The following is a 68477-nucleotide window of genomic DNA, read 5'->3' as shown; positions in this document are numbered from 1 at the left end:
TAAATTAATAATTAACTAAATTAGAGAGCTTTACCACATTTTGTTGTTATGCTATGTTGATGTTATGTTATGCTATGTTGGTTATGTTATGTATTATTTTTTATTTGGGTGGTTCTTGACTGTATTGAGCATAATACACAAGCACCATTTGAACAGTGTTGTAAGGCCCCCTAACACAACCCCAAAAAGCACCCCTCCCCCCAACTTTTTTAGGCCCCTCCCCCCATTTTTGTAAATACCTTTTTGCGAGCTTGAGACACAGAAGGGCCCCTTTCCCCTCCACCCAACTTTTTGGCCCCCTCTAGGGTCCCCCCCAACTTTATTACCACCCACCCCCCAATTTTTTTAAATACTGCTTTTTTGCAAGCTTGAGACACAGAAGGGCCTTTCCACCCCTCCCTCCCTAATTTTACCCCTCCCTCCCTCCTTTTACCCCCCCCCTCCCCCCCCCCCCAAACTGTTTTTTTACAGTTTTTTTTCAAAGTTTTTTTACATCTCTTAGAATGAAATGAAACATACTTATGTTTTAAGTTCTAATGTCGCTCCTTATTTTCGGTTAAAAAACATGTTTTGTTGTTGTTGTTTTTTTTTCAATTCGAAAAAGGGCAGACCAGGATACGGACTGCAACTTTTTACACCGCTCATTGCAATAAAAAGTGCGAGCTTGAGACACAGAAGGGCCTTTCCACCCCTCCCTCCCTAATTTTACCCCTCTTTCCCTCCTTTTACCCCCCCCCCCTTCCCCCCCAAACTGTTTTTTTACAGTTTTTTTTTCAAAGTGTTTTTACATCTCTTAGAATGAAATGAAACATACTTATGTTTTAAGTTCTAATGTCGCTCCTTACTTTCGGTTAAAAAACATGTTTTTTTGTTGTTGTTTTTTTCAATTCGAAAAAGGGCAGACCAGGATACGGACTGCAACTTTTTACACCGCTCATTGCAATAAAAAAGAAACACTTAGAAAAAAATCTACACCAATTCTTCTCATCAAAAAATCATTTAATAACTGCTTCTAAAATGAATTAAATAAAAAAAATATTTTTTTCTTTATTTCAATTGAAAGTAAGGAGCATCATTATCTTAAAAGACCCATGTATTTCAGGAGTCGTTCTTAAAGAACTGGGACAGAATTCAACCTTTAGCGTAAAGAGATAGGTGTCGAGGGGGGGGGCAGTCCCCATAGCGTAAAGAGCTAGGTGTTGGGAGGGGGCAGCCCCCATCATATATGTAATAATTTCTGTTCGTTTTAAGTTTCGAATGAACCCTTTTATGATATTACAGAATTCGAACTTTAGCGTAAAGAGCTAGATGTTAGGACACCAATTCTTTTCATCAAAAGATCATTTAATAGCTGCTTCTAAAATGAATTAAATAAAAGAGAAACAATTTTTTCTTTATTTCAACCGAAAGTAAGGAGCATCATTAACTTAAAATTATATATGATGTTGGTGTTATAGAGTCGTTGATATATTATTGGGTACATATCCCTTGGGGAATTGATTACAGGGGATTGGTATCTTGATAACTTGGGTAGGCATCTCTTCTGATCACTCTTATCCTCGGGAAAATTTAATACGCGTACAGTTTATGTTTCCTATTAATTATTCACGTTCGGCCCTTCTTTTATTTGAATAAAGGTCTGCGTTACGACATATAAAGGTAATTACGGTTGGATCAAAACTTGATCTTGGGGTCTAGGTTCGACGCATTGTCTTTGATTTCTGGTTCAATGATACACAATCATCGAGGGCTTAATCATGGGGATTATAACTATGATAATTTGGTTGGATCTTTTCTCAGAACACTTTATTTTGGTAAAATTCAGAACCTACAGTTTATGTTTCTCTCAAAATTGTTCATGTTTGGCTCTTCTTCTTATGTAGGATGGTTTGTTTTTGCGACATCTAAGAATCGTTGGATAAGGTCAAGACTTAAAAACTTCGAATCATGCTTCAACATTTTGTCTTTGACTTTGGATTTAAGATACATAGTCATTGAGGGATTAACTCAAGGGTTATTCTTGGTCCTTGGTATTTAATGTTTGGGACCTTGCCGTCTAAGGATAGTTATTTGACGGATTTTTATGCAGTTTTACGACATGCTTGGGTCGCGGTGGTTCTCTAGATAATAATTGATTCAGATATATATATATATATATATATATATATATATATATATATATATATATATATATATATATATATATATATATATATAAATATATATATATATATATATATATATATATATATAAAAAATATATATATATATATATATATATATATATATATATATATATATATATATATATATATATATATATATATATATATATATATATATATATATATATATATATATATATATATATATATATATATATATATATATATATATATATATATATATATATATATATATATATATATACATATATATGGGATTTTTCTACTTGACGATATTGTTACCTGGTACTAGGTTTTGGCGACTGGGACTGTCATCAGGGTTTCGTTTTCAGGGATTTGCTTGGTGAGTACTTATCGGTGGTTGACGAATGATGAGAGTAGATGCTACTAAGTTGTATCTGTGTTGCCTGCTGGTATACCATGATTGAATTTTCAGTGAGTACTCCACTTTCATCAGTGATACAAAGCTGGTTCGGGAATATCGAAATTATATGCACTTCAATTCACTGTCATAGGCACTTAGATAAAGTTACACACGGGAGCGTTTGCAATGCAACATAGGTCTGTAATGATCCCAAGAAAATGGTCAAAAGTTACTAATAGTTAGATCATAGTTCACTTACATTAGACTGCTCTCAAACTCTACTTCAAGACTCATTCTAGACTGACCCAAATTGCCAAGTTCTAACTAACTATACTCTCCAGTGTCGCCAGAGGTTACATTCAGGCGTTGCTAAAAAGTATGTTACATTGGTCCAATTGGTTCAATAGTATGTCCTATATTTCTATTGGACAGGGAATACACCAATTGGCTACTTCAACTTTCATACGATTTATAGCTCTACGATTTCACTTTGGAATTTTTCCTGACAAAACAAAGTGTTACTTTTGTAATTTTATTGCTAACGACATGTCACTTAGTTTCCAGATGGCTTATAATTTATCATGGTGAAACTTGTTAAGGGACAATAGAACTTAGTTACATTGGAATACATAATCCTAAACTTAGTTTCAGAACAATGCAACTAGATTACATGAAAATACTTTGTATCTCTAGTGACTATTTTTTGTATGATAAATTCTCCCTTCTCTTAACAGTTTGGAGATTCAAGCTCTTAAAATTTAAACTACATTGTTAGTCACCTGTCGCGTAACATTTGGTCACACTGATATTTATTGCATATTTTGGTGACACAGAGATGGATTTATTTATTGCTGCTACATTTTCTGTGGGAAAGATTATACAAAGTTTGTTCGATCAAAATACATTTGTTTTGCTACTTTTTAAATTGGACGATCAAGCCTTACTCGATCCGTGGGTTACTTGAATTTTTAGGTTCATATTTTGGGTGACCTTATTTTCATGGGTAACTTTAATTTGGAAGATTTAAGGTTTTGAATTTTGATTCCGTTACATTAGTTCGTAATCAGTAGACAAATCATTAATCACTTTTGAGTAATACACAGTTTTTAGGGGGGTCATCCACATTTTTCAATATGCATTTCATCTTTGCTGTTATTTGGTTCATTCACTGTTTGATCAATTATGGTAGTAACGTTTGCTGGCACTTCGTTTTTCTTTGATTCATTTTTATATTCCTTAGTGATATTTTCTAACAATGCCCTTTTTATTTTTCCGGCAATTTCACTGTCTATTACCATATTATTTTTACACAGGTAACAATTCCGGTACGTAGACAAGACATGGTTTAAGATATTAGTAGAAGAGTAAGCCTGTCTTCTTTTGACCTTTCGTTGAATGGTAATACCCGAAAGCTGACGATAGGATGTATCAGTAGGTAATATGTTACCTGCAACAGTAGCAAGGAGTTGTCCTCTATCATCAACGAGTATTTTTATGTTGGCATTATCTTCGAGTGCAGTCATCTCTGGAGATCTCAATCTCGCATATCCACCAACATAAAGAGTTGATTATTTTTGGTACTCCAAAGGAATTTAATTCCTTACTGTCATGACAATGCAATCATACGTTTCCGATATTGTTACCACTTGTACTTGTTTCATAGTTCAAATTGTTCTCCTCCTTGTCAGCATTCAATGCTACAATAACACTATCATGTGAACACACTTTCTTAAAATGCTTCATCTTCACTTTTTTAAAGATATGAGTTATTTGATTGTCCTTCCACTGCGTAAAAAATACCGATTTAATACATGCAGTAAACTAGGTATTGCTGATGAGCCGCCATAAAGTACCAGTGGGAAAACCGCGTCGTGTTTCTGAACAAGCGTACGGTATGATGTGTAGAGCTGCAAGCATATTTCATGTCATTTTAAGGTACGTAAAAAAAAGTTGAATAATTTCGTAGTCCAAAAAAATTCAGTCCAAAAAAAGTGCTAATACAAACATTATATTTCTAATAGCAAAAGTCATGACTAACGTATCTATACCATTCTGATTTTGAGTTTGGAAAATATTGAATGTAAATTTATTTTTTTAAATTATGTTTTATCTTATTCTAAGACATGTAAAAAAAGTTAAAAAAATACCATATTAAAAAAAAAAAAACAACAAAAAGTAAAAAATGGGGGGAGGGGCCCCAAACAGTTGGAGGGGGGGGGCCCCTTGGAGGTTGGGGGTAGGGGACCTTTGAAGGTTGAGGTCTTTGGTGGTTAGGGTTATTGATGATTGTGATCCTTGATGCTTCAAACCCATAATCATGTCACTGCTTGATTTCTAAGGATTTCTAAGGATTTTTCTGAATTTCTTTATTAAAATTCTTTTCTTGGCATCTACATCTCTATTAGTATCAACTTTTTAGTATAATAGAATGTTATAGCATATTTTATATTGACAACACTGTTCAAAAGGTACTTGTCTATTATACAGAGCACATCCGAGAAGTAAAGCTAGATTAAGTCACAAGGTAATTTTGTCATCGTTAACCATTCCCACAGATTTATGCTATTCTAAATTTATAATAAATTGCCTATGAGTTAACAACCCCTTCGGGCTTACCTTTACTGGTAATCAGTTTAGCCCTTTTTTACCACCTTCATACAATCCAATTAAAAAAGTTATCTAGCTCTGTTTTACCCCCATTATTCAATCACCAATTAAGAACATTCATTGCAGAGTTATCCAAATGCTATACCTTTTTTCTCAAATTGAGTTAGCTTACGCAATGATACAACTTTTTATCATTATTAGATACCACTAATAATGTCAACGACACTGGACGAAAAAGCAGTTTAACCCTTTTTTAGTACCTTCATACAATCAAATTAAAAATGTTATCGAGTTCTGTCTCATCCCTATTATTCAGTCACCAATTAAAATCATTCTCATCATCATTATTCAATTACCAATTAAGATCATTTAGATCAGAGTAATGCCAATTGAATACCTTTTTTCGCAAATTGAGTTAGTTTACGCAATGACACAACTTTCAACTTAAAACAATTTTGACTGTAGCATTCCATTCTTTAATTACCAGCGACGCATTCCTAAGCAAACTAGTCTTGACTAAAGGCAATGGTCTAGAAAATGGGTTTTGGTGAAAGAGTTGTTCATCTTAATTTATACTGGAAAAACATGATTATATGGCCTCCAGGCCAAAACCAGTATTTTTACAAAGTGACCACCTCTGAATACGCAATTTGACGATCTATAGTTTTGGTTATCGAACCTAGAAAAACATGTCCGATAAGTCTTGTGTAATTCATTGTAGGGTTCGGACCTTATACATGAATATATGAAACACCGTTCATAGAAACATCTCTGATTGGCCCAGAAAATAGCGGTTACCTCAGAGACCCGTCTGCTAAGGCATGTACCTTTCTTAGTAATAGATGCCTGACCTTGGTAAGCCATGTACCGGTGAAACTGCACATATACTCTTGTGTAATTCCTTGTACATCTCTGATTGACCCAGAATATAGGTGTTGCCTCAGAAACCCGTCTGGTAAGGCAAGTAACGTTCGTACTAATAGATGAATGACCGTGGTAAGCCATGTACCGGTGAAACTGCACACATATTCATGCCCCAAGCTTGTAGGTTTCCTTGTAGGGTTCAAATCAGCATATAGGTTACTACTGGTCCCGCTTCTGTAGTTTTAGTAGTTTTTCTTTGTTCAGCACTAGCAGGGCACTGATAAACCGTAAAGGCGTTGAAATAGGTAAGCAAACAAAGATTTTGCAACTATGGTTTTACTTTCTTCGCCCCAGCGAGGAGAATACAAGGAGCACACATTTTTCTTTGAAAGTTTGCATGTTTTTAGGAACTAACAGGTAATTAATGTTTTACGTGTTTACAAAAGTTCAAGAAAAATCTTAGAAATTGCGGTATTCAGATATGAATAGACTTAAGACAGATCCAAGGGAAAAAAAATGTTTCTATTCTGATGTCCATGGTGCTTCAATAAAAAGTGGCCTAATCATACTATCCAGGAATACAATGGTAGACATATTGAGATAGTTAGTTTATCCTTTATAGGTGAAGGATGATAGACTTTAAAGAGTTTTTTTTTCAGCTCATAGTTAAAAATTATATAAAAGTAAACATAAGAATGTATACGGTTTTTGCAACTAGGGTTTTACTTCCTTCACCCTAGGAGGGAGTGTATTAATTGGTCATTGTCTTGCTGTTTTATTGCCCATTTGCTTGAAACTCCGAAATGAAATATATTCTTAATGTCGTCCCATTCACAATTGCTTACAAATTCTTAGTCGCTACCATTGTGATTTGTTTATAGGACGCGTTTTGTAGCAGAAAATTTTATGCAAAAAAAATTGATCTTTTCTTGTACCTATCGAGTCATTTTTACAAATATTTATTATTTTATGGGGAATAAAGCAAAAAACGTCGATTTACTGACAGAAAAATAGCGGTACGATAAGACTCCACTCAGGCATTGCTTGGCTTATTCTGTGGGTTTTAGACTTTTATTTTTTTTTTTTCAACTAAGAATAAACGTGGGATTCCTTTGTCAGTAGGGCTTAGACACTAGTTTCAAATGAGTAAAGGCGGTTCTTACCAATTTGGTGGTCGAAGAACTTGACGAGGTTCGAGACTCCCAGGAGGTAGTCCTCCCCTAGTATAACAATCTTCACACCACTTCTATCCAATTTCTTTCCATATATCCTCATCATCTCCAGGTGTCCAGTTATTTGTATTTTATCCATCTTGTTTGACATCGCTTTTTTGGCGGCCAGCAACTATAAGTAAAAACACATTGTTTATGGTTTGCAGATACCTGATATAAAGCAGGAATTATTGCATTTTTAGAATAAATCATATTTTTCGCTCACCTGAATTCATGAACATATCAGTAGTAACCCCTCAGAGGTTTCAAACGCACAGATAGAGAAATTAACATAGGGAAATTAACAAGTGGAGTTCCTAGCCCCTTACACCTGTTCCCGGCTTGTAAGATTCCCATTCTTGGTAAGAGTCCAGATATTTTTCAATTAATTGGAATGTGGTCGGTATAATACACACGTTTTAATATTACGGAGAGCCCTTCGCACGTGCTTCTAGATGGTGAGATTCCCGCTTAGGTAAGATTTGGCACGTCCAGGCAAGATTTAACACGTCAAGACAAGATTCTCAGATGTTCAATTAATTGGAGTGTGGTACGTATAATATTTGGAGTTCCTAGGCCCTGTTTCTAGACAAGATTTCTAGCGCATATTTCGTCATTTGACACACCCCTTTGTTTTTCTATGACAAGCCCCTTTTTTTGTATGACAGCCCTGGCAAGATTCCAGTTTTATTTTATATGAGTACCTGGAGTGTGGTCGGGATAACACACAAGTTCGATTAACAGGGGGAGCTCTTAACCCCTCGCACCTGCACAGCGCAGTCATCTGTTCTATTAAAGGGAACACACTTGCCAAGACTCCATGCCACAGCCCTTTGGATTCCAATGACATCATACGACTTACCCCGTTTCAAACGGACAGGTCTAATGAACTTGATGCAATTTTATGCAACCCTGCGTCAGGAACCCATGGGGGAATCCCCGCTTATAACGTAACGACAGCTCACACCTTACGTAATTATTATTCAACACTGTCATGTGTTACTTTTTTCGTCAGAAACCTCCAAAGCGTTTTTTCTTCTTTATTAACTTATTGGCGGCATACACTTTATGTAAGGTCAGCGCATCTTACGCATGGACGGTGCATCCATCACTGCCAGATAATACCATTTTGATATTTTTCACCCAAAATCCTCAAGACATTTTCTTTTTTTGGCGTTTCATTTTTCGCTCGAAACACCCTTCATATTTTTTTTCTATAGTTCTTGACCCCACCAGGACTCGAAAGGTCATTCCCTTCCAATGGCTTCGTGCCTTAACTGGAAGGACTAAAATGTTATTCACAGTTACTGCACTAAACTGCTATTGTATGAGAGATAAGATTCCCCATTTCTGGCAAACACTAGAAGAACGTATTATTCTCCCAACCTGACACGCTCTGAGGGCATTTACTCTCAAGATATTAATAAAGGGAAATGCGTGTCTTACTCGTGCTAAAGACTACATCTTAAAAACACAGACATTTTAAATAAAAGGTTTATTATTTCAAACAAATTGACAAGCAATAAAACATAGAAAAAAGACAACTAAAAAACACGACAAAAAATGTGAAAAAGACATATCATAATATACGCAAAAAGAACCGTTTATTATAGAAAATCAGGGCTCCTAGCATGCAACCCCCTCGGGAGGGGAAGGGGGGAATTAGGAGGGAGGGGGAGTGATATTGGACATGGATTTAATGTATTTTAAGGGCTTTTAAGGAAAATACCGTTTTTTCATCGAACTAAATTTATGAATATTTAATAATAACCTAACAATAGGCTCTACCTCCCACCTAGCATTCATTTTCAGAGGGCGCCTTGATAATAGATGCAATTTTTAGGCATTATTGTGGCTTATAAAAGAATAAAATAAAAACAATAGCATGCGTAATTTAAGGAAAGACGATGGGAGAGGACTCCAGGGGAGGATGGGCCCTCTGTGAGGAGAGGAGGGCCATTTTTTGCTCGCCAGCTCAACACTGCCTTTTTATTCATATTTTTTTTCGCTACACAAAGCAGTAATTTTCAAGTATTTAATTTTTAAATGTTTTCTTATTTATTGTTAGCCCACCTCCCTCCAGTAGGGTACCGGCCCACTTCTGCTACTTCTGGTAGATTTGAAGGAAAACTTGGTCCTATTAGAAGAAATTTGTTACTGCTAAGAAAAAAACTGTTACTTCTGACAGAAAACTTGTTATCATAAACGAAAAAAAATTGTTACTTATAAGAAAAATTTGGTATCTTTGACAGAAAACGTGCTACTTCAGACAGAAAACTTGTTATCATAACGAAAAAATTGTCGGACAACGTTAAAGGGGGGCTATGGTGGGAGGGTCCAAACTTCCGGCCCAGTTTACCCCACGAAGATAAAGTCGGAGGAGGATGAAATTTTGCAAGTTTCTTAGTTTGAGCTTGGGCTACAAGATGCGATCACCGCCGTCTCTCTGCGACCTCTAGGACCTGAAATCGCTTAACATTGTGGTGGGTCGCCTCTTTATAGAGGCACAAGTGTGCCTCCTTGAACAGAGGATTTGATCTTGATTCAAAAGGAACAAAGCAAGTTTTGAGAAGAACTGCATTTAAATTAAAAATTTTGAAGAAAGAGAAATGGGGAAGGACAAAAACAAAAGAGAAGTTGAATCTGATTCTGACAGTGGACCAGATGATGTAAATAAGCTATTAGTTCATGTTGGGCAGAATAATTTTTTTAGTAGGCTATATTTCCATGTTTTGCTAGGTGAATAGTTAGGCTATGTAGGCCTAAAACAAAAGAAGACATATTCATTCTTTTATGCTTATAGGCTATACCAATCTATGCAGACGACACATATATATCAAAATCTATGCAGATGACACACAAAGCTCTATAGGAAGTTCATATCCCAAGATGTAACAACACTAGCCTACAAAAAGACATTGACACCTTAACTGAAAACCTCCAAACCTAGGTATCAACTTCAATTCATCAAAACCAAGATCCTGTCGATAAGGAATAAAAGTACTGCTTCTGTACCCCAACTAGCAATAAACAACAAAGCAGGCTGCAGACTACCACTGACAGTCCTCCTATCCAGAGCTTCACTAGAGACCACAGGAAAAAAACTCAATCTGCCATGGTCTTGAACAAGTGAGTGGCAAAATGTTTTTATTGTTACAGCAGTGCCACTCTGGAAGGGATTACAGTTCAAGCAGCCACTATAGACTTATTCACAGCTAAGGTGAACAAAGATTTGGCCAATGTTGATTAGAAGCTCAATAGGGACTCAGATGTCAACTGAAGTTGTCACACAACCACTAGCAAGAATTCTACATGAGTTCATCACAAATGGGGTCATTTCAGAGGGGGGGGCAATAATTTGGAGAAAAATTTACTGTATAGCCCATGCCCTTAGACTCTCCAGATAAAGACCCCTCTTGCCCTGCCAATAAAAATGCTGGAGCTACACCCCTGGTTATCACCACCTTATCTTGCTGGCTGTTTAAGATAAGTTAAATATTCTGAAAGGAGTTTTTTTTTGCTCAAAATCAATATCCTAAGAATCTTCATTCTCACTTGATCAATTGCAGGTTCAGCTAGATATTTCTGCTCCTGCATTTTGGCATGTCCCAGGACCAGTGCAATGACACTTTTTTGGTTGTCTTCACCAGAGCTGTTCCTAGAGGGGAGGGCAACTGGGTCAACTGTTTTGGGTGCCATAGCTGGGGGATTGTCTACTTTGATCAAGTATTTTACTTTGATTTGGCTTTTTTTTTGTCTATATTTGAGTTGGGATGGATGCTGTAATTAATTTGGCCCTGGACATCATCAGCCCTGGGAATGTCTCTGGTCCCCACTATAGCACCTCCCTTTCTTAACCGCCTTTTCACTAATTGCCAAAAGAAAGAAAGCTGTAAAAATTGACCTCAGGCTTCAAGAGAGAAAGAAGAAGAGGGACAAAATTCAAATCTTTCTTATTTATCAAGCATGAAACAATCATAAGTGAAACTTTTGATAAATCAGTTTTAAAGCTTATTTGATGGTACTATTCTTAGTAAGTACATTGCATAGTAGTTAAGAGAACTATTCAGATAAAAAAAATTATTAGTGCCATAGGTCAACTGTCAGTTACTTTGACATGTACAAGCCAACACAAACTGTGTTGTAGTACCAATAGGGCCAGATTTAAAGCTTTGACACTTCTAAGCCTAAGAATTTTGCTGCTCTGTATTCATACCATAGGGAGAGGGTCAATTTTCCTTAAGAAAATAATTTTATGATAACAATTTTATTTAATTACAAAATAACATCACTTATGATAACAATTTGAGAATCAAATATTTGTATATTTGATTATTTTATGTATTATCCATGTATACATTATTTTTTAAGTAGGACTATTTATCTTTCAAAGCCAATTGATAAAGTCCTCCTCCTTGCTTTTTTTCATGTGAAGGTGTCTATGATGTCATTATACAGGATCTCTTAAGTCAGCCTTTCCCAAATAGTGAGCAGGGATAATGATGTCTATCTGTCATGGTTGATTGAAGATCTTAAGTAGTTCTTTGCCCAGCAAAGGGTGAAGAAGGATCTTTCTCCTGTGCAGGTTGTGGCAGGCACACCAAGAACCATTCTTAAGGCAATGTTTAGGTAGATGTCAACTGCATCAAAATGACACAAAAGTTTGCTAATGTCAGTTAGAGTCATGCTTCTTTTTTTTCCATCAATATTGTATACCAAGAGGGTTTTAAATTTAAGCATTTATCTATAATCATAGGCTCAAGATCATCAGGATAAAACCTCAATACCTCACTTGTATGCTTTGTGATTTTTCCAAGGCATGATTTGCATGGTAGTGTAGTGCACCTTGTATTTTGACAATGAATCACATCATCCAGTTTTTGTTAAAAAAAATCCCTCAGTGATAATTTATTGTGCCCCCCAGCATTGTGTTCTTTTGACCTGGATCTATTGGTAAATCCTGGTCTGAGTACCAGAATGCCATTTCCTCCTAGAAGGTGTGCCAATCTAATTCTTTCTAAACTTCTTATGTAAATAAAGACCTAACCTAATTTCTAGCAAAAAGTGGTTGGTCTATGAAATACCACCTTGTTCATGCTGAAATTTATAGCTGGCTAAAAAAAAAATTTACTTTAAGGGTGCAAAAATGTGTTTGCTATCATAAGTTTCCTCTTTTGTATAAAAGATGTCTATTGGCTCTTTCTACCTCAACTAAATACAACCTATAGATCAGCAGTCCTAAGAGTGTGTCATACTACCTGACTCTACCCTAATTTGAGCTGTATAGTTTCATATTAGTTGGGTTGGGGGTTAAGCATAGTGGAAGCAGCAATCTTTTGCATATTATGAAGTAAGAATTGTTTCTTAACGTATTTCCTTCTCAAGATCCTCATTTGTGCATTAATACATTAAAAAATCCTAAAACATTTACTTATATCATTTCCAAGAGCATTTTACTTTACCCCCAACCTATCCCTAATGTACAAATTTATAGCCCAAATTATATATTTCCTATGTGTTTTGCCATGAGTCACTCTTTTTTTTAACTCATCACCTTTAATTTGAAGAAGTTAAGAAATGGAAAATGCATAAGAAGTATATAATTTTGGCTATATATTTGTACATATTGGGGGTGGGGGGCAAAGTAAAGTGAAGTGCTCTTAGAAATGTTATAAATATTTTAGAATTTTGAAAGTTGTTTTCAGAATTGTATAGTATTTCTTTCTCAATAGCCCCAATTGTGCAGTGACACCTGACACTTGACTTAGGTGAATGAAAATCTATGGAATTTTCACCAGGGCCTTTATTTTGAAGTATCTGCATCTACTCCTCTGAAGGGTACTGACCTTTGATGACCTTTTATAATGTGTGTGTATTTGAAAGTGCACAGTGAGTTTATTAATGCACAGTTAGGCTTATTTCAAAGGGAACAGCATAAAGTACTGAAAACAACCTTTAAAAAATTATAAAATAATTTCTTATGTCATTCCTAAAAGCACTTTGCTTTACCCCCCTAACATGTGATTATATAGCCCAATGTATATTTATTACTTGCAATTTCCTGTTTCTTGATTTTTTTTTTTTTATGTTGTTTCCTTGTCATTACAACTATTTGAAGGAAAAAAATTATGCCTGGCAAAATGCATAGAATGCATATAATATGGGCTGTAAATTTGAATGTTATATATTTCTTTTTCACATTAATATTTTTTTATTTTTTATTTCTGAAATTATTTTTTTCAATAATTTTTAGGAATGATATAGCTTTAAGTGAGTATTTTAGGATATTTGAAAGCTGTTTTCAGAATTTTTTAGTGTTTTCTTTTGAGTAGGCATAACTATGCACTAAAACTGTTGTCAGCCTCATACCTTTGCTCAATACTGATTTTTGAGATGTGAAATATCTCTAAATATGTATTGTAAATTTAGAGGAAAAACCTTGATACAGCAAAAAGTTCTGTTTAAATAATAGGAACTATATTTCAAATTACAGCAGAAAAAATATTGAAAACTTGAAGTGGTCAATATATAAGACATTCCACAACTGACATAGGGACAAGGTGAATGTACTGCTTGATTCCTTTTTATATGTTCTTTGACATCTAATAATCAAACCTCTTGCTAATGCACACTTCTCCCCACCTGATGGTCCCTCATATAGCCTTAATAATGTGTCTCTTAATTACCAAGGTTGTTACTAGCCAAAATGTTTTTTTTTGGGGGGGGCAAGGAATTCTACTGACTGGCTGATCATTTACCAACTGTTTTTTTATCAATAATTAGCATAATGTTCATTTTTAGTTTGATATGTTAAATCACTGGACAAATCAGTAAAATTGCTGCATTTACTTCTGAGATTGAGATTTTGGTATATTATTATTATTTATTGGAAAACCCATCATACAAAAAAGGAAAAGACATAAGCAAAAAAAAAGAAGAAGAAATACACATAAACTTAGCAGTTGTCATATCACTATTTTCATGCTCTTTATTTAACCAAATGGAAAATTGTGACATCATCTGTAAAGTCACATTAGGAGTCAATAAAACTGCTGTGTTTACTAACCAAGTTTGAGATTTCTGTAGATGACATGTCAGTATTTTTGTGGTCTTTATTTAACTGAACAAAAAATTTTGCTGGAGTTAGGAAAATCATAGCAGTTTGTGGTACAATTTTAGCAACTCATTTTTTTACTGGGTACCCAAAAACATTGGGGAGAGGGAGGGTCCCCCATGCATGATGGCCCTGTTTATTACATCAGTGCAGTCATACCTTTTAACTCTGATTTTAATCCAGTTATTGTCTCAGTTTGTATTTTATCTCAATGCATGATTGAGTAAAATGTTACTCTAGCAAAATGTTACTTAAAATGATTTCAAAAAGTATATAATAAGTCTGATCAAAGGAAACACTTTTATCTGATCTTTAGAAACATCCTGGATATTATAAACTAAGAATTTCATTGGTTTAGTGTTTTCTTTTAGTTCTTAAATATTCCCTGGGCTATATATGGAACCATCAAGGGCAGGGGAGTGGTCATTTGCAAATGAATTGATTATTATATGTGGATAGATCATATGCTACATAAAAAGGACTCAAGCAGCATGTTCACCTTATCCCTATTTCAAGTCTAGGATCTTGTATATATGGACCACCAAAATGTCATGTGTGTCATCTTATCTAAGCTACAGAAAAAAAATTGACAGAGATAGCAGCTTAATAATATTGTCCCAAGGTAAACTTTAGGCCCTTAATTCATTCCTTGAAGTTTCATTCCCCTAAGTCAACTAGTTTGGGAGATAGTAAGAAACCTAAACTATACTTTTATCAAGGTATGGATGACCAACAATACTTTTACCAAGGTATACCAAGGATAAAACCAGAGGCACATTTAAAGGAGGTCTTAAGAAATTGTTAAAACTAAGCTTCTTTAAAATAATAAAAATGATTACTCCTTTCATTCATAAAAGGGCATTGGCTCATTTGATAAAATTCTGTCTATTGGGCTTTTTGCTCTTTTAGAAGGCAGTTGATACGTTGAAAAAGTAATTGAAACTTTCAGGAATTAACCTAGAACCTAAATTATTGTCCTATTCTGGTAAGGTTTTTATGAAGTATATATCTCATCCTTTTCTCCTCCAAAGTGCACTGACTGGGCACAAATCATGGCATGACCTGAAATATAATTAAGTCATTTGATTTGTGTTCTCAAACCATAGCCTGCAGTAAAAAAAAAAGCAGAATTGTGCCAATATTAACCAAAAAAAATATTTTCTCCAAAGTTAAAACAGCTTGCAGCACCCACTACAGCTTGGGTTAATGTAACCAATTAACCAATCCTCCAGCCCAGTGGTTTTCTAACTGTGGTACACATACCTCTTGGGGGTATGTGGCCATCCATCAAAAAATAAAACAACCCTTTAACTCTAGGACTGGCAATTTATTTATATTTCAGGTTTATTTTGCTTAGTACTGGTAACTGAGAAGGGGTATCTGAAATGTTTTGTGTGTAAAAAGGGGTATAGTGTCTAAGTAAGTTTGAGAACCATGTCCACTGCTCTAGCCTATGGATTTCTCCCTGTGGTATAATTTATACTCTGAATTCATTCCTGGAAATTTCTTCTCCTAATAATAATGTTTCCCAAGGTAGTGAAAGCATCTCATTTAGAATTAACTAACAGTTGTAATGTCTATAATTGATGTAAGGGTAAGTTTACAATTTTTGATTACTTTGCTATGTAGAAGGTGAACACACCACTCATTGTGTCTAAACACATTAACTGCTTCCTTTGCACATCTATTTTGAGCCTGGAAGGGTGATATATTGTTCCTTGTTATTTGCCTGTAAAAAATGGCTGCCATCAATTCTGAAAACTACATTGTAACTGTCACAACACAAACATTTTATTAAGGCATTGTTTTGGCCAAACCTTATCCAAAATTCATATTAATGATGCACCCTCAATCATAAAGGTTAAGTTTTGCCAATATGCAGACGGTTCTAAAGCAACTGGTCATGTTTTTGACCTACAAAGTGCTAATGACATCCAAGCTGATTTAGATTCATTTTCAATTTAGGCAAAAACATTGCAGCCAAAATTTGATATTCAGAAATGCGAGGTCATTCACTTCAGATCAAATAATACCTTGAACAATAACACCATGATATCCATTGATGCTTCAATATAACAACTACCAAGCACTTAAAAAAAATTGAAGCAAAGAACTATCATAGGCAGTGCAATCGCGCTGCCTAAGTAAAGAACAATGTTGGCACAATGTCATATTTATTTTTTGTTTTTTTGTTTTCTTCCATACAAGGGCACTTTGTATCGAAGGAGTTGTCATAGAAACTTCAAAAAGGGCTCATTCGATTGGAAATTGGAGTGGCTTGTGCCCTTTTTAAGTAGTCGAAAGTGATTGGAAGGCAACTAACACCCCTTCCACACCCACTATTTCCCCAAACACATCCAATCAAAATTTTGTGATAGCCATTTTGTTCAACATAGTTGATTTCCAGATAGAACTTATGTTTTTGAGGAGGACACTCCCCCACAGCCCTCAGGGCAAGGATTGTAAGTTATGCCCTGGGGGCATATGAGGTTTTTATAGAAAGCCTTGTTGTAGAAACTTCAAAAAAGGCTCATTCAATTAGAAATTCAAAGGGCTAGTGCCCTTTTTCGAAAGTGATTGGAGGGCAACTAACCCCCCTCTCACGCCCACCAATTATCCAAACACATTCAATCAAAATCTTTAGATAGCCATTTTTGCCCAAACATCCAGTAAAAATTTTGAGATAGCCATTTTGTTCAACGTAGTTGAAAGTTCTTGAAATTAGGTCCTTGAGGATGACAAACCCTCACAGCCCTCAGGGCAAGGGTTGTAAGTTATGCCCTGGGTTTTTATAGAAAGCATTGTTTCTATAAGGTTTTTATAGAAAGTGTTGTTGTAGAAACTTCGAAAAGGGCTCATATGATTGGAAATTGAAATGGCTAGTGCCCTTTTTAATTGTCAAAAGTGATTGGAAGGCAACTAACACCCCTTCCACACCTACCAATTATCCAAACACATTCAATCAAAATTTTGAGATAGCCATTTTGTTCAAAGTAGTTGAAAGGTCTGGAAATTATATCTTTGAAGACCACACTCCCCCCCCCCCACAGCCCTCAGGGTAAGGGTTGTTAGTTATGCCCTGAGGGCATTTAAGATTTTTAATGAAATCTTTGTCGTAGAAACTTGAAAAAGGGCTCATTCGATTGGCAATTCAAATCGCTAGTGCCCTTTTTCATAGTCGAAACTGATTTAAGAGCAACTTACCCCCCTCTCACGCCCAGCTTTTCCCCAAACACATCCAATCAAAATTTTTAGATAGCCATTTTGTTCAATGTAGTTAAAAGTCTTAGGAATTAGGTCTTTGAGAACGATACCCCCTCAGAGCCCTCGGGGCTACTACTACTACTACTAACAACTCATCGCAGCACCAAGCCGCCTGAGGCCAACACAGCTACGCACGCTCTTCCTCCATCCCAATCTATTCAAAGCCTCCCTATTTACACCCTCCCACGAAGTTCTCATTTCCTTTAAATTTTTCTTTATCACGTCCTACCACCCCAGACAAGGACGACCTGCTTTCCGTTTAGCCCTAGATGGTTGGCCAAAAAGAACAATCTTTGGCAATCTGTCATCCTTCATCCGCACAACATGCCCCAACCACCTCAACCTTTCTTTCATTATAGACCTAGAAAGCGGTATTGAACCACATTTTTCGTATAGCCTATTGTTTGAAATACGGTCAGTCAGCCGGGTACCCAGAACAATCCTTAAACAATTTCTCTAGAAAACATCTAGCAAATCTTCATCTGCTTTTCGGAGCGTCCATGCTTCAGAGCCATATTTGACCACTGTCATCACTGTAGCTTCTAAGATTCTAATCTTGGTTTGCAGACTTATCTTCCTATTCTTCCAAACTTTTTTTAACTGTGAAAAAAAACCCTGAGCCTTGGCTATTCTATTTTTTAACATCTTCACTGCTCCCACCATCTTTACTAATAATACTACCGAGATAAGTGAAACTGCCCACCTGATCAATGCTTTCATTACCCAACATCAACTTTTCATCGTCACTTAGTCCTAGCCTTAGTGACTTAGTCTTCCTAATATTAATTTTCAAACCAATACTAGCACCCTTAACTCGCACAACATCTAACACTTCATTCATTTTGCTCAAACTATCATCTAGGATGCTTAAATCATCAGCATAATACAAGTCCAGGAGACTTTTTCCTACCCATGTGATTCCGTGGTCTCCCATTGCCTTTCCTGTGCTCCTTAAAACAAAGTCCATCAAAATAATCCATATAAAGGGGGATAGAACACAACCCTGCTTAACTCCTGATTTAATACAAAACCAGCTGCTAACCTCATTTCCTACCTTAACCGCAGCAGTATTATTCTCGTACATAGCACTAATCACTTTAATGTATTTGTCTGGTATACCATACAAGGATAAAACCTTTACTAAAGCTCCTCTATCAACAGAATCTAACACTTGCTCATAATCTATAAAACTGAGGACCAAAGGTGTTTGAAAACTTAGGCACTTCTCAATTATTAACCTAAGAGTGAAAATTTGGTCAACACATCCTCTACCTTTTCTAAAACCGCACTGCTCTTCTCTTAGAACTTTGTCTACGGCATCTCTCAGTCTAAAAAGTATCATATTACTAAGTAATTTACTACCAACAGAGACCAGACTAATGCCTCGATAATTACCACACTCACTTCTATCATCTTTCTTATAAAGTGGCTTAATTAAGGTTTTCCTAAAATCGTTTGGTGCTTACCTTTTTTCAAAAATCATATTCATAATCTTCAATAACTTATTTCTAACCTCAGAGCCACCATATTTAAGAAACTCATTTACTAGCCTATCAGCACCTGGAGCCTTATTATTCTTTAATCCTTTTAGTACTGTTTCTAATTCCTCCTCACAAAACAAATCTTCATTCACATCCAAGGTATCACAAACTTTTTCATTTTCCTCTATATTTATTACTGCAACTCTATCTCGGTTAAGAAAATTCTCAAAATTTTATGCCAATCTCGCTTTAGCTTTTGTCTTATCGCTAATTGCCACCCCATTCCTATCTTTAACTGGGACAAGTCCGGATTGACTACTACCTCTCAATTTGTTAACGTGCCAGTACAATATTTTACTATTATGCCGTCTAGCTGCATCTTCTAAATCCTCGGCAATTTTGTCCATGGCCTCCACTTCACACCTCCTTAGTTCATATTTCAATGCTTTCTCCACTTTCTTTACATTTCTTTTGTTTTCATGTGATCTATCACTCAGATAATTATTGTACAAGTCCTTTCTCCTTTCTATTGAACATAAAGCTTTTTCACTAATATTCTTAGCTGCAGTTCTAGCTTTCTTCCCTAATACACCTTCAGCAACTTAACAAATTATTTTTCTAAAATTATTCCAACCATCTTCCACATTATCAAATTTTAAACTCTCAAGTTTCTCAAGTCTCAAGTTTCAACTGTTCCTGGAAAGTTTCTTTCAAATTCTCATCCTGGAGTCTACTAACATCATAACTTCCCGGGAGGTAATTACCCTTCCGATTTTTCAGCTTTAAATTAACCCTTGACACTACTAGATGGTGATCTTTACTTTTAACATCAAAAATAGCACTCCTGTATATCCTAGTATCTTGTATTGATCCTGCCAGTCTTCGGTTTACTATAACATAATCGATAAGGTTTGCTGTCTTACCATAACGTGAAAACCATGTTAGCTTATGAGCCATTTTATGACCAAACACCGTATTGGTTATAACTAGATTGTTATACCTACAAAATTGCAAAAGTCTGTATCTATTACTGTTTTCTTTTCCTACACCAAATTTACCTAGGCTGGGATACCATCTATCCCTATTTCTACAAACCTGGGCGTTAAAATCTCCCAGCAATAACATCATATTTCTACCTGGGACCTTGTCTATTTGCTCCTGTAACTGTAAGTAAAATTCATCTGAGTCACTAGTATCTCCATCAGTCAGTTCCTCAGGGCAAGGGTTGTAATTTATGCCCTGGGGGCAAGTAAGTTTTTTTTTTTATAGAAAGCGTTGTTATAGAAAATTCAAAAAGCAATTATTTGATTGGAAATTGAAACGGCTAGTGCCCTTTTTAATAGTCAAAAGTGATTGGTGGGCAAGTAAACACCATTTTGCCCACCATTTCCCCAAACACATCCAATCAAAGTTTTGAGATAGCAATTTTTTCAACATAGTTGGAAGTTCTGGAAATCAGGTCTTTGAGGATGACAACCCCCCCCCCCTCAGGGCAAGGGTTGCAAGTTATGCCCTTGTGGGCATATAAGGTTTTTATGGAAAGTGCTGTTGTAGAAACTTCAAAAGGGCTCATTTGATTGGAAATTGAAAGGGCTAGTGCCTTTTTTAATAGTTGAAAGTGATTGGAGAGCAACTAAAGCCACTCTCACGCCCACCATTTCCCCAAACACATCCAATAAAAATTTTGAGATAGCCTCTTTTTAAAGTAGTTGAAAGTTCTAGTAATTAAGTCTTTTAGGATGACAACCCCCTCACAGCCCTCAGGGCAAGGGTTGTAATTTATGCCTTGGGGGCATCTAATGTGTTGTCATAGAAACTCAAAAAGGGCTCATTCAATTGGAAATTGAAAGGGCTTGTGCCCTTTTTAATAGTCGAAAGTGACTGGAAGGCTTGACATTTTTATAGTAAAGATTGATGTGGATGCAATGTTTTTTTTTTTTTTTTTTTTTTTTTTTTTTTTTTTTTTTTTTTTTTTTAGACCAGTGCACTTCATATTGAAGGAGTTGTCGTAGGAACTTCGAAAAGGGCTCATCCGATTGAAAATAGAAAGGGTTGATACCCTTTTTAATAGTTGAAAGTGATTCGAGGGCAACTAGTCCCCCTCCCACGCCCACCCTCCCATGCCCATTATGTTTAAAAACTAAATGTTGCCTTAAGATTAAATCAAAATGCACTGTGTTAATGCTAATTCCCAATAAGGCATCTCAGCAGTATCCCAAGAACAACTGAGGATATTATGTTCAAACTTTTGGTGCTACTTCTGCTTTTAAAATTTAGCCAAACAAAATAGTGCAAGTGTTTCCAAGCTATCAAAGAAAGTAAACAGATTTTTTTGCGAATGGTATCAAGTCTTCTATTTCAGGTCAACTAGAGAAGGTATGAAACTAAATTAAACTCTACTATTTGTGTCCATATTTTTAAAAGGGTTTATGTTATTAAAAGTTGCTGAAAATTTTTCTCCAGCATACAAATAGCAGGCCAAACTATTAAGTCTTAAAAAAACGAAAAGATTTAAAGTATTATTTCCTTTTTCCTGAAAATACTATGGTGTATGTGTATGTTATTAAAAGTTGCTTAGGGTGTATGTTACTAAAAGTTGCTGAAAATTTTTCTCCAGCGTACAAATAGCAGGCCAAACTATTAAGTCTTAAAAAAACGAAAAGATTTAAAGTATTATTTCCTTTTTCCTGAAAAGACTATGTCAATATAAAACAAACAGAAATTAATCAAAAACAAAACTTTCCGCAAAATAAGGTTTTCAAAGAAAAGTAAAGAACTCCAATAGACCAAAAATGAGCAAAAATAAAATCAAATAATATACCAAGCGTGCTATTACCACAAATCAGTATCGATAAATAGATGAAACCCAAAACGAACATAAATTACAGTAAATAACCAAGTCAAACTCGAAACGAGCAGAAATTAACATGAATAGGGCTCAAAACCCCTATGCCATCCCAATGCCAGAACATAATTTGCACTTCACTGAAAAAATACAAATGAATGTGCTTTATCAGTTGAATATATATATACTGATATTTAGTAATCAAAATGTTTATATCATTTGATTTATTAAAGTTATAGAAGTAAAAACGTTAATTTTTTTCAGTAAAGTGCAACTTATGTTCTGGCCTTCGGAAGGCATAGGGGTTTTGAGCCTTACTCATGTTAATTTCTGTTGGATTTGAGTTTGACTCGGTTATTTATTGTAATTTCTGTTCGTTTTGGCTTTCATTTATTTATCGATGCTGATTCGCAGTAGTTTCACGCTTGGTAGAGTATTTGATTTTATTTTTGCTCATTTTTGGTTTAATAAAGTTCTTTACTTTTCTTTGAAAAACTTATTTTGTGGAAAAAGTTTTTTTAATTAATACGTTCAGTTACAAATTAAAAGATGTGTCTAAAATGGCTAGACATAGAAAATTATACATTGTTAGATGACATACAAATTGAAAGAGAAGTTTACTGAGATAGTACACAAGATAGTTATGGCACAATTCTTAAAAAGCAACCACTCAAATTTGAAAATATACAAAAAAAGAAAATCCAGAAAAAAAAGCTGAATAGGTTTCTAGGCACGCTGCTGTTGAGAAAGAAACTTTGTATGCAAAAAATCATGATTTGGCAGAAATAACAGACATGGAAGCTTGTATCTATGTATGTATGTATAAATTTATTGCCCATCATAAAATGATGGGCAATTTCATACATGGATTCATACATGGAAGCTTTTATACAAAACAAAGAAATAGATATAGTCAGCCGAAGCAAAAACCAATGGAAATAGCATGCTATCAGTGTGGCTTGTCAGAGCACTAGGCTATGGCACTGAAAGATCTAACAAAAATCCAAAAGCCACAATCAATTACAGGGACAATTTCAGGTTCTGAATTGCACAAAGTACATGGGAAGTTAAATGGAAAAACAGTAGATAAAGCTATTGACTTGTGTAGCAACCAAACCTAATACCAAAAATTTTTAATACATAAGACTAATATAAACCATGTCGATAAGGTTGCAGTGTTATGTTATATTGGAGTAAACCCTATATGTCCAACAGGTCAGGTCACAATAGAAATTGCTAATAAGGATAAGATATTACATAAAAAAGGACTAAAATTATGTCTTGTGCCTATTCTTTCAGTAGATTCTCCAGTAGCCTATGGGGAGATTTTGGAGATATCAGAAGCCTTCTCTTGCTAGAGGCAACTTCTATGGCAAAAGCAGTGAATGTGGTCACCCATGAGCAAGCAAAAAACGAAAGGGAGACTAAACCTACCATTTTGGAAAATGACACACCAATTGAACAGTTCCAATGTCTTTTTACAGACGAAATATTTATACAGAATCCCAAACTAATCCAAATGAATCTGTTGTTCTTGATTATATTCTTTTTTGTATTATGTGTCAAAACAATAAATATACACTGTAGTAGTTAATGAACTGTTACTATTTCTTAAAATACCTCACTAGGAATTTATTCAATTACAAATAAATAATAAAGTATGTAGGGAAATTAAATTGCTATGCAAGACAAAAAGGTTCAACAATGCAATTGATTATATCCTCCTTGTAGTCTTACCTGTAAGGTACTGCTCATGAAATATAATCAACCACTCTTTGAAAGGTGGCTGGCGCCACTTTTAACACAAAAAGTTCAGCACTTTTAACTTCAGTTCATATAGCCTAAATGGTGAGAAAGGCTTTATTCACTCTATCTCTCTTCATTTCTATCTGTCAGTATCCTTGTCTTAAATCTAATATTGAAATGAATTTATTGGAACATACTGATTCTAAAATTTTGTCTATTTTTGGCATTGGGTATGCATCTGCCCCTAAAATGGCATTAAGCCTTCTGTAATCTACTCAGAAGTAAATCATTTTATTGTTTTATTGGGACAAAAATTAACAGTTCCACAAATCCTGAATTAGAAGGTTGAATAATGTCTAGGCTTAAAATTCAGTCTATTTCCTCTTTCAGCAAGCCATGACCAGCAGTTACAAGCCATTGGCCAGCAAGTTCATGGTACCTTTTCAGCGTTTCTTTTGGGCTTATTAAATGAGACAATATTGTTTGACCCTTGGTTTTCCCTTTCACCTGGAGCTCTTTTACTACATCCAATACTCCTTGAGGGTTCATTCCAGAGTCCAATTCACATGGAGGAAAACATGTCCCATTACCACATGGAAATTAGCTCCATGTCTTCCTACAAACCAAATAACCATGGACACCCATAAGCTGAATTTTAGGGGGGGGGCTGTGGAAAATACTTTTTATCCTTGAATATCTGTATATACTTTATTCACACGATTTTCTCTTTGAAAACGTAAATAGCAGGGAGAAGGGTTGCTCTGTCTCCTGCATAAGAAGTCTGGCATTCCTGCTTGATTCCGGACTAAGGTTGAAGTTGACAAAGAACCTATAGATTGATTTTTTAATTGATAGACAGAATAGCTGTATAGCCCCTGTATAAGAAGTCTCATGCTTGACTGCAGACTAAGGTTGAAATTGATAGAGATCCTCTAGATTGATTTTTAATGGATAAAGAAAGATAGCAAGGATCCTTCTAAACTATGGGGCCTAGGCCTTCCTAAACTATGGGTCGTGATCCCAAATGGGGTCGCGTAGCAAAATCATGGGGTTGCAAGAGATTTCAAAGTAAAATATTTATATACAATGTATTGTAAAATCTATATATTGTAAAGTTGATGAATTTTTAAAGACTGGGGGTCTAGAATGGAAAAATTGCTGTGGAATATGCACAGATGGTGCAAGAACAATGACGGGCAAAAACACTGGTTTTAAATCATTTTTTCAAGCTACTCATTATGACCATATAACTTTTACTCACTGCCTTATTCACCAAGAGGCCCTTGCAGCAAAAAACTTAGCACCATAATTGAACGATGTGCTTCAGGATGCTGTTAAGATTATAAATTTTATTAAGAGCCATGCCCTTAACAGTCACTTATTTTCAAATTTTTGTAAGGATATGGAATCCGTTTATACAATTTTATTATTACATGCAGAAGTAAGATGGTTGTCAAGAGGTCAAAGTTTACAAAGATTATTATTATTAAAAGATGGAATTGAAATATTCTTAACTGAACAAAAATGTGAACATGCTGCTTTTCTTCAAAACGACTTATGGCTATCCAGGCTGTGTTATTTGTTGGATATCTTTGCGAAATTAAACAATCTCAACTTGTCTGTTAAAAGAAAAAAATGCGATATATTTACTTCTAATGATAAAATCGAAAGTTTTATTAAAAAGATTAAAATTTGGAAAGATAGGATAGAAAAAAATCATTCGAAATATTTCCCAGTGTCAATAATTTTATAATCGAGAGAAATCATTGTAAAACTTTTATTGCAACAATTATTGTAGATCACTTAAGTGGGCATTCAGACACTGGATTCTGTCTCAGACTCTGTCCAAGTTTCCACTCAGAATGATTGAAAGTCCAAGGTTTTTTTCAGAAATAGGAAATTCACAATCACAATTGTCACCTAATTAGGTGTTTTCAGTTCTGAAAATGCTGCTCGATAGTTCCTATTTTCAGCTTACAACTACTCTGAGCGGGCAACTTGGACAGAGTCTGAGACAGAATCCAGCGTCTGAACGCCTACTTAGTGTTGACCTAGCTAGAAACCAGTTCCACCAGCGCCAGAAACCTTGATCCATTCTTAGTTTATATTAAATATTGATTTCAAAAAGGTAATTTGGATTCAAAATGCGTTTTGTATTGATTAACTGAGATTAATCACATGCCACTTGAAGTTTTTGAGTGATTCAAGCCTAAAACTACAATCACAGGCAACGCTGTAGCGTTGCCTATAGTAAAGGCCATACGGCTCCAATGTTTTATTATTATTATTTATTATTTATATATTTTTTTCCAGAGGCACTTCATATGGAAGGGGTCGTCGCAGAAGCTTCAAAGGGGGCGCATTCAATTGGAAATCGAGAGTTCTAGTGTCCTTTTTAATAGTCGAAAATGATTGGAGGGCAACTAGCCCCCGCACTAGTCCCATCATTCCCCCAAACACATCCAATCAAAATTTTGAGATAGCCATTTTGTTCAGCGTAGTTGATTTCCAGATAGAAAATATGTTTCTTAGGAGGGTACTCCCCCTCAGTCCTCAGGGCAAGGGTTGTAAGTTATGCCTTGGGGGCATATAAGGTTTTTATAGAAGGCGTTGTCGTAGAAACTTCAGAAAAGGCTCATTCAATTGGAAATTAAAGGGCTAGTGCCCTTTTTAATAGTCGAAAGTGATTGGAGTGTAACTAGCCCCCCTCCCCCCCATGCTCAACAATTCTCCAAACACAACAAACCAAGATTTTCAGATTGTCATTTTGTTCAGCGTAGTTGATTTCCAGATAGAAAATATATTTTTGAGGAGGACACTCCCCCCACAACCCTCAGAGCAAGGGTTTTAAGTTATGCCCTGGGGTTATATAAGGTTGTTATAGAAGGCGTTGTTGTAGAAACTTCAAAAAAGGCTCATTCGATTGGAAATTAAAGGGCTAGTGCCCTTTTTAATAGTCGAAAATGATTGGAGGGCAACTAGCCCCCCCCCCTCACGTCCATTATTCCCCAAAACACATCCAATCAAATTTTTGAGATATCCATTTTGTTCAGCGTAGTTGTTTTCCAGATAGAAAATATATTTTTGTGGATGATACTCCCCCACAACCCTCCGGGCAAGGGTTTTAAGTTATGCCCTTTGGGCATATAAGGTTTTTATAGAAGGCGTTTTCGTAGAAACTTCAAAACAGGCTCATTCGATTGGAAATTAAAGGGCTAGTGCCCTTTTTAATTGGCGAAAGTGATTGGAGTGTAACTAGCCCCCCGCCCCCCCCCCCGCCACGCCGATCATTTCCCCAAACACTTCCAATCAAAATTTTGAGATAGCCATCTTGTTCAGCATAGTTGTTTTCCAGATAGAAAATATGTTTTGAGGAGGACATGCCCTCACAACCCTTAGAGCAAGGGTTCTAAGTTATGCCCTGTGGGCATATAAGATTGTTGTAGAAGGCGTTGTCGTAGAAACATCAAAAAAGGCTCCTCCGATTTGAAATTTAAAGGGCTAGTGCCCTTTTTATAGTCAAAAATGATTCGCGGGCAACTAGCCCCCCCCCCCACGCCGAACATTCCACTAAACACATCCAAACAAAATTTTCAGATAGCCATTCTGTTCAGCGTAGTTGATTTCCAGATAGAAAATGTTTTTTTGAGGAGGATACTCCCCCACAACCCTCAGGGAATGATTTGTAGTTTAGGCCCTGTAGGCATTTTATGTTTTTATAGTTGGTTTTCTCGTGTCAACTTTTCAATATGCGAAATTGTATGGGAATTAAAGAGCTAGTGTCAATTTTCATAGATAACAATGACCATGTTGAAAGTAGCCCCCCTCCCCCCCCCCCCCGCCACGCCGATAATTTCCCCAAACACTTCCAATCAAAATTTTTAGATAGCCATTTTGTTCAGCGTAGTTGATTTCCAGATAAAAAATATATTTTTGAGGAGGACACTCCCCCACAACCCTCAGGGCAAGGGTTTTAAGTTATGGCCTGGGAGCATATAAGGTTTTTATAGAAGGCGTTGTCGTAGAAACTTCAAAACAGGCTCATTCGATCGGAAATTAAAGAGCTAGTGCCCTTTTTAATAGTCGAAACTGATTGGAGGGCAACTAGCCCCCGCACTAGTCCCATCATTCCCCCAAACACATCCAATCAAAATTTTGAGATAGCCATTTTGTTCAGCGTAGTTGATTTCCAGATAGAAAATATATTTTTGAGGAGGACACTCCCCCGCAACCCTCAGGGCAAGGGTTTTAAGTTATGCCTGGGGGCATATAAGGTTTTTATAGAAGGCGTTGTCGTAGAAACTTCAAAACAGGCTCATTCGATTGGAAATTAAATGGCTAGTGCCCTTTTTAATAGTCGAAAGTGATTGTAGGGTAACTAGCCCCCGCACTAGTCCCATCATTCCCCCAAACACATCCAATCAAAATTTTGAGATAGCCTTTTGTTCAGCATAGTTGATTTCCAGATAGAAAATATATTTTTGTGGAGGATACTCCCCCACAACCCTCAGGGCAAGGGTTTTAAGTTATGCCTTTGGGCATATAAGGTTTTTATAGAAGGCGTTGTCGTAGAAACTTCAAAACAGGCTCATTCGATTGGAAATTAAAGGGCTAGTGCCCTTTTTAATAGTCGAAACTGATTGGAGTGTAACTAGCCCCCCGCCCCCCCCCCGCCACGCCCATCATTTCCCCAAACACATCCAATCAAAATTTTGAGATAGCCATCTTGTTCAGCATAGTTGTTTTCCAGATAGAAAATATGTTTTGAGGAGGACACGCCCTCACAACCCTCAGGGCAAGGGTTCTAAGTTATGCCCTGTGGACATATAAGATTTTTATAGAAGGCGTTGTCGTAGAAACTTCCAAAAAGGCTCATTTGATTGAAAATTGAAGAGCTAGTGCCCTTTCTAATAGTCAAAAATGATTGGAGGGAAACTAGCCGCCCCCCACGCCACTCCGTATCCCAAACCCAGCCCAACCAACTTTGGAAATAGCCATTTTGTTCAGAGGAGTTATTTTCCAGTTAGAAAATATTTTTTTGAGGAGGACACTCCCTAAAAACCTTCAAGAAAAGTGTTTTCAGTTAGAACCAGGCGGCATATATAGTTTTTATAGAAGATGTTGTCACAGAGACATATAAACGTCATCTATGAATTCTACATTAAAGGGATACTGTTATTTCCCCTAGTCGACAGTGTACGTGTTTCACGCAGCCCCCGCCCCCCCCCCCCCCCCACGCCGATCATTTCCCCAAACACTTCCAATCAAGATTTTGAGATAGCCATTTTGTTCAGCGTAGTTGATTTCCAGATAGAAAATATGTTTTTGAGGAGGGCATTCCCCCACAACCCTCAGGGCAAGGGTTTTAAGTTATGTCCTGGGGCCATATAAGGTTTTTACAGAAGGCGTTGTCGTAGAAACTTCAAAACAGGCTCATTCGATTGGAAATTAAAGGGCTAGTGCCCTTTTTAATAGTCGAAAGGGATTGGAGTGCAACTAGCCCCCCCCCCCCCCCCGATGCCCATCATTTCCCCAAACATATCCAATCAAAATTTTGAGATAGCCATTTTGTTCAACGTAGTTGATTTCAAGATAGAAAATATGTTTTTGAGGAGGACATTCCCCCACAACCTTCAGGGCAAGGGTTTTAAGATATGACCTGGGGGCATATAAGGTTTTTATAGAAGGCGTTGTTGTAGAAACTTAAAAAAATGCTCATTCGATAGGAAATTCAAAAGGATAGTGCCCCTTTTAATAGTTGAAAGTGTTTGGTGGGCAACTAGCCCCCCCCCCCCCACGCCGATAATTCCCACAAACACATCCAATCAAACTTTTGAGATAGCCATTTTATTCAGCATTGATGATTTCCACATGGAAAATATATTTTTGAGGAGTACACTCCCTCACAACCCTCAGGGCAAGGGTTTGAAGTTATGCCATGGTGGCATATAAGGTTTTTATAGAAGGTGGTGTCGTAGAAACTTCAAAAAAGGCTCATTTGATTGAAAATTCAAAGGGCTAGTGCCCTTATTAATAGTCGAAAGGGATTGATGGTAACTAACCCCACTCTCACGTCCACCTTTTCCCCAAACACATCCAATCAAAATTTTGAGACAGCGTTTTTATTAAACGTAGTTTTAAGTTCTTGAAATTAGGTCTTTAAGGATAACAACTCACCTACATCCCTCAAGGCAAGAGTTGTAATTTAAGAATCCTCCGAATCCTTCCTTTTATTTCTTATGGAAGGGATGCTTGTATAGACGTTGGAGAGGTCTCATTTGACTGAAAACTGTAAGTTCTTGTTCACTTTTTAAGATTCAAAAGAGATTGAAGGGTGACTAGCCCCCCCCCCGCCTCCGCGCCCTAAATGCATCAGATAAAAATTTTGAGATAGACATTTTGTTAAAATAGTTCAAAGTTCTGATAACAAAAAACTCCGGTATCAATACAGCCCACCAGGGCCCGGGGGTAGGTGTTGTAAGTTATGCCCTGGGGCATAACTTATTAAAGGGGGTTTATAACTTATGGGAAGGGGTTTTGTATGGGAAGAACACATAGGAAATTTATTATAATTATCCAATTATAAGGTTAAAATACATACTCTGAGATAGATGTAAAATTGCTTTGGCACACAAAATCCTATTAAGGTCAATTCCAAACAGTCGTGATCCCTTTGTGTCAGCAAGTGAAATGGTCTAAACCCCCTTATTGGAGCTATTTTTTCAATCCATTCATTGTTGTCAATCGATGTCCACAAGTTATGCAAGCTGTCTATTGTTCATATATAAGGTTTTTATCAAAGAGGCAATTTTATAGACTTTGAAAAAAAGCCTCATTCGATTTAAATTGAAAGTTCTAGATCTGTTTTTTAAAGTCAAAAATAATCGGACAGTAAGCACCCCCCCATGCCATAAAAACTTGAAACCTTTTGCAATCAAAAACGAACAAAAATTAATTAAAAAAAAACTTTCCGAAAAATAAGTTTTTCAAAGAAAAGTAAAGGTCATTTTAAACTTAAGCTCACGAGATACAAATACCTGTTAAAATTCAAACTCAAAACGACCAGAAATTACTATTAAAGAATAAATGAAACCCAAAACGAACAGAAATTAAATAAACAATCATAGGAAAAAACATACAACAAGTAATAATATAAATGAATAAATAGATCTTAAAGCGGGTAATGCTTAGATTGAATATGAAAATCAAGCTTAAAACGAAAACAAATATTTTGCTATTAATGTATAAATGAAACTTAAAACGAACAGAAATTAAATAACAATCAATGCGAACAAACATACAATATATATTAGTGTAAATGAATAAATAAATCTTAAAACAAGTGAAACTTAAATTGAATATGCAAATCAAGTTTGAATCGAATAAAAATAAGTACAAATAATAATTTGGGTGTCGTCTCACTGCAAAAGCCTAAAACCTACTGCGTCATCGGCGCTTTACTAAAAACGAATAATATTACAAATGTTTTCTTTTGTACTTAATATTTAAAATAAATATTAAAATTACAGTAAAATTGTGAACTGATAAGCTTTTAGCAGTTAATATCATTATGCATAAAATATTCAGTTTAATTTATTAGTTCTTTTCAAGATTAGTCAAGACAAATATAGTTTCACTACAAACAAAATTTGGATACTGCCCCCTTCTTTAACTGTAAAAACCTAAAGCCTTCTGTGTCATTGGTGCTTCACTGAAAACGAATTACTCGTATATTACAAATTTATTACTTTCCAGTTCTTACAGCATTGAAAATGAAAATAAAATTACAGTGAAAAAAAAAAATCATGAACTGATGGATCTTTCAACAATTAATATCATTATATATCTAATATTCTATTTGATTTTGTTTATACTTTCCAAGACTGTTCAAGACTCATATAGTTTTGTCATTTTTTGCATCTCTGTCATTTTTTCTAACTCATCGTGTTGGTCTGTTATGTTCTATGGCTTCTAGGCATTTCTGTTTGAGCGGACAACTGCACCTCAAACTTTGTGGAACATGTATTTTCTTGCATGAAACAACAAAATATAATAAAATGTCAAGTTTCGGAATGTTCCACCACTCTCAAGCAAGTGCCATTGGTATTTTTGAATCCGCATTGTCAATTTAGGGGGTGGAAGGTAGGCTAATTCTCGTAGCAGCCCCATTCTGTCGTGGTATGATTTACACTTTCAACACCTGGCGTCCGGACCATCATATAATCTACCAAGCTTACAACTACCCCAAATCAGTATCAATAAATAAATGAAACCCAAAACGAACAAATATTAAAATAAATATTAGAGTCAAACTCAAAACGAGCATAAATTAATATGAGTAGGGTTCGAAACCCTATGCTTTCTAAAAGCCAGAATATAATTTGTACTTTACTGAAAAAAAAATTCAAATGAGTTTACTGAAAAAAAATGTACATTGTCAATTTAATATACATATGCTCATATTTATTCCCTAAAATCTTAATTAATAAAAAAAATGTTTTCAGTAAAGCGCCAATGACGCAGTAGGTTTTAGGCTTCTGCAGTGAGGCGATACCCAAACTCTTGTTTGTAGTTATTTTTATTCGATTCAAACTTGATTTCCATATTCAATTTAAGTTTCACTCGTTTGAAGATTTATTTATTCATTTACATTATTATATATTGTATGTTTGTTCGCATTGATTTTTATTTAATTTATGTTTGTTTTCAGTTTCATTTATACTTTAATAACAAAATATTCTTTTTCATTTTAAGCTTTATATTCTTATTCAATTTAAGCATTGCTCGCTTTAAAATTTATTTATACATTTATCTTGCTACTCGTAGCATGTTTTTTGCTATGATTGTTATTTAATTTCTCTTCGTTTTCGGTTTCATTTATTCATTGATAGGAGCTTCTGGTCGTGTCAAGTTTTAATTTTAAAAGGTATTTGTATCTGCTGAGCTTAATTTTAAAATGTCCTTTACTTTTCTTTGAAAAACTTTTTTTTCGGAAAGTTTTTTTAATTAATTCCCAAAAAAGCCCTTGATTGAATTCTGAATGAGAACTAGAACTGAATTTCCCACAATCGCAGATAGGGCGTTATATGTTCTTCTGTCATTCAACACCACATATTTATGTGAAGTTGCTTTCTGAGCTTTAAAACATACCAAACCCCAATATTGTTCATTGCTAGAAAATGTTGAAGAGGCCTTAGGTCTAGTAGTGTCAAACATTCCACCAAGATTTAGTTATGTTATACAATAAAAAACAGGCATATCCATCTCACTAAAGTTTTTCCTTTCATTTTAAATTAATATCTACCACCCAATGACTGCGTTCGAATATATTCGATTGGATTAAGACTGTTAGAATTCTCTTTTATTTATGTTATTGCAAAAAAATGCAATTTTGATGAAAAAATAAAGCATATGATTTTTGTAAGTATAATAAAGACAACTTTTGTGGAATTTTTTATTTTAGATTTTTGTATGTTGCTAAATGAATTCTAAAACTATATATTTCCATGTGTATATGTATATTGTTACCTAATAAATGAATCATCAAAAATATTTATTTGTCTTTCAATTATATTTGCATGGGGTCGCCAGGAAACTTGCAATCATAAATGGGGTCGTGAATGAAAAAAGTTTAGGAAGCCCTCCTCTAAATAAATAAATTTAAATTCATTTTGACTTCACAAGGAAGTATGAAAATAGGAACAATATGTTGAAGAAAGAGCTCTGTAGCCTCATGCTTGAAATTGTAAGTCTTATTCTGATTGTTTGATAGTTTTGGTAATCAACCATGATTCAATCAACATTCTATTTATAAATTAAAATACTACAGGGGTTGAGACAACTCCCTGCCGAAAAGTGAACAATCTGTAGAATAATTGACAGAATTATGTTTTTAAGTCTTAAAGCTACAGATTAGGAAACTTTTCTTATACCAGTCATGTCCAATCCACAGCCACCTCACATTAAGTAAATAAGTGTGACAAAGTTGCATTTTTAGCCTAGAGTTTTCTAAGTTCCATAAATGTCATACTATCCATTCTGAGAAAGGTTTCACTATGCCTCTGATGTATCTCCTACATTTGCACAAATTTCATAAAATCAGTATGGCATGTCTGAGACACCCCCCCCCCCACCCCAATTCTTATTTATCTTGAGTGTTTATTAGTACTTATATCTTTCGACAATTTCACACATATTTTTCCCCTTTAAAAAGGTATGTGGTCTCCTCAAATATATCAACCCTATGGACATGTCCAGCTAAAACTAGTTTTCTACTGCACCATAAAATTCAACCACGGAACATTATTTGATAATCCTAAATCCGTTTCTTACTCTTTGTGCTTTAAAATGCCCTTGTGTATGCTTATTTCAAAAGATAAATTATTTTTTAAATTTTCATTGTTATTAGTTTAAACTACCTATTATTGTCTACTAATTTTCTTTAGCCCAATCCTCCAAAGAAGTCAAAATCAACTGTAAAGCCATCTGCAAGCAAAGGTTCTGATGAAGAACCCACATGGACACTAGATAAGAAACGATTCCTTAAAGTACGCAGCTTTAAAGGCAAAACTTTTGTTGATATCAGAGAATATTATGAAGATGCAAGTGGAAACTTGATGCCAGGAAAGAAAGGCAAGTTTTTTTTATTGTATTGGTCTCAAGGATTTGTCTTTCTTGTTAAGCAGTTTGAATAGTTTTAAAGGTTGAAAAAAAGTCTCTTGAGTACAGTATATTTAGTTTGGAAATAGTCATATGTGCAGTTACAAGTAGTGAATCCTTTCAGTGTGGCTTTTAAGAACCTTAAAGAGCTTTTGGTGCGGCTGTTTGAAATTTGAGACCATCACTAGCATCAACATAGGACATATTGGTACTTGAGATCTACTCTTACTATGTTGTGCACCTGATACTTGTTTGTATAAGTAAATTCATTAATCCAAATTGACAGACTTTGTCTTTTTTTACCCCTGGAAACCCTCTTACTTGGTTAACCACATCATATTTGCCTCCGTCGGACATTAAATAGCCTAAATAAACTAAAAGTCTTTTTTGTTAATGAAAAAAGGATTAACATTAAAGTTAAAGCAGACAAGAAATTATTCCATGTATGTGGGGAGCAACCCTGCTCTTACGCTTAAGCTTCATAGTAATATGCTGAAAGCATTTATGAATAGAGTAAATTTAGTCAATGAGAAATTACAAGTGTTTTTTTTTTTGTCGATTACCTTTTTGAATGGTTCGTGGTAACAATCTATAAGTAAGGAGCAACTCGGGCTAATAGGTTAAGAGTAGCAACCGTGACTCAAAAATGAGAGTTTTCATAGAAATTAATACATCAAAATAATTGGCTTTTGATGCTAATTTCAAATGTATGAAATATATTAAGTTTTATGCTAACCCTCAAAAGCTACAAGCCAGAGAAAATTTGCCTGATTTTCATAACAGGGGCGAAACAATACCAAAAAGGTAAATTATTTTTTTTATAAAAATCACACTATCAAATTCAGCATATCATAAAACCCTAATGTAGAGGTTTCAAGCTGCTATCTATAAATATGTGGAATTTTGCTTCTTTTTTTTCCAGAAGGAGGATCACAGATCTTTGTTTATTTGTTGGGTTTTTTTCCAGGGATGCTCGTATCGAACCAACTATCCTACAAAATCGATAGAGTGCTCATTTGAACGGAAATTGAAAGTTGTAGTGCCCTTTTTAAGTAGCCAAAAACATTGCGCCATGGGAAAATGGTGTTCTCTGCCATTTTGTGGCACAAAGTACAATTTTGTCCCAAAGAGGGTCAAATTGCTATTGATTGAAAATTCTGAGGTTGCCAATCAATTTAAAAGTATCAAAATAGCATAAATTCAGTTTCCCAGTTTCAGAGAAAGTTACCATGCGGTGGCGAGTTCGTTTCTAAAAAGTCATGAAGTCCTTGCAATATCAATGATTAATATAGGCATTTATAATCTAATTCATCTAACTTAGTTGATGCATTTGATGTTTCATAAAGTTAACTTGACCTGAAAAACAATCTACATAGGTCAAGAGTTTCAGAAAATTCGTTTAGAGCCTTAATTTTGCGGAAAAAATTCATATGTAATGTCATATTTATGAGCACATTTCAAAAGCATAAATTACATCATTGATTATGCCAATTTTAGATATTTCAGAGGGCATAGACATTGGAACACATGATCTTGAATGAATCTGAACAGTTAAAGTAAAAGGTCTGGAAAAAAGTCTAAGGTAATGATGCACAAAAATGAGGTGCTAGTGAAATCTGGGCTAAAAGACATTTGACAACCAGTATATAATGCATCGAATCATAAATGAAATCTGCGGTTAGATGAGAAGCTACAGCGAGTATCACAACAAGTTCCAGAAGATAACAAATCTTATAAAATGTCTGATTCTTTGATGCAATAACATGAAGGAGGAATTGAATTCACGTCAGACTTTCTTAACTCAGTTTTTCTTGTTTATTGGGCGCCCGATGACTTCGTACAAAAGAATAACGAATATATATACTCCTTTTAAATGAGAAACTGTGTATTTTGCTAGGATTATATGCCTTTTTAGAATTTTTCCCAGGGTGATTGCATAGAACCTAACTTGAAGCCATGACATCAAGAATGCCATGGGAGTTCGTAATTTAGTTATGAATTAGCTATAATTCAGTTATGAACTCGCTTCCGCTGTGTTAACTTCTAATTGGTGTTTTCATTCTTGGTATTTGCCAGTCGAAATTCCCCGTGTGTAACTTGAACATTTACATACCGTGCTTGTCCCTGGACTTTCCTAAGTGATACTTTCCTTAGTGACCTTGGTTCTTGTTAATTGGATTATAGGGTTTGTATTATAGTCCTGAACAGTGAAAGAAATCAGAGGTGAGATTTTTAGTTCAAATAGTTTATGTCTGACACAAAGGAACCTCCTGAAAAAGATATAGATGTCTCACCTTTCCTACCCTCAAAAAGAAACTTAACTAGAACTCCCCGACTCCTATGTCTAAATCAATCACACATCTTAAGGGGATACAAGCCCTAAACATCGTTCAAGTTAAAAGTACTAGTACACCCCCTGAAGAACCCCAACCAGAGATTAGATAACTGCCAGATGATTCCCCACCAATTGAATCACTATCTAGCTCTTTAGATCAGCCATTCTGTTATATTGTGACCATCAAGAAAACCAATGGTCAACCCGTTACTAGAGATCAGTTAATGGATATTAGTAAGCCTGTATTTCTACTAGCTAACTCAACTTTTGAAGTATTCTTCCTGAAAGACGGTCTGATAGATCTTTATTTTACCTCTCACAAGGCTGCGGATTCAGTCCTTTCAGGGTCCAAGGAACTAATCGTTGAGGGTTCCAAAATCTTTGGCACTTCAAAAGAAAAGTCGTAAAAATACGTGGTCTATGGTGTTGACACCGGTATGCTAATAGAGGCATTTACAGCAGAACTAATTGATTCTTCGGGTCATCCCGTCCAACCAACAACAGCCACAAGACTCAGCTTGAAAAATGATGGTAATCTTATACCCAGTCGCTCAGTGCTCATTGTATGCAAAAATGAGTTGCTAAGAGAAGTTTTTTTATATGGCATGGCCCTTCGCCATAAGTCCTATAAACCAAAGCCCCTACAATGCACAATTTGCCTAGCTCATGGTCATAGTAAAGATAATTGTAAACAGTCACTCCAATCATGTTAAAAATGTGGTAAATTTAGCCACTTTACAGAAAATTGCACCGAGAAAGACGCCTAGTCTAAAAACTGTAATAATAAGGGGCACACGGCACTTGAGAAGCAACTTTGTCCGGCCTATCACAAGAGAGCCGAGATCCTCCGAACCTCTGTGAGATTGAACTTGCCCTACTCAGTCGTAGCCGCTACAATCCCTAGACAACCAACTCCAAGTCGACCCTTAAATAGCCAAACTGAAGTTTCAAAGGACCAGAGGAAACAGGCCCCACCCAGTCAATTTCCTCTACTTAACGCCAAATCGCAGCCCTCTTTCTAACTTCCAGTTTTATCGTATCCACAAGTTATTCATCATTATAATCAAGTATGGCAAAGGTTAGCCACATACCTCGCAGTTTCCCATCTTATCGACGTTGGCAGTGAACCAGTTGAACTGAAAAATATCCTTAAAAAAACCATTACTACGCTCCTAGGAGAGGAAATCTGGCATAAAGCTACGGTCCAACTTTTATCCTTCAAAGAAGGCATGGAATGCCATTTTAACTCAACATTTCCTACGATCCCAACTATTACCAAGTCTCCAGAGATATGAAAGAATCACCAGCACCTGAAACGATGGTAGAAGCCCCAAGCCATAGCAAAATAAAAAACAAGAAAAAGCCGACCAACACAGTAACACAGAAATTGACGACCCCTCGCGAAGTCTCTTCGGGCGAGGATGATGTTCAAAGCAAAACCCAAGCGAGAAGATACCCAACAATAATTTCTGACGACTAATTAATGTGTGACTTTTCCTTTTTAACTAATTTGTCCCTTTCTAATAATATTGCTTTTAATTATTCCGATATAGAAGGTAACCAGCACGCCAACCCTATAGGCAGCCCGATGGTACCTTAACTCATGCTAATTGTAAATACCTTGATATTCTCGATTTTGCTACCAATGTGAAGCCAAAACTAGTTAATAATAATTCCCTTAATGTTCTTTTTTTCAACATCAGAAGCATCTGGGATAAGTGGCTTAAATTTAAAGATTTAACTTCATTCAATGGTGTTTGCCCTTTTGACGTAATAGGATTAACAGAGACATAGCTTTCCGATAATGATGGCACTAGTGATTTTTTAGTCCCTGGTTACCAAATAATTCATATGCCCCCACACTAAGTTACCAAATAAATAATCCTTCAGACTAAGTGTTCTGGGGGTATCTCACTTTACATCCGTTCGAATGTAAATTTTACCAGGCTATCAGAGTGCGGATCTATTTTCTCTACAGAAATAAATTTCAGATGTATTTATTCAATAATTGTTAACATAGTTATCGGCAAAAATTCCTATATACTCTCCTTGTTTTATAAACCTCCTCCATTTCCGACCTCATGTTTTTGTAATCTGTTTGATGATTTCTCTAATTTAATTAATCTACCCCATAAAAAGGCAATAGTTCTTGACTTTAATTGTAACCTACTCAATGTTGGTAAAAATATTGAATCTGACATTTTTTTTTTTGAATCAGTGACCGCGAGTGGTCTTCTACCCACAATTTTTTTTTTTTCAGTAGAATTGATCCTGTGAGATCAATTTAAACATTAATTGATAATATTTTTGTATCTACTTCCCTGGGAAAAGAACTGTCCTCAAATATAACATTTTCGGATCTGTCAGACCACTTTCCTATTTACTTGTCAGTTTGTCACTACCTTCGCAACCACTACCTCTACGCTCTAGAATTAATATCCCAACACCTACTAGAAATTACAGCTCTGCAAATATAACCCATTTTACCGATTGCCTAAGAACCACTGACTGGTCCGATGTTTTAAATCGTCAAGAGGTAAATTCTGCCACAAATGGTTTTGCGCAACGGCTAAGTGAGATTAACCATTCAACTTTTCCTATTCGTAAACCTAACCGGAAAACTATCCCTATATGCCCCTGGATGTCACATAGCCTCATTGTCTCCTCATATCGTAAAAACAAATTATGTAATTAGCCTGTAAGACCAGTAGTGATATTGACCTATCAAATTGTAAAAATTATGAAAACTTATGCACTAAACTCATCCGTGAAGCGAAGGAACTTGTTATTATACAAAAATTCTCAATTGCAAAGGAAGCCTGAAAAAGATCTGGTCCACCATTAATGATATTCTCTCAAAAAATAAAAAATCACAGTCTATACCTATTCGCCTTAAAGGCGCAAATGGCAGATTAATTGACCCTTTACATGCACCTGACGCATTTAATAATTATTTTTCTAATGTTCCTTATACTGACTCCCGCTACTCCTTACTGACTCCCTTGCTTCAATTCTAAATCCATGTTTCTCTGCCCAACTGATAGCAATGAGGTACTTAAAATCATCCTCCCTATTAGTTTTATACCTGACTGTCTTGGATTAAGTAATAAGCTCCTGAAGACCATATCTCCTTTTGTTTACGAGCCCATCGAGAATATTCCCACCTAGCTTTAACCCACGGAGTTTTCCCTGATTTGCTAAATTCAGCCATTGTTATTCCAGTTCTTAAAAAGGGTGATCCAACTGAGATAGGCAATTATCGTCCAATCTCAATTCTTCCTGTTATTAACTAAAAAAAACAAGTTTTTTTTTAACTGAAAGTAAGGAGCGACATTAAAACTTAAAACGAACAGAAATTATTCCGTATATGAAAGGGGCTGTCCCCTCCTCAACGCGTCGCTCTTTACGCTAAAGTTTTTTATTGTTTAAAAAAATAAAGTTGTGAGACAGAGTACAAACTTTAGCGTAAAGAGCGAGGCGTTGAGGAGGGGACATTCCCATTCATATACGGAATAATTTCTGTTCGTTTTAAGTTTTAATGTCGCTCCTTACTTTCAGTTAAAAAAACTTGCTTTGTTTAGTTAATTTCTGAACGTTTTTTAATTAATGCAGCTTTTATTTTGGCTCATCGTACATGAATAATTAAAACGAAATTCGCATATTAATTTTCCTTTTTTTAGCTAATTTGCTTTCTCGAAATTTTGTTCTGACGTAACTTACGAATTAGCTTACGTAACGAATTTCTATATTCGTATGTTTTTATTACGTATATTAGAGAGTTCCTTCCCTGGTCAATACCTCGCTTTTTACGCTAAAGTTCGGATTTTGTTCGAATCACAAACCCCTGAATCACAAAGGCTGGTTAATTAGAATAGATAGCTCTTTTGAAAGTACTAAAAAAACTTAAGTGTAATGAGCGAGGTATTAACGAGGGGGGTGAAACTCCTCATATACGTAAAAATTATCGTTAGTTTTAATTTTTAGTGATAAACCTTACTTTCAGTTGAAAAAAACTTGTTTTTTTATTTAATTTCTTATCGTTTTTTAAATAATGCTGGGAAATCTGGCGCCCCCTTCATAGAAATATCCCTTTCCCCAAGGAAATATCCTCCATGCAAATAACTCCGACCCCGACCCCCCACTAGAAAAAAGTTCCTCCTGAAAACGCCTGTATACTTCACAATAACCAATACTATATGTAAACAATGGGCAAAGTTTATAACTTGCAGTTCTTCCCGCCGGGAACTGTGGGGATTAAATCATCCTCAAAGACATATTAATTAGATTTTCGACTATGCTGAACAAAATGGCTATCTCAAAATTTTGATTGGGTGACTTCGGGAAAAAATGAGCGTGGGAGGGGGCCAAGTTGCCCTCCAATTTTTTAGGTCACTTAGAAAGGGCACTAGAACTTTTAATTTCCATTTGAATGAGCCCTCTCACGATATTCTAGGACTACTGGATCAATACAATCACCCCTGGGAAAATAAAAAAAAAAAGTAAACACGCATCCGTGATTTTTCTTCTGGCAAAAAATACAAAATTCCACATTTTTGCAGATAGGAGGTTAAAACTTCTGTAGCAAGGTTATCTGATATGTTGAATCTGATGGTGGGGTTTTCATTAAAGTTCAATGAGTTTTAGGGGTTGTTTCCCCCTTTTTCGAAAATAAGGAAAATTTTCTCAGGTGCGTAACTTTTGATGCGTAAGACTAAACTTGAAAAAACTTCTATATTTGAAATCAACATAAAATATCTGATTCTTCTGATGTACCTGTTGGTATCAAAATTCTGTTTTTTAGAGTTTCGGTTACTATTGAGATGGGTCGCTCCTTACTTACAGTTCGTTACCACGAACTGTTTGATATCCAAAGTGCTTGAGAGAATTATCTTCAGATGTCTGTCTCCCTTTCTATATGGCAGTCAGCACTCCGTTTCCTTCATTTCTTCTCGCCAATATGGCTTTCGGCCGAAATTTTCAACTTCTCATGCTCTTATTCACGCCACACAGTTCATACGCTCGCAACTCGACCTTAAAAAAATGTATTGGGCTTATTTTTGGATTTCTCTAAGGCCTTCGACACGGTCGATCATAGTATTTTAATAAGTAAATTAAATACTTACGGTATTCGTGGTGTTCCCCTTTATTGGTTTGACTCTTATCCAGCTGGAAGGGTACTGAGTGTGATCCTAGGTGGAGTATCCTCTCAGCCCTCACCTGTTCGGAGGGGTGTCCCGCAAGGCTCCGTTCTAGGCCCGATTTTATTTCTCCTATATATCAATGATCTTGTTATGGACCTGGGCCCCTCAGTGTATCCTATACGATTTGCTGATGACAGCAACTTCTTCATCACTGGCATCAATTTACCATCGGCAATAACCTCTGCCCAAGTCCTTCTGAATGGAGTCCAGGCGTGGTGCCTTACGAATAGCATGGCCATTAAAAGTAAAAAGAGTCAAGTAGTATTATTGAGAACCCCCTACAACAAACACGTAATCCAACCTGCTCTTGGTGTCAAATACTCCTCCGACATCCTCCCACAAGTGGAGGTTGCCAAGTTTCTTGGTGTATTTATTGACTCATGCTTGTCATTCTCTAATCATATTTCCTACATCACAGCAATAATTTTGAGACATGTAGCTATGATTAACCGTGCGAATTATTTTCTTCTGCCTGACATCCTAGTTACCCTCTATTATTCCTTTATTTTCCTTACTTTTCTTATTGCGGATAGGTTTGGGGAAATACAAACCGGTCCTTCACTAAAAAACTCAAATTTGCCCAAAACCGTGTCATTAAAGCAGTTTTTCGGCTTCCCCGGCCATATCCAACCCGTGATTTGTACTCAGATTTTGGTATAGCTCTACTAGATCAAATCTTACAAAAACGAAACTTATCACTTGCTTACTCTTCTTTACACAACAATCTTCCTGCTCAACTACTAACCTATTATAATGTTAATAATTCGGAAGCCCATTGTCTCTGTTCATCGAATAGAGCCATTATAATTCCTAAATGCGTTTCTAGTGCTGCCCAGCAATCTCCCATTTACAAATCTATTATTCAATGGAACAAAATACCCTCCAGTGTTGAGCTAGCCAAAAGTTTCTGCATGCTGTACAACAATGTATCAAAACTTGATAATATAATTTAATCTTTCAACTTTTAACCAATTTGCTTTAATTACCCATGTCTTATTCTTCCGTCTTTTTTTTCAGTGTCACTTTAATTTTTTTTTTCTTGGGGGGGGGTCCTTAACAAGTTCGCTTCTAGGATCTTTATTGTTATTGATGTTTGTGTTATGTTTTTATTCGAATAATAAATTGAAATTGAAGAAAAATTTCCTGGAATTCGTTATGGTTCTCGTCGCTCCTTCTCTTCCAACCGGAGATTTTGTTGTCTTGTCATTTTCATTTGTGACTCGTTGTGATGCTTGTTATTGCATGTCTTCTAACTACATACCTTGATGTGCTTCATTTATCATTAAGATCAGGCATTATTTTGATGCCTTTTGCTCGTGCTGTTCAGATTCATTCACCATCTTGTATAATTTCGTATGACATTATTGATTCCCAAAAATTTTAAAAATGTTGTGAAAGTTGTTTCATGAGATGATTTCTCTACAATACTAATAAGTCAGAAACTTATCATAAAATTAAATCCATTTTTATCTAGTTTAACTTTTGACCTTCTGGGGGGAGGGGGTATGTGTCACTAGAACCACTACCTGGATCAGCCCCCTGTTTTCGACATAACACCTTTAAATTAGGTGTTGTTTTCTTAGACCACACTGCCCTTCTAAGACGAACAAATAAACTTTCAAATGGGGATAAATCAATTTATTTAGACAGTGAAAAAACAGGTACACAAGTCCAGATATTTCGGTCACATATATAGCGACCGTCTTCAGTACTGAGCCCCCTGTGGATCCACTCTATTTCTTCAAGTAAATCCGGTTCCTTGGAGGGTCACTGACTATCAGTAAAGCAAATCTTAATTATACATGTGCAGTCAAATACAATATTATATGTGACATATATGTGCTGTTAAGATAAAGTGCATCTACAGTTGAGACTACAAACCAGAAATAATCTAGAGAAATTCAGAAACGAAAGTAAATTATATGCTCAAAAATCAAGCACGACAGTTTGTAATGACTGACCAAAGCGAGAAACATTCGTCAAGTACTTAAGTAGTGTTTCAGTTTTGTTATTTTAGCTATATATAATACAACAAACCTTCTATTTATATCTAGGTTGTTATCAACAGTTCTTATCCCAACGGAAATTTGATTTTAAAAGAAACGTTGGCTGTTATGTTGGCCGAATTTCTGATCTTCTTGTTAAAACAAAACAAACAATTTCATTTCTTTTTCCAATTATGTACGACGCCAATATCTGAAGCAGCACCTTCGACGTATCTTAGATTATATTTAAGACAGTTAAAACGCATCTTGACAAATCTTGGTGAACCTTAAAATTATTTTATTTTGTGCTAGTTTGTGATGCAGTTTCATGTTTATTGATATTGGATTATGTGCATGGTTTCCTATGAATGTTGGAAGTTCCTATTTCTTGTGCTACTAATGGGTTTTTTCTTATCAGGCGATATTTTTAGTAATTAATAGTATATTCAAGATTCCCTGGGAATGCCAATCACACTCTGCTGTTTGGCTTTTTGTTTTCTTACTTGCAGAAGCTTTCTGCTCTTTAAGCTTCAATTGTTGAATTAGTTGGATATTTTCTAGTTTTGTATTTTCTTTTTAATGGCCTTCCTTCTTCTTTTTAAGAAGATACTTCTTAGATACCTTTTAACAATTTACTTCTTAGAGTAATTCATATTGGTGTCATTTTAAATACAGTTTGTTTCTTTTTGGCTCCTTGTGCTTATTTAATCCAGATATAATTAACTACTTTTATTTAGGGATCTCATTGTCAGTCCAGCAATGGAAGAAGGTCGAAGAAGCAATGAATGAATTAGATGAATCCCTTAAAAGCATGTTACTTCATAAATACTTCTTTTTTTTCAATCTCATTAATTTGTATCTGAAGTTCAAAATTATAATAAAACTTTTTTTGTGACATTCCGGTTTTAAAAGTTTAAAGTTTTGTGAAATGATTTCGATCTTTTTTGGGGTAGGTGGTTGAAATATAAGCATCAATTCTCCCCTTAAGAAAGATTGTGTTTTTCTGATTAAGAACTATTTTCTATTTTCGAGCAATGAATTAGTAAATTCTTTTTTTAAATGATAATTATGATTTTATTATCATCGCTTCAACCGCTACAGATGATATTTGTCTGATTAATAAGGCCATCTCTTTTTTTCGTGTCTGATTGAGGCAACGTCTAGGAAATGTCCTGGAGGGTAAGGTATCCCATAACTGTTTAAAATGTCTTTTTTTGCACTTAACTATATTGATTTTATATCTAGATGTATAGGGGAGGGGGAACACCATTCTTGTTCTACTTTTTCGGAGAAGAATTTTCAGAAGTTAAATATCTTGAAAATTGCCCTTTTTATCTCTTAAGTTTTAAGCTAGTAAACCCAACTACTTAAAGTCTGTCTTCCAGTTTCTTGTTACAGCATGTATCGGTATTAACTCAAATCCACATCGATAGACAATTTCCTTCTTATCGATCGGAGATTTTCGCCAATATAACTATCACAACTTACATTATTCCATTTTTAATCAAAATTTTACAACACATTTTAGTTCATGAGTTTGGTCTAGGGCAAAAAAAAGCTTTTCTGTTTTTATTAACAGATAGTTAGAAGATATAGAAGTAATAAACATTTCAGCCTAACAAGATTCGCAGATGCAGGGAAAGGTAAATAGACTTATTAAAAAACTTTAAACGCAAAGCACGTTTTCCCCTGTAGAAAAAAATATTGTATTTCAGTAAAGTGGATCGTGTCGTAATTCGGAAAAACTCTAAATAAAATAAGCAGCGAAAAATTTTTTAGTAATTGAATTCGTTATTTTAAAATTATATTTTTTGAATACCTTAGCCATTGTAAACAATTAAAAAAATTAAAGCAAACAGTAAAAAAAGAAAGACAGTACAAATACATTTAAAAAAAAAAAAAAAAACAGTACAAATAGCTTTATAATCCTGAAAAGTCTTGTAGAGCTTCTATCAAATTAAGATCTACTGCCTTAAAAATGAAGTTCATAACGTGGCAACCAGCTCATTATCAGAATAAGTGAATATTCTTTGTAGGAAAACATGGAAGGTCAGTGGAGCTTTTTAAACATAGGCAAATTAAAACTCAAAAGGTTTCTCGCTAGCGATGGGGTAGCGGGGCAACTTTTTTTATATCAAGGAATCATTATATGCAGCCGTTCTCAGGGTTGGTGGTGACAGGTGAAATATTAATTACGGCCCCCCCCCCCGTCCCGACTCAAATGTAAGCAAAAAGGCCGAATCAAGGTGAAAAAATTGATCAAAGTGGGCAGCCCCCGAGCCATGGTTTAACCACTGAGGCACTTATTAAGAATCATAGGTGGCGCAATACTGCTGTCTACCCAAAGAGTAAAGTGGTTTCAGTGTTATTTATGTTTTTCTCTAGGCCACTACGTGTGGAATAAATGGTCGTAGAAACTTCAGAGGGATTCGATTGGAAATTGAAAGTTCTAGTACCCTTTTCAAGATTCATAAGTTGTTCGACGGTAATTAGACCCCCTACGCCTTTTTTTTTATATGCTACCCCATCTCAATCCCGAAAGACATCACATAAAAATTGAAGATAACCATTTAGTTCGGAATAGTCGAAAGGTCTTACAATTATGCCTCCAGGGATGACATGGCCATACACCCCTTGAGGCAAGGGTTGTAAATTAGAAAGTTGCCCAATGTTTACATCTGGGTTTTATTATTGGGAAGGAGGGCACGCTTCACCCTTATTGTCTGTAAAGCTTAATGGTATTATGCTGAAACTTTTAGGCGAGGTTCTTTTATCAATAAGAGTCGACGTCCTGCAGAAGTAACATCAACCTACAATGGGGAGGTAACCCGTTACAAAGAAATAACACATAAGAAAAGGCTATTCAGGTCTCTCCCCCCCCTCAAAAAAAATGAAACCTTGAAGAATCAGAATGTTAGGGCAATGCTCTATCTTTTGCTAGGCTATATTTTCCTCGAAAGGTGCCACTCATCAAGGTCCCTCTTCAGCGCTATTTGCTGTCGCGGTTCTGGTTACGCAAACTTGTGAAGGATCCACCCCAAGACCACTATGATGCTACCCAAGGAAGGTTTCTCTTCCAGGGATAGGGACGGAGGGAAGAGACTATGACAGAGTGGAGAACCCAAACTGTCTAACAACTCCATTCTGTCTTTATCAGGGTATTTCCCTGTATTATGACCACTGGATTTACTGTCACATATTGAAACATGTACTTGTGAAACTGTTTTCATTAAAAAAAAAAGAAGTATAAAGCACAAGATATTAGAATGTGCTTTCATTTACATGTTGACTATGTTGTTGTAAATAGGAGACTGGTAGGATTGATACAAGATACTAGGGAATATACGAGAGTAATTATTGACGTTCAAGTAAAGATTACCATCTAGTAGTATGTAGAGTTAATAAGCAGAAATTTTGGAAAGGTAACTACCTTCTGGGTAGCTATGACGTACATGGATCCAGGATGAGAATTTGAGAGGAACTTCCAAGAGCAGCTGTGTGTAAAACTGTAGAGTTGAGAATTTGTCAATGTAGAAGATGGATGATATAATCTCAGGAAAATAGTTTGCAAGGTGTCAGAAGAGGTCTTGGTGGTGAAAATTAGAAATGAAGTGAGGAAGCGAAAACGCTTTTAGCCTTTTTTGGGTCGCAGGTTTTTACAAGAAAAAGGGGAAAAGAGAAGTCATAACTAAAAGGATTCAACAGTGATAAGGCCTTGGGTGCTGACAGCGTAGTAAATGAGTTTTTGAAATATGATAGTTACAAAGTTATCGATAAACTACTAACAAAACCCAAGAGTGAAAACAAATCTCAAGATGAAGGAAACAAACTGGACTTCGGCCAGTAAAAGGAAAAGACAAACTAAAAAGACGCGGATATTTTTCCTGTATGAAACGAGGCGTCTTCAACTCTAAAAACTAAGATAAAACCTAAAATAATCCAAAACCTAATATTAAATAAAATCTAAAACCTATAATTAAAAAAAAAGACAATATACAATTGATGCTGCGAAGATTGAGCACCACATAAGCTAAATAGAGTTACTTCAATATGTACCAGTCGCTTTAGTTTTATCATTTAATTACCTCTATTTAGCTACTGTTGTGCTCTGTCAAAGTAGCATCAATTGTATATTGCTTTTTTCTTGGTTTTAGATTTTATTTAGTTTAAGTTTTAGATTATTTTGGATTTTCTCTTTCTTTTTAGCACTGAAGACGCTTTGTTTTATACAGGCGAAAAATCCACATCATCTTAGCGTGTCTTTTCCTTCTACTGGCCGTAATCCCATTTGTTTCCTTCAACTTGAATTTTATTTTCTTCTCTCTTTGTTTTTCTCATGGCTGGCCAGTTCGGCTTTGGATCTTGAATTGCTGAAGTTCATGAATATGATTTTGAAAAGGGGGAAGTACCTAGTAATTTTAGCAAATAATTAAACCGGTTTTATGAGAAAAGAAATAAGATTGAGTGAGGTAGTTACAGAAAGTATTAGTTTGATATCTGCAGGAATTAGATTAATTTTCATGATGACACTTGTTAGACCAAAAGATGCTGTAAATAAAGGTTTAAGAGAAGAACAGTGTGATTAGGAAGATGATGTGCCACCCAAAGACTGGATCAATACACCTTTTAATCCATAGTTTTACAGATTATGAACAGGCATTTGATTCAACTGATTGAAAATATTTAATGGAGGTCCTACCCTTGGATGGTACGCATATCAGATAAGCCCGCCAAAATAATGAGTGCTATGTTGAGCAAAGTTGTGTCCTATTCTCCTTAGCATGGATTATTTTGTATTACTTTGTCCTAAAGAATACGGCAAAGGCTATTGGCGAACATGGTATCAAATAAATAGGTAGACTTGTCCTAGTACTTAGATTATGCAGATAGTTTAAGTCTCCTGGATAAAAATGTTTTTCAAGTCAATTCTTTTTTGGAGTTTTTGATAGTTCAGGGTACTGCAATAGGTTTAAAATTAATGTTCAAGTTGACGAGGTCTCTTTGACTAGGAATAAATGAAGGTGAAGAGGGAATGATAAGCAACCAGAAAATCGATTAAGTAGTAATTTTACCTAACTGGGTAGGATTATTTGTATAGAAATGAATGCAGTTTAAGATATAAAAGTAAAATAGCCAAGGTGTACTGTGTTTTTTTCGCAATTGAAAATGTTTGGACAAGTCCACGAACCAAGTTTAGAATTTTGGGAACCTCCCACCGAAATTACAGCGATCAATATGGTTCTGAAACTTCACTGTTGGGTTATTTGTGTATTTGCAGGGATTGTCCCAGTAGCTGCCTGATCGCGTGCACACTAATTTACTACGAAGAAATAAACTCATTGTAAACACAGCAGCATTGGCTTCAATTCACGAAATGTAAGTTTGGGAGGGGGAAGGTATGTAGCTGTTTTTTTTTCAATTTATCAATGAAAATACCAGAAAAGCTATTTTTTAATGAAATACCCCCAAAAAGATAATCTTTTAAAATCTAGAGAGAGGGAATTGTAGGGGGGGGGGAGCAAATTTTTAATCAACAGTACTCCAAAAGCTAAGCTTGTGAAGGCATGCAGCTAAACAATAACCGCGAACAATACAAAGATTTGTAATAAATAGACTCAAATAAATAAAATAAAAGGGTGTTTCTCTAAGAATTAAAAACTAAGGGAAGATGGCCGTAGTAAAACTAAGGCCTGTTCTGGGGCACTCAGGTCGGATCTTTCGTTATCTAAAGTTTTGGGGGATCAAGCTTTTTTCAGTTTTTGCATTGCGACCACTGCAAATGTTTATTTTTAATAATAATGTCAAAAAGAGGGTATTTTTGAAATCTTTGGGGGAATGCCCCCCCCCTCGAATTAAAACCACTAGGGGCAGCAGCTTTCTAAGTTTGTTATACAAGAAATTTCAGGTAACTGGAACAAGGGATAGTGTCGGTTAATTTTGATTCACAGTAAGTAAAAATGTAGACTAGGCAGCATGATAATGTATCGGAGGCAGAACTCTAGTGTTACTTGTAATAAACAGCCATTAACATTCAATGTAATGTTTCACTATTTCCTTTTCCAGAGCCATTTTGTATAGAAGAGATGTCGTAAAAACCTCGGAGGAGGTTCATTCGATTGGAAATCCAAAGTTTAGCACCCTTATTGACATCCAAAAGCCATTTGAAGGCAACCAACCCTTCTTCCTGACCCTTTTTGCTATCCGCTCCCCCCCTTACCTTCCAAAGATATTCAGCCCAAATTTTACGACCGCCATTTTCTTGTAGTAAAAAGGTCCAATATATATAGCGCCAGTAATGAAGGGACCCCCAAAGACTCTAGGGCAAGGACAGTAAATAACATAAACTGGAAATTGTTTAAACATAAAAATCAAATTCAGAGCCTAAACTGAGCAAAATTTAGTGAAAAAAAGAGTAGGGCTTCTACCGCCTCACGTCCCTAAGCCTCCCAAAGGGTATTGTGTCGTTTGCGCTTGACTGAAAGCCAAATATGTTTTAAAGGTTTTTCAAAACTATAACATTGGAAAACCAAAGTATCCCGCTAAATAAAATCTGGAATTTTTTAAGATTTCCAGATTTATAAATCAGTGTATCATTCAGTTTATTTTCATTAGTTATTGTAACTACCTCAGAATAATACTAATACTTTTTGTAACTACCTCACTCAATCTTATTTCTTTTCTCATAAAACCGGTTTAATTATTTGCTAAAATTACTAGGTACTTCCCCCTTTTCAAAATCATATTCATGAACTTCAGCAATTCAAGATCCAAAGCCGAACTGGCCAGCCATGACAAAAACAAAGAGAGAAGAAAATAAAATTCAAGATGAAGGAAACAAATGGGATTACGGCCAGTAGAAGGAAAAGACACGCTAAGATGATGTGGATTTTTCGCCTGTATAAAACAAAGCGTCTTCAGTGCTAAAAAGAAAGAGAAAATCTAAAATAATCTATAGCTTAAACTAAATAAAATCTAAAACCAAGAAAAAAGGAATATACAATTGATGCTACTTTGACAGAGCACAACAGTAGCTAAATAGAGGTAATTAAATGAGAAAAATAAAGCGACTGGTACATATTGAATTAACTCTATTTAGCTTATGTGGTGCTCAAAATTATAGGTTTTAGATTTTATTTAATATTAGGTTTTGGATTATTTTAGATTTTATCTTAGTTTTTAGAGTTGAAGACGCCTCGTTTCATACAGGCAAAATATCCGCGTCTTTTTAGTTTGTCTTTTTCTTCTACTGGCGAAAGTCCCGTTTGTTTCCTTCATCTTGAGATTTGTTTTCACTCTTGGTTTTTGTCAGTAGTTTATCGATAACTTTGTAACTACCATATTTCAAAAACTCATTTACTACGCTGTCAGCACCCAAAGCCTTATCACTTTTGAATCCTTTTAGTTATGACTTCTCTTTTCCCCTTTTTCTTGTAAGAACCTGCGACCCAAAAAAGGCTAAAAGCGTTTTCGCTTCCTCACTTCATTTCTAATTTTCACCACCAAGACCTCTTCTGACACCTTGCAAACTATTTTCCTGAGATTATATCATCCATCTTCTACATTGACAAATTCTCAACTCTACAGTTTCACACACAGCTGCTCTTGGAAAGTTCCTCTCAAATTCTCATCCTGGATCCATGTACGTCATAGCTACCCAGAAGGTAGTTACCTTTCCAAAATTTCTGCTTATTAACTCTGCATTTTACTTGAACGTCAATAATTACTCTCGTATATTCCCTAGTATCTTGTATCAATCCTACCAGTCTCCTATTTACAGCAACATAATCAACATGTAAATGAAAGCATATTCTAATATCTTGTGCTTTATACTTCTTTTTCTTTTTAATAAAAACAGTTTCACAAGTACATGTTTCAATATATGACAGTAAATCCAGTGGTCATAATACAGGGAAATACCCTGATAAAGACAGAATGGAGTTGTTAGACAGTTTGGGTTCTTCACTCTGTCATAGTCTCTTCCCTCCGTCCCTATCCCTCGAAGAGAAACCTTCCTTGGGTAGCATCATAGTGGTCTTGGGGTGGATCCGTCACAAGTTTGCGTAACCAGAACCGCGACAGCAAATAGCGCTGAAGAGGGACCTTGATGAGTGGCACCTTTCGAGGAAAATATAGTCTAGCAAACGATAGAGCATTGCCCTAACATTCTGATTCTTCAGGGTTTCATTTTTTTGAGGGGGGGGGGAACTGAATAGCCTTTTCCTATGTGTTATTTCTTTGTAACGGGTTACCTCCCCATTGTAGGTTGATGTTACTTCTGCAGGACGTCGACTCTTATTGACAAAAGAACCTCGCCTAAAAGTTTCAGCATAATACCATTAAGCTTTACAGACAATAAGGGTGAAGCGTGCCCTCCTTCCCAATAATAAAACCCAGATGTAAACATTGGGCAACTTTCTAATTTACAACCCTTGCCTCAGGGGTTGTATGGCCATGTCATCCCTGGAGGCATAATTGTAAGACCTTTCGACTATTGCGAACTAAATGGTTTTCTTCAATTTTTATGTGATGTCTTTTGGGATTTAGATGGGGTAGCATATAAAAAAAGGCGTAGGGGGTCTAATTACCGTCGAACAACTTTTGAATCTTGAAAAGGGTACTAGAACTTTCAATTTCCAATCGAATCCCTCTGAAGTTTCTACGACCATTTATTCCACACCTAGTGGCCTAGAGAAAAACAGAAATAAATCAGCAATACACTGAAACCACTTTACTCTTTGGGTAGACAGCAGTATTGCGCCACCTATGATTCTTAATAAGTGCCTCAGTGGTAAAGGACTTGGCTGCCACATTAATCCTATATGGATAACAGTTTAAGTTTTGCAGATTTCATTATTGTGTTAGCTACTTTTCCAACTACACGTAATGTGTTACTCGAAATTCATTAGAGCTATGCAGCAAATCATTTTATTCTGTAAATCTCTGCGAAGACTGAGTATATTTTCGCCAAAGACATTTTTTACCCAGCCAGTTAGAACGTGTGGTAATGACCTGCCCCTTGTACTGAAATTCAGTTACAGTAGCTTTATTTTGGTGATACTTATATTCGCTTTACTTTAAGATCGGTTTGTCTCAAAGGCAGTCTGCTGCTCTGTCAATTCAGGCACTGCTCAATCAACATTTATTTTTCATTCTTATTGTGCCAGTATTTTTGGATTACCTCTTATTTAGATTCATACATTTCATGATCTAAGTCATCTTAAAGTAGCGTATAATCGGAACTGTGGAAGGGGGTGGGGGGCAGCCGGATCAGCTGCCCTAAGCACCACAGGTGGGGGGAAACCATGGCTCGGGGGCTGCCCACTTTGATCAATTTTTTCACCTTGATTCGGCCTTTTTGCTTACATTTGAGTCGGGAGGGGGGGGGGCACCGTAATTAATATTTCACCTGTCACCACCAACCCTGAGAACGGCTGCATATAATGATTTCTTGATATAAAAAAAAAGTTGATATAAAAAAATATTTTTCGCTGCTTATTTTATTTAGAGTTTTTCCGAATTACGACACGATCCACTTTACTGAAATACAATATTTTTTTCTACAGGGCAAAACGTGCTTTGCGTTTAAAGTTTTTTAATAAGTCTATTTACCTTTCCCTGCATCTGCGAATCTTGTTAGGCTGAAATGTTTATTACTTCCATATCTTCTAACTATCTATTAATAAAAACAGAAAAGCTTTTTTTTGCCCTAGACCAAACTCATGAACTAAAATGTGTTGTTGTAAAATTTTGATTAAAAATGGAATAATGTAAGTTGTGAAAGTTATATTGGCAAAAATCTCCGATCGATAAGAAGGAAATTGTCTATCGATGTGGATTTGAGTTAATACCGATACATGCTGTAACAAGAAACTGGAAGACAGACTTTAAGTAGTTGGGTTTACTAGCTTAAAACTTAAGAGATAAAAAGGGCAATTTTCAAGATATTTAACTTCTGAAAATTCTTCTCCGAAAAAGTAGAACAAGAATGGTGTTCCCCCTCCCCTATACATCTAGATATAAAATCAATATAGTTAAGTGCAAAAAAAGACATTTTAAACAGTTATGGGATACCTTACCCTCCAGGACATTTCCTAGACGTTGCCTCAATCAGACACGAAAAAAAGAGATGGCCTTATTAATCAGACAAATATCATCTGTAGCGGTTGAAGCGATGATAATAAAATCATAATTAGCATTTTAAAAAAGAATTTACTAATTCATTGCTCGAAAATAGAAAATAGTTCTTAATCAGAAAAACACAATCTTTCTTAATGGAAGAATTGATGCTTATATTTCAACCACCTACCCCAAAAAAGATCGAAATCATTTCACAAAACTTTAAACTTTTAAAAACGGAATGTCACAAAAAAAGTTTTATTATAATTTTGAACTTCAGATACAAATTAATTAGCTTGAAAAAACAGAAGTATTTATGAAGTCACATGTTTTTAAGGGATTCATCTACTTCATTCATTGCTTCTTCGACCTTCTTCCATTGCTGGACTGACAATGAGATCCCTAAATAAAAGTAGTTAATTATATCTGGATTAAATAAGCACAAGGAGCCAAAAAGAAACAAACTGTATTTAAAATGACACCAATATGAATTACTCTAAGAAGTAAATTATTAAAAGGTATCTAAGAAGTATCTTCTTAAAAAAGAAGAAGGAAGGCCATTAAAAAGAAAAAACAAAACTAGAAAATATCCAACTAATTCAACAATTGAAGCTTAAAGAGCAGAAAGCTTCTGCAAGTAAGAAAACAAAAAGCCAAACAGCAGAGTGTGATTGGCATTCCCAGGGAATGTTGAATATATTATTAATTACTAAAAATATCGCCTGACAAGAAAAAACCCATTAGTAGCACAAGAAATAGGAACTTCCAACATTCATAGGAAACCATGCGCATAATCCAATATCAATAAACATGAAACTGCGTCACAAACTAGCACAAAATAAAATAATTTTAAGGTTCACCAAGATTTGTCAAGATGCGTTTTAACTGTCTTAAATATAATCTAAGATACGTCGAAGGTGCTGCTTCAGATATTGGTGTCGTACATAATCGGAAAAAGAAATGAAAGAAAAGAAATAAAAATGTTTGTCTTGTTTTAACAAGACAATCAGAAATTCGGCCAACATAACAGCCAACGTTTCTTTTAAAATCAAATTTCCGTTGGGATAAGAACTGTTGATAACAACCTAGATATAAATAGAAAGTTTGTTGTATTATATATAGCTAAAATAACAAAACTGAAACACTACTTAAGTACTTGACGAATGTTTCTCGCTTTGGTCAGTCATTACAAACTGTCGTGCTTGATTTTTGAGCATATAATTTACTTTCGTTTCTGAATTTCTCTAGATTATTTATGGTTTGTAGTCTCAACTGTAGATGCACTTTATCTTAACAGCACATATATGTCACATATAATATTGTACGTATTTGACTGCACATGTATAATTAAGATTTGCTTTACTGATAGTCAGTGACCCTCCAAGGAACCGGATTTACTTGATGAAATAGAGTGAATCTACAGGGGGCTCAGTACTGAAGACGGTCGCTATATATGTGACCGAAATATCTGGACTTGTGTACCTGTTTTTTCACTGTCTAAATAAATTGATTTATCCCCATTTGAAAGTTTATTTGTTCGTCTTAGAAGGGCAGTGTGGTCTAAGAAAACAACACCTAATTTAAAGGTGTTATATCGAAAACAGGGGGCTAATCCAGGTAGTGGTTCTAGTGACACATACCCCCTCCCCCTAGAAGGTCAAAAGTTAAACTAGATAAAAATGGATTTGATTTTATGATACGTTTCTGACTTATTAGTATTGTAGAGAAATCATCTCATGAAACAACTTTCACAACATTTTTAAAATTTTTGGGAATCAATATAGTCATGCGAAATTATACAAGATGGCGAATGAATCTGAACAGCACGAGCAAAAGGCATCAAAATAATGCCTGATCTTAATGATAAATGAAGCACATCAAGGTATGTAGTTAGAAGACATGCAATAACAAGCATCACAACGAGTCACAAATGAAAATGACAACACAACAAAATCTCCGGTTGGAAGAGAAGGAGCGACGAGAACCATAACGAATTCCAGGAACTTTTTCTTCAATTTCAATTTATTATTCGAATAAAAACATAACACAAACATCAAAAACAATAAAGATCCTAGAAGCGAACTTGTTAAGGACCCCCCCCCCAAGAAAAAAAAATTAAAGTGACACTGAAAAAAAAGACGGAAGAATAAGACATGGGTAATTAAAGCAAATCGGTTAAAAGTTGAAAGATTAAATTATATTATCAAGTTTTGCTACATTGTTGTACAGCATGCAGAAACTTTTGGCTAGGTCAACACTGGAGGGTATTTTGTTCCATTGAATAACAGATTTATAAATGGGAGATTGCTGGGCAGCACTAGAAACGCATTTAGGAACTATAAAGGCTCTATTGGATGAACGGAGACATTGGGCTTCCGAATTATTAATATTATAATAGGTTAGTAGTTGAGGAGGAAGATTATTGTGGAAAGCAGAGTAAGAAAGCGATAAGTTTAGTTTTTGTATGATTTATCTAGTAGAGCTATACCAAAATCTGAGTACAAATCACGGGTTGGATATGGCCGGGGAAGCCGAAAAACTGCTTTAATGGTACGGTTTTGGGCAAATTTGAGTTTTTTAGTGAAGGACCGGTTTGTATTTCCCCAAACCTATCCGCAATAAGAAAAGTAAGGAAAATAAAGGAATAATAGAGGGTAACTAGGATGTCAGGTGGAAGAAAATAATTCGCACGGTTAATCATAGCTACATGTCTCAAAATTATTGCTGTGATGTAAGAAATATGATTAGAGAATGACAAGCATGAGTCAATAAATACACCAAGAAACTTGGCAACCTCCACTTGTGGGAGGATGTCGGAGGAGTATTTGACACCAAGAGCAGGTTGGATTACGAATACATAAGGCACAAAATAAACAAAGGGTGGTTGATTTCCGTCAAATTGGTTTTCTCTTTAAAAAAGGCATCAAAGCTCAGAATTTGAAATAAAATGAGGTTTTTTTTCAACTTTCAATAGTTTAGATTTAAACTATTTTATATCTGACTTGAATACAAAACCTCCTTTTTATATTACGAGACTTATGAGAGACTACGAGCCTTGAAAGATACTCCTTTTTATGTCGATTGTTAGTGTTGCCAACGTGGTACAACCGTACTTTTTTGGTACAATTTATAGGTCCTGGTGCAATGCAATACATTTAGACTTTTCATTTTACAATCCATAATTTTTTCAAGGTTTCGATAAGTTTTCGCTGTAATCAGCTAGTGATTTTTTCTTAATGTTAAAAACTCCTTCAGTCAGCTTATAGGGATACAAGCAAAGGGAAAGGAATTTTCGTCAAATGCAAATGTGACGTAAAAAGGGAAACCCCGCAAGTTGTAAGCTGATCATTCAGAGACAAAAACAGTGCTCAAAATTGGTTTCTGAGAAAGAATGAAGATATGAGCAACTACAGAAAGAGTAATTTCTTTTCAGTTTTCTAATATTGTGTATGTGAAATTGAAATGGAAAATGTCGTAGATTACTATAATTGTACCAAACAAATTTTTGTTGAGCAGCTTTGGTATAATTTACCTGAAAGTATAGATAACGCTGTTAAACTGTACTACAATAGATGGCGGATTTCAATCAGTTGTTCAAATAGCCCATCTTAAATCATCTTAAATCTTTTTTGTGAATCCTTAGACTGTAATCCCAGTGTAAGATTATTCAATTTTTATTCTATTAATTTTTTCTTTGGAATTTTGGAAAATCTGATTTCCATACAAGTATGTTTAATATTTTGAAGAAAAGTAGGCTAAGGTAAACTAGGCCTAGCCTAATTGTTCCTGTATGGCTTCTAGGCTATTTCACTGGTACTATCTTATTAATGTTTCTTATTACAGTCAGTGATAAAGTATTATCAGTTACTGACTATTTTTAGTAAAATTCTAGTTTAGCTACTTTTTGTTATCTTGGAAAGGGGTTAGATTAGGAAAATGAAACTTTTTGGTAAATTTGCAGGTGGCACAATTTTATTTAGTTATTTAGCACAATTATTTAGTTATTTAGCACAATATTAATTTAGCTAGGATGATAGTGAAAATATCATTTGATGCCTTTTTTATGCTCTTTCATAATACAATAATTACTTCTGTTGCAAATTGCATCTTGAGCCCTTAAAGGGGCCCAAAGGTATTTCATTTTGTAACCATGCAAAGAAGTTATCAACACTTTGTTGTTCAAGATTAATATATTCAAAAAAATACTTATTTATAACAATTCAAACCTTATTTATTAGGCAACTCAATTCAAACTGTTTTCCTACTATTTCAGGTTTTTCATGCTGTCGACAAAAATAGCACTGAGTTTTGTGAAAACTTTGCCATCAACAACTCAGGGTAAATTCCAATTCAGGGCTGGCCTATATATTTGCACATTAGCAGGGTGGGTGGGGGGTGTAAAATTGAAGGTAAATTTGCAGTGGGCCATATAATTTAGCTTGGATGAAAGTGAAAACATCATTTGATGCTTTTTTATGCTCTTTCATAATTCATATAAAATACCTTTGGGGCCCCTTTAAGGGCTCAAGATGCAATTTGCAACAAATTATTGGATTATGAGATTATTGTATTATGAAAGAGCATAAAAAAAGGCGGTCAATATCTACCAAATCATATTATTGAGTTAGGACTAATTGGGGGGGGGGGGTTGAAATTCATTTCTGATAGGAATGCTTATTATATTCGTATATTATAGAATGCTATATTCGTATATTATTATATAATGCTTATTATATTATTCGTATATTCGCTTATTATAGTCCCCTGCTCATGACAGGGGACTTCAACCTCCCAAACGTGTCTTGGGTAGATGGCCAAGGTATGACCAAGTCAAGCCTTGAACAAAACCCATTAGTACAAGCCCTCTCCGACAACTTTCTATACCAAACAGTAACTATGCCCACAAGAATGCGCCCAGGACAAAATCCCTCCATACTGGACCTAGTCATAACGAATGACCCAGAAAAGGTGAACAACTCACACACTCTCAGTCCAATTGGCTCAAGTGACCACATGCCAGTTCTCTCATCTATTCAACTCAACTCCAAACCATCAAAATATACCAAGCAATCCTTTACAAATTACAAGATGATGGTGAAAGAGCTGTTCGATGCTAACCTGGAAACACTTATATCAGAAGATGTCGAAGCCTCATGGCTAACTCTAAAAAAGACCTTACTAGAGAGCCAAGCCAAACACACTAGCGTAACATGGAAAAAGAAACCCAAAACTCTACCTTTCCTCACCCCAAAAATCAAGAAACTACGCAACAGGAGGAAAAAACTTTGGGAGAAGTACATGAAACAAAAGAATACAGCTTTGTACGAGCAGTACAAAACTGCAAGGAACCTCCTCAGAAAAGAAACTAGAAAACTGACCTCAAACTACGAAGAACGACTGGCCAAAAACGTCAAGGAAAACCCAAAATTATTCTGGAAATACATCTCTCATAAGAAGCCAGGCAGACACACCGTACCAGACCCGGTAAACAACAACTCTATATCCTCTTGCTCCTCTGAAAAGCAAACCTGCTTAATCAGCAGTTTGCCTCAGTGTTCTCCATGGATGACCCCCAATCAACCCCCCCACCAGCAGAACAGGCTCACACTCCCTTTCCGATGGTACACTCACCAGTCACAATTGAAGATGTAACCAAACAGCTTAAGGACATCAATCCCAATAAATCAACGGGACCTGATGGTCTCAGCCCACGACTGATGAAGGAATTAAGCCCTGCAATATCAGCCCCACTGGTAAAACTATTCAATCTGTTGCTTGCACAAGGAAAGCTTCCTGGGGACTGGAAGAAGGGAATAGTCATCTCAATTCACAAGAAGGGTAGCAAAACTTCTGCAGCAAACTACAGACCTATCAGCCTTACATGTGTGGCATGCAAGGTCATGGAGAAAATCATAAACAAGCGTATCATTAACCATCTTGAGGCCAACTCACTTATCAGCAGTAGTCAGCATGGTTTTCGCTCAAAGAGATCGGTGGACACAAACCTTCTTGAGTCATATAGTCTTGTAACTGACCTACTAGAGAGAGGATTACCTGTGGATATTATATTGTTAGACTTAGCCAAAGCATTTGACAAGGTTTGTCACCGATACCTCATTCACAGGCTACTTACTCTATCTGTTAGTCCACAAGTGGTCAGTTGGACAGAGGACTTTCTGAGGGACAGAACACAGCAAGTGAAAGTGATAACTGGACCAAATAGCCATGTCCTTTCGGACGAAATCAAAGTCACTAGTGGGGTTCCCCAGGGCAGCGTCCTGGGCCCCACCCTGTTTAACATCTACATAAATGAGCTACCCCTCATCACCAGCAACAAAACCACCCTATATGCGGATGATTTGAAACTCATAGGTCCTGCCAACACCTATTCTTCCATCCAATCCCTCCAAACTGATCTCAACCACATGTGCTCCTGGGTCAAAAGATGGCTGCTGGAATTCAACGCAGAAAAATGCAAGGTCATACACTTCAGACACAAAAACCCCAAACATCAGTACCTCATAACCCAAAATTCTGGAAGTCACCACACAATTGAGCCTGTCCAGGAGGAGAGTGACCTTGGCGTCATCGTTGACTCCCAGTTGAAATTCAGCTCCCACTCACAGAAAATCTCAGACAAAGCTAGTAGAGCCCTAGGCATCATCAAACACAGCATCACCAGTAGGAGTAAACACGTAATCACCAAACTCTACAAAGGATTAGTAAGACCTAGACTGGAGGTGGGGACGATACTGGCCACCCCTTGATTCAAAAAGGACAAGGCAGTTCTTGAGCAAATCCAACGAAGGGCCACTAAGATGATTGTCGGCATGGAAAACAAGACATACAGTGAACGGCTGAAGGAACTCAACCTCCCCTCCTTAGTATACAGACGGAAACGTGGAGACATGATCCAGGCGCACAAACTCCTCTCAACCAATCAAGAAAATGAGATCCTGGAGATCGACACCTCCCACAAAACACGAGGACACCTTAGACGAATCCGCAAACATCACGCTACAACTGGAGCAAGATGCAATTTCTTCTCGAATCGGATTGAGAACCTCTGGAATAACCTCAAGGAGGACACTGTGGCTGCTGAATCAACAGATGCTTTCAAACGCCATCTGGATGCTGAGTGGAAAGATACACCATGGAAGTTTGACTGGGAAGCACCAGAATCTTCCACCAGAACTTAACCAACTACAACAGTCATCATAAGGAGTGATTCAACAGGATCGAAAGTCCTTATTTCACTCCAAGCTGTGATTTAAGGTAATTTAAGGTAATAAAAAAAGGCATCAAATGGTGTATTCACTTTATTCCTAACTCAATAATATGATTTGGTAGATATTGACCAAAAAGGCATCAAATGACATTTTCACTTTCATCCTAGTTACCTAAATTATTGTGCCACCTGCAAATTTACCACTTTTAGTAGGCTAACAAATCCTGGTTAAAAGCAAAAACATCATTTGATGCCTTTTTATGCTCTTTCGTAATTCAAGAATTGCTTCTTTTGCAAACTGCTATTGAGCCCTTAAAGGGGCCCTAAAGGTATTTTATATGAATTATGAAAGAGCATAAAAAAGTATCAAATCAAGTTTTTACTCTCATCCTAGCTAGATTATATGGCCCACTGCAAATGTATCATGAACTTTAAGAAAATGTATCATAAACTAGAAATTTACCTATATTTGCACATTAGGTGGGGCTGGTAGTGAAAACATCACTCCCAGCCCCAGATGAAAATCATCTAAAAATTTTGATTTGATGTGTTTGGGGAAACAGTGGGCATGAGAGTCTTGAGTCTTGATTGAGAGTTCAGAGGAGACACTTCTCCTGTGATTCATGTAATTTCGCAACCTAACCTGTGAACAAAAATGTAATTAATTCATGTTTTTGATAAGACTTCTCTTGTGAATTATTTATAATCTGGATACCAGCAATTTTGCAACCTAACCTGTGAACAAACCGTGAATAATTCCTGTCTTGGATAAGACTTGTGGATACTTTGACTTAAGGTGACACATTAATCTATTTAACTTTTTTAAAATAGTGAATATTTAAATTTTTGGCAACTGATTAGTAAACACTAAACCAGATTACTGGTACTTTTCTCGTTATTGTTGACTATTTTAAATTTATTGTGAAACAATTTCTAATTAGTGTTCGAATTTGTGATTTTGAATAGCTCAAATGTTTGGAAAAAAGGAGCCTCCAAAACAACCTCCTCATAGGGATATGAGTAAGTCACCATTTCAACCATCTTCAAAAGCCCTTGCTAAAACCCCCCCTAATGCTGCGACTATACCAGCGACCTCTCTGAAGAGTATTCATACCCTAAACATGGATACCACCCAATGTCCATCACCCTCAACAACTGATACTGAAAAAGATGAAGAAGGCTTTAAGATAGTAAACTCGGCTAAGCGTAGAAGACAGAGAACAAAAAGTCCACCAGATTCAGCAATAATACATCTAACCGATACCACGAACAACTCTTCAAGAAATCCAGCCGATTCCCCGGTAATTATTCAACTAGTTCCCCAATCTGATAATTGCTTGTTTACCAACCGTGATCTACCAAAGTTGCGAGTTTCCCTCTTCAAGACCATTCGTTGCAACTTTAATATGAATATAAACAGATCAGGATCCCTAGATATCCTTTTGAACGATCCCACATCAGTGAAAAAGGTAATGGAGCTAAAAAGTGTTGAAAATGCTGTTGTCACAGCCCACCTGTGGTCCCCAAGCCCAATAAAAACAAAGATAGTGCTCTACAATATCCCTATATCATTTCTAAACTCGGACCTGATGGAAGCATTGATGAATGGAAAAGGTGAATGCATTCCGGTCTCTAGTGTTCATACCCTTGGTCGCGAAACCACTGAAACCTCAAACTTTAAAACTGTGTTGTTTGAGCTTCAAGGACAATTTAATATTGACAAAGTGTTCCTCTTTGGCCAACAAAAATCTTTCAAGCCTTACAAAGAAAAGCCATTACAGTGTATTAAATGTCTAAAGCTTGGTCACTCAGATAAATACTGTAGAGAGGATTCCAACATTTGTAAGATTTGCCTTGGCAAGGACCATAATGAGTCAAACTGTCAATTTGACCCAATATGTACTAATTGTAAGGGCAAACACCAGTCCCTAGATAAAGGAAGCTGTCCCAAATATAAACAAAGGGCAGAGATACTAAGAATAGCAAAAGAGCAACAACTTCCAATCCCTTTTGTAGCAATGCAAGTCCCAAGGACACCAAGAGTCCCCCGTCCCCCAACAGGCCCCAGGCAACCAACAGCCCCTGAACCACCAACAGGCCCCAGGCAACCAGCCGCCCCCAGGACACCCAGAGTTCCCAATGCTTCCCCTAGGGTTGAAAATTTTCAGAATAATCTCATCCGAGACAAAACTAATGCATGGTTCCCCTTGATAGCAAGTGCCCCCCAAAAAAACCTGAAGAACCACCTTTCGGAAAATCCTACGCAAGGAAAGACATCAAAACCGACAAAGCTACCTGGAATTACTCCCCACAGATTTCACACAGTTTCTCCAAATGCTTTGGAAGATGAATCAAACGTGTACTTTAAATTAGCCAGCTTTACAGTTACCTCTATGCTCATCTCCCAATTAGAGTTACCCAATCAGTTGAAATGCATTATTCTGAAGAATTTGGCAAAAACTCACTTTGGCGAGACCATAGTTTCCGAAGCAGAAATTCAAATTGAGAGTGTTTTAAGCCAACATAGGCTGATTGAGTCACAATCAGAACGCCTGACGACTATTTAATGTGTGACTTTTGTTTTTAACTAATTTATCCCTTTCCAATAACAGTGTTTTTAATTATCCCGATATAGATGATAATCAGCATGCCAACCCTATAAGCAGCCCCCCTGGTACCTTAACAAATGCTAGTTGTAAATACCTTGATATTTTCGATTTTGCTACTAATGTGAAGCCAAAAGTAGTAAATAATAATTCCCTTAATGTTCTTTGTTTCAACATCAGAAGCATCCGGGATAAGTGGCTCAAGTTTAAAGATTTAATTTCAATTAATGGTGTCTGCCCTTTCGATGTAATAGGATTAACAGAGACATGGCTTTCCGATAATGATGACACTAGTGATTTTTTACTCCCTGGTTACCAAATAATCCATATGCCCAGGAGATTGACTAAGTGTTCTGGTGGTATCTCACTTTACATCCGTTCGAATGTAAATTTTACCAGGCTATCAGAGTGCGAATCTATTTTCTCTACACAACTAAATCTCAGATGTATTTATTCAATAATTGTAAGCATAGTTATCGGCCAAAATTCCTATATACTCTCCTTATTTTATAAACCTCCTCCATTTCCGACCTCATGTTTTTGTAATCTGTTTGATGATTTTTCTAATTTTATTAACCTACCCCATAAAAAGGCAATAGTTCTTGGGGACTTTAATTGCAACCTACTCAATGTTGGTAAAAATATTGAATCTGACACTTTTTTTGAATCGGTAACCGCGAGTGGTCTTCTACCCACAATTTTTTTCCCCAGTAGAGTCGATCCAGTGAGATCAACTTCAACAATAATTGACAACATTTTTTTATACACTTCCCTGGGAAATGACCTGTCCTCAAATATAGTATTTTCGGATCTGTCAGACCATTTTCCTATTTACTTGTCTCTACCTTCGCAACCACTACCTCTACGTTCTAGAATTAATATCCCAACACCTACTAGAAACTACAGTTCTGCAAATATAAACCATTTCATCGATTGCCTAAGAACCACTGACTGGTCCGATGTCTTAAATTGTCACGAGGTAAATTCTGCCACAAATGGTTTTGCGCAAAGGCTAAGTGAGATTATCCATTCAACTTTTCCTATTCGTAAACCTAACCGGAAAAATATCCCTATTTGCCCCTGGATGTCACATAGCCTCATTGTCTCCTCATATCGTAAAAACAAATTATATAAGTTAGCCTGTAAGACCAGTAGTGATATTGACCTATCAAATTATAAAAATTATAAAAACTTATACACTAAACTCATCCGTGAAGCGAAGAAAAATTATTATTATACAAAAATTCTCCACCCTTAATGATATACTTTCAAAAAATAGAAAATCAAAGTCTATACCTATTCGCCTTAAAGACACAAATGGTAGATTAATTGACCCTTTACATGCACCTGATGCATTTAATTATTATTTTTTGAATGTTCCTCATACTGACTCCCGCTCCTCCTCACAGGCTGTATTCCCTTGCTTCAATTTTATATCCATGTTTTTCTGCCCAACTGATAGCAATGAGGTACTTCAAATCATCGGTTCTCTCCCTAATAGTTTTACTCCTGACTGTCTTGGATTAAGTAATAAGCTCCTGAAGACCATATCTCCTTTTGTCTACGAGCCCATCAAGCATATTGCCAACCTATCTTTAACCCACGGAGTTTTCCCTGATTTACTAAAGTCAGCCATTGTTATTCCAGTTCTTAAAAAGGGCGATCCAACTGAGATAGGTAATTATCGTCCAATCTCAATTCTTCCTGTTATATCCAAAGTGCTCGAGAGAATCATCTTCAGACGTCTGTCTCCCTTTCTGTTTGACAGTCAGCATTCCGCATCCTTGATTTCTCCTCACCAATATGGCTTTAGGCCGAAATTCTCACCTTCTCATGCTCTAATTGACGCCACACAGTTCATACGCTCACAACTCGACCTTAAAAAAACTGTATTGGGCTTATTTTTGGATTTTTCTAAGGCCTTTGACATGGTCGATCATAGTATTTTAATAAGTAAATTAAATAGTTACGGTATTCGTGGTGTTCCCCTCTCTTGGTTTGATTCTTATCTATCTGGAAGGGTACAGAGTGTGAGCCTGGGTGGAGTATCCTCTCAGCCCTTACCTGTTCGGAGGGGTGTCCCGCAAGGCTCCGTTCTGGGCCCTATTTTATTTCTCCTGTATATCAATGATCTTGTTATAGACCTGGGCCCTTCAGTGTATCCTGTATTATTTGCTGATGACAGCAACTTCTTCATCACTGGCACCACTCTACCATTGGCAGTAACCTCTGCCCAAGTCCTTCTGAACAGAGTCCAGGCGTGGTGCCTTACGAATAACATGACCATTAATAGCACAAAAAGTCAAATAGTGTTATTCAGAACCCCCTACAACAAAGACGTTATTCAACCTGCTCTTGGTCTCAGGTACTCCTCCGACATCATCCCACAAGTGGAGGTTGCCAAGTTTCTTGGTGTATTTATTGACTCATGCTTGTCATTCTCTAATCATATTTCTTACATAACAGCAATAATTTTGAGACAAGTAGCTATGATTAACCGTGTGAATTATTTTCTTCCTCCTGACATCCTAGTTACCCTCTATTATTCCTTTATTTTTCCTTACCTTTCTTATTGCGGATCAGTTTGGGGAAATACAAAACGGTCCTTCATTAAAAAACTCAAATTTGCCCAAAACCGCGCCATTAAAGCAGTTTTTCGGCTTCCCCGTCTATATCCAACTCGTGATTTGTATTCAGATTTTGGCATAGCTCCACTTGATCAAATCATACAAAAACTAAATTTATCGCTTGCTTACTCTGCTTTCCACAATAATCTTCCACCTCAACTCCTAACCTATTATAATATTAATAATTCGGAAGCCCACTGTCTCCGTTCATCCAATAGAGCCTTTAAAATTCCTAAATGCGTTTCTAGTGCTGCCCAGCAATCTCCCATTTACAAATCTATTATTCAATGGAACAAAATTCCCTCCAGTGTTGAACTAGCCACAAGTTTCTGCAAGTTGTATAAAAATGTAACAAAACTTGATGGTATAATTTAATATTTCCATTTTTAACAAATTTGGTCTAATTAGCCCTTTTTTATTCTTCTATTTTTTTTTTCTCTTTCAGTGTTACTTTAATTTTTTTTTCTCTTGGTCCTTAACAAGTTATCTTCTAGGATCTTTATTGTTATTAATGTTTGTGTTATGTTTTTATTCGAATTGAATTTGAATTGAGAGGGGGGTTAGTTGCCCTCTAATCACTTTCAACTACTAAAAAAGGCACTAGCCCTTTCAATTTCCAATCAAATGAGCCCTTTTGAAGTTTCTATGACAAGACTTTCAATAAAAACCTAACATGCCCCCAGGGCATAACTTTCAACCCTCGCCAGTAGGGGTTGTCATCCTCAAAGACCTAATTTCCAGAACTTTCAACTACAATGAAGAAAATTGCTATCTCAAAATTTGGATTTGATGTTTTGGGAAATGGTGGGCGTGAGAGGGGGGTTATCTTCAAAAACATAATTTCCAGACTTTTTAACTACATTGAACAAAATGGCTATCTCAAATTTTGATTGGATGTGTTTGGGGAAAGAGTGAGTTTGAGAGGGCTGCTACTTTTACTCCACTCTTTTTCGACTATTCAAATGGGCACAGACCCTTTTAATTATCAATCAAATGAGCCCTTTATGAAGTTTCTACGACATTACTATCTATAAAAACCTTATCTGCCCCCAGGGCATAACTTAAAACCCATGCCCCAAGAGATCTGAGGGGTTATCATTCTCAAAGACCTAATTTATAAAACTTTTAACTATGTTGAACAAAATGGCTATCTAAAAATTTTGATTGGATGTGTTTGGGGGAAAACATGGGCGTGATAGGGGGGTTAGTTGCCCTCAAATCACTTTTGACTATTAAAAATGGCACTAGCCCCTTGAATTTCCAATTGAATGAGTCCTTTTTCAAGTTTCAACAACAAAGCTTTCAATAAAAACCTTATATGCCACCAGGGCATAACTTACAACCCTTCCCCTGAGGGCTGTGGGGGGAGTGTCATCCTCAAAGATATAATTTCTGGATCTTTCAACTGCTTTGAACAAAGTGGCTATCTAAAAATTTTAGTTGGATGTGTTTGGATAAATGGTGGGTGTGGAAGGGATGTTAGTTACCTTCCAATCACTTTTGACTATTAAAAAGGACACTAGCCATTTCAGTTTCCAATCAAATGAGCCCTTTTGGAGTTTCTACAACAACTCTTTCTATAAAAAACCTTATATGCCCCCAGGGCATAACTTACAACCCTTTCCCTGAGGGCTATGAGGGGGTTGTCATCATCAAAGACCTAATTTCCTGAACTTTCAACTATGTTGAAGAAAGTTGTTATCTCAAAATTTGGATTGGATGTGTTTTGGGAAATGGTGGGTGTGAGAGGGGGGTTAGTAGCCCTCCAATCACTTTTGACTATTTAAAAGGGCATTAGTCCTTTCAATTTCCTATTGAATGAGCCCTTTTTGAAGTTTCTACTACAACGCTTTCTATATAAACCTTATATACCCCAGGGCATAACTTACAACCCTTGACCTGAGGGCCATGAGGGGGTTGTCATCCTCAAAGACATAATTTCCGGACCTTCCAACTACATTGAACAAAATGGCAATCTCAAAATTTTTATTGCACGTGTTTGGGGAAATAGTGGGCGTGAGAGGGGGGTTACTTGCCA

General features: G+C 36.0%; 2 protein-coding genes across 2 annotated transcripts in view; both read left to right on the top strand.

The window, feature by feature from the left end:
- The first annotated feature begins 9744 nt into the window (after positions 1 to 9744).
- Ssb-c31a (single stranded-binding protein c31A) lies at positions 9745 to 44772 on the top strand. Its single transcript, XM_089094033.1, has 3 exons — positions 9745 to 9901; positions 34128 to 34314; positions 44600 to 44772. The coding sequence occupies exons 1-3, from the start codon at positions 9842 to 9844 to the stop codon at positions 44755 to 44757; spliced, it is 405 nt and encodes a 134-aa protein (XP_088950159.1). The 5' UTR covers positions 9745 to 9841; the 3' UTR covers positions 44758 to 44772.
- A 12782-nt stretch (positions 44773 to 57554) lies between these two features.
- The window catches only part of cos (kinesin-like protein costa), a 171491-nt gene continuing 160568 nt past the window's right edge, over positions 57555 to 68477 (top strand). Inside the window, exon 1 of the mRNA XM_089094032.1 lies at positions 57555 to 57635. The gene's annotated coding sequence lies outside the window, so the exon portion shown is untranslated. The remainder of the gene's footprint in view (positions 57636 to 68477) is intronic.

This window comes from Artemia sp. Qi Xiang Cuo, chromosome 9 (assembly GCF_049724085.1).
Source record: "Artemia sp. Qi Xiang Cuo chromosome 9, ASM4972408v1, whole genome shotgun sequence".
NCBI classification, from domain to species: Eukaryota; Metazoa; Arthropoda; class Branchiopoda; order Anostraca; family Artemiidae; genus Artemia; species Artemia sp. Qi Xiang Cuo.
This window is presented reverse-complemented; position numbering and strand designations above follow the sequence as displayed.

Bases quoted from the DNA above. Each gene is read 5' to 3' on its own strand.
- Ssb-c31a (XM_089094033.1), top strand. From the start codon at position 9,842: ATGGGGAAGGACAAAAACAAAAGAGAAGTTGAATCTGATTCTGACAGT. The intron at 9,902-34,127 runs GTAAATAAGCTA...AATTTTCTTTAG, and splicing joins CTGACAGTGGACCAGATGAT to CCCAATCCTCCAAAGAAGTC. The intron at 34,315-44,599 runs GCAAGTTTTTTT...ACTTTTATTTAG, and splicing joins CTTGATGCCAGGAAAGAAAG to GGATCTCATTGTCAGTCCAG.